The 72089-nt window shown below is 45.4% G+C and overlaps 2 protein-coding genes and 4 long non-coding RNA genes across 8 annotated transcripts; 3 read left to right on the top strand and 3 right to left on the bottom strand.

The window, feature by feature from the left end:
• Positions 1-7462: 7462 nt before the first annotated feature.
• Positions 7463-9398, top strand: LOC127340860 (uncharacterized). 2 transcript variants are annotated; one of them, XR_007874976.2, is made up of 3 exons: positions 7463-8118; positions 8572-8952; positions 9030-9398. It is a non-coding gene; the product is annotated as an uncharacterized lncRNA (long non-coding RNA). The 2 variants fall into 2 exon arrangements; XR_011754708.1 differs by lacking the exon at positions 7463-8118 and adding an exon at positions 8129-8302.
• A 56-nt stretch (positions 9399-9454) lies between these two features.
• LOC127340859 (uncharacterized) lies at positions 9455-11326 on the bottom strand. 2 transcript variants are annotated; one of them, XR_007874975.2, is made up of 2 exons: positions 10893-11326; positions 9455-10728 (listed from the first exon to the last, which is right to left on the bottom strand). It is a non-coding gene; the product is annotated as an uncharacterized lncRNA (long non-coding RNA). The 2 variants fall into 2 exon arrangements; XR_007874974.2 differs by having other exon boundaries at positions 9455-10083.
• Positions 11327-15954: 4628 nt separating this feature from the next.
• LOC139837834 (F-box protein At1g11270-like) lies at positions 15955-17142 on the bottom strand. The gene has a single exon (XM_071827131.1). The coding sequence runs from the start codon at positions 17140-17142 to the stop codon at positions 15955-15957; it is 1188 nt and encodes a 395-aa protein (XP_071683232.1).
• A 6643-nt stretch (positions 17143-23785) lies between these two features.
• On the top strand, positions 23786-24850 carry LOC127340867 (uncharacterized). The gene is made up of 2 exons (XR_011754707.1): positions 23786-24395; positions 24495-24850. It is a non-coding gene; the product is annotated as an uncharacterized lncRNA (long non-coding RNA).
• An 893-nt stretch (positions 24851-25743) lies between these two features.
• LOC127340861 (eukaryotic translation initiation factor 3 subunit A) lies at positions 25744-33719 on the bottom strand. Its single transcript, XM_051366612.1, has 14 exons — positions 33571-33719; positions 33308-33388; positions 32389-32867; positions 31419-31634; positions 30978-31346; positions 30866-30895; positions 29926-30153; positions 29663-29824; positions 28764-28985; positions 28485-28688; positions 27780-27983; positions 27608-27688; positions 26931-27132; positions 25744-26517 (listed from the first exon to the last, which is right to left on the bottom strand). The coding sequence occupies exons 2-14, from the start codon at positions 33351-33353 to the stop codon at positions 25934-25936; spliced, it is 3027 nt and encodes a 1008-aa protein (XP_051222572.1). The 5' UTR covers positions 33354-33388; positions 33571-33719; the 3' UTR covers positions 25744-25933.
• Positions 33720-42473: 8754 nt separating this feature from the next.
• LOC127340868 (uncharacterized) lies at positions 42474-44291 on the top strand. Its single transcript, XR_011753976.1, has 2 exons — positions 42474-43808; positions 44199-44291. It is a non-coding gene; the product is annotated as an uncharacterized lncRNA (long non-coding RNA).
• Positions 44292-72089: the final 27798 nt, after the last annotated feature.

The raw sequence follows: 72089 nt of genomic DNA, 5'->3' as shown, positions 1-72089 counted from the left end.
GGAACATGGCATTATTCATGAGAGGACGCCTCCCTATTCACCCCAATCAAACGGGGTTGCCGAGAGGAAAAACCGCACGCTGACTGACTTGGTGAATTCCATGTTAGCCACTGCTGGTTTATCAAAGGCATGGTGGGGGGAGGCTTTGTTGACTTCATGTCATGTCCTGAATAGAGTTCCTAACAAGAATAAAGATAAAACCCCTTACGAGGAGTGGGCTGGGAGAAAACCATCACTTTCGTATTTGCGCACATGGGGATGTTTGGCGAAAGTCAATATTCCAATTACTAAGAAGCGCAAACTTGGACCAAAGATAGTGGATTATATCTTTCTAGGTTATGCTCCTCGGAGTGTAGGATATAGATTTTTAGTAGTTCAATCCGAGGTACCTGATATGCATGTTGATACTATTATGGAATCTCGTGATGCAACATTTTTTGAAAATATGTTTCCTATGAAAGATATGCATAGCATTGCTAGAACTTCTACTAAGATAATTCCTGAGTCCAGTACATCTAATGAGTATTTTGAACAATCACATGAGAATGTTACTGAGAAGGATGACAATGAAGCTCCTAAACGGAGCAAGAGACGAAGGATTGAAAAATCCTTTGGTGATGATTTCATTGTGTACCTTGTGGATGATACTCCCACGTCCATTGCAGAGGCATATGCATCTCCAGATGCAGATGATTGGAAAGAAGCTGTCCATAACGAGATGGACTCGATCCTTTCTAATGGAACTTGGGAGCTATCAGAACGACCCCATGAATGCAAGCCTGTGGGCTGCAAATGGGTGTTCAAGAAGAAGCTAAGACCTGATGGTACTATTGAAAAGTACAAGGCGCGGCTTGTAGCGAAAGGCTACACACAGAGAGAAGGCGAAGATTACTTCGACACCTATTCACCTGTCGCTAGACTTACCACCATTCGAGTACTACTATCCATGGCTGCCTCCTATGGTCTTATCGTTCATCAAATGGACGTAAAGACAGCTTTCCTTAATGGAGAGTTGGAAGAGGAAATCTATATGGATCAGCCTAATGGGTTTGTAGTAAAAGGTGAAGAAAGAAAGGTGTGCAAGTTGCTGAAATCTTTATATGGCCTGAAACAAGCACCTAAGCAATGGCATGAGAAGTTTGACAGAACTTTAACTTCTGTAGGCTTTGTTGTCAATGAGGCTGACAAGTGTGTTTACTATCGCTATGGTGGGGGCGAAGGTGTTATACTATGTTTGTATGTGGATGATATTCTGATCTTTGGTACAAACATGAAAGTAATACACGAGGTCAAGTCTTTCTTGTCAAAGAGTTTTGATATGAAAGATCTGGGAGAAGCTGATGTGATTCTGAACATCAAGCTGATTAAGAACGAGAGTGGGATTACTCTAACGCAATCCCATTATGTTGAGAAGATTTTGAGCCGGTTCGGCTATATTGATAGCAAGTCTTCTCCAACACCTTATGATCCCAGTGTGATACTACGCAAGAACCGGAGGATTGCCATAGATCAATTGAGATATTCTCAGATCGTTGGCTCACTCATGTACTTAGCGAGCGCGACTAGACCCGACATCTCTTTTGCTGTTAGCAAGTTGAGTAGATTCATGTCAAACCCGGGTACTGATCATTGGCATGCACTTGATAGGGTCATGCGCTACCTATGTGGTACAATGAGTTATGGGATTCACTATTCAGGGCATCCAGCTGTGCTTGAAGGATATAGTGATTCGAATTGGATCTCAGATGTAGCTGATCTGTATGCCACAAGTGGGTATGTATTTACCTTTGGAGGTGGCGCAGTATCATGGAGATCTTGCAAACAAACCATATTGACGAGGTCAACTATGGAAGCAGAACTTACTGCTTTAGGCACAACCACTGTTGAATCAGAATGGTTGCGTGAGCTCTTGATGGACTTGCTTGTGGTTGAAAAACCTGTTCCGGCAATCCTTTTGAATTGTGACAATCAAACTGTAATTGTCAAAGTGAACAATTCTAAGGATAACACGAAGTCATCAAGACACGTCAAGAGACGTTTGAAGTCTGTCAGGAAATTGCGAAACTCCGGAGTAATAACTGTTACATATATTCAAACAGACAAAAACCTAGCAGATCCCTTTATAAAGGGACTATCACGTAATGTGATAGAAAGTGCATCGAGGGAGATGGGTTTGAGACCCGTTGATGTTACACCATAGTGGTAACCCAACCTTTGTGATCGGAGATCCCGTGAATTAGGACCTGGGAAGAATAAACTAGTGGTTTAATTGAGGAGAGTATTATGTAACCCTCTCTATGTGAAGATGCACAACTCTCAATTACTGTAAGGCAGGTTGGCAACAAGCCTTAATGTGTTTATGTTGTCTATATTAGCAAAGATGTTGTCCTACAGAGCATTCTAGAAATAACACACCTATATGAGTCCGATTGTTAAACGTCGCAATCTATGAGATTTTGGGTGATCTCTAGTAAACTCATGAAGAGACCACGAAGTATGACGCATATGCTTCACCCGCGGGGTAGGCTACTGGCAGCCATATACTGGTCATGACTTTGAGTGAAACCCTGTTCACGCAAAACTTGCAATTCAAGGCTTAGTCCATTGTTCAAGTGTGAATGGATGTAGCTTAAGGTTCTAGGCGGAAGTTCAACTTAACAGTCTCCGCTGAAACACTGGTATATAAACAAGCAGCGAGTATTGGTAAATCTCTAAATGGGGATTTGAGATCTGGTGGGGGATTGTTGAAATATTGGGCCTACACTTAGTGGCCCATACTAGATTTCAGATTTTCCTATAAATCTCAAAGCCCACATAGTGGAAGCCTTGTGAGTTTGAGCCCAAGTTGGTGGCAGCTCACTAGGGAGTGGCAAGAGGTGGGAAGTTTAGTCCCACATGGAAAGTTGGGAGGAAGTTAGACCACCTTATAAGGTGGGTTGTTCCACCACTAGTAAGTGAGTGAGAATAGGAGTGCTACACGCGCGCGCTCCTCCTCCTCCTCGCTCGTCTCGACTCGACTCGACTCGTCACGACGCGCGCGCCGCGCTCATGGTGAGTGGATTGAGCCTCGAGCCGAGACTTTCCTTACTTTTTGCAGCTCAGGAAAACGAACAGAGTCCTAGACGGACGCGTCGCAGTTAGTCGGTTCGGGTCGCTCCCGGATCGTGGGCTATCTGTAACCGACTCGAAACGTTCGTGCGACGTGGGCGTGGCCCACGTTGCCTAGGGTTTCCCGAGCCTATATAATCTCTTGCCTGGCTACCGCAGAAATATACTGAATACACGAGTTAGGGTTTCCACCTCTCTCTGCTTGCGCCGCCATCGTAGCCTACTCCATCCCGCTCGCCGACGTGCATCGGCGAACGGGAGAGCAAGTCTCCGGAACCACTCGTCCTTGCGATCCTGTACGGGAGAGGGCGAATTAGGTTTTTGGGAAGCGCTCTGCGCGACTGCTCGAGCTCTTCATCACGGGTCGCCTTCCGTCCAAGTCGGGCGGTGCTGCCTACCGTCGTCTTCAACGCCGTCTACTTCGACCCGTCGTCCCCGTCGTCAACAACGTTGTCATCAACAACGTTACTGCCGCGACATCATCTGCTACACCTCCACCGCCACCTCCACCAGATCGGTACGTGCGACATATCTCGATCTGCTTAGCGATGGATGCTGTACCGTTTGCGCTGCTGCTACTCATGTTGATTAATGCATCTAGTATGTTTGAGTTTCACATGTTACTAGTTGCTGCCATCATGTTTTATATTCTGGAATTAATCATGGAAATTGTGCCTAATTATCAAACATAAATTGCATATGGAAAGTTCAACTTTATTGTCGCTGGACCTACCCCTAACCCTAATAGGTTGGCCGGCAGACAGACGGCACGAAGACGTCGGCAGGGACCAGGTGAAACTAGGCGCCATAGTTGTCGCCGTCATGATTCGGCGGATGCGCGAATCCGTGCAAGATGTTGAGGTTCTCCATGCACACGTGGTAGAACGCGTGTGCCTTCTTCGCCTCCTCTGCCTGGCGCTGCAACGCGGCGTCGCCAGGGTTTGCCAGCGCCATATCCCAAGCCTCGACGAAGACTTGTAGCGCGCAATAGCTGCGTTTGAGCGCGGGGAACATGACATCGTGCACCAGGTCCGCCCGCGACCGTTGCCACGCTCGCGGGTTGCTTTGGGGGAGCGCTTCTCGGGCCCGCACCTGGCGCGAGCCCCATGGATCGACACCGCGGGAGATCGGATGCGTGGGCGCCGGAGCGGGAGGCGGCACCCACGAGCTTCCCGGCCCCATGCCATTGGCTCCGCACGGTAAGAGGTGACCAGTGGCCTCCGTGTGCGCTTCCTCTACACCAGGGAAGTCGATCGACACCGGGGAGGTTGTCCTCAGGCGGAGGACTCCGCGAGGGCGTTGTAGAGGTTGGCTCTCCGCCTCGCTGTCGGTGGGTGGGCTTCGTGGGCGGCGACCAGATCCACTTCCGAACGCCATGGCGTTGTTTATCTGTCCTTGGAGGTGTGGAAAAGGAAATGTGGCGGCGAGAAATTGCGGCGGGGCGCTCGGGGATATGAACCCTAATCACCCTCGATACGCGATATATAGCGGCGATGTGGGCGGCTATCGGGTACCTTGGATACTTCTATCCGGGCTGGGCCATTTTCCAGTTTTTGTTCGGGCCACAAAAATGTCATTTGCCGGAAACATCGGGTGTTTTCCATGTCAGGCCTGTTTTCTGGAATCTGCGTGAGATGCTCTTATTTGTACACCTTGAGCCTGTACTCTTGTCAAATTTCAAAAACAGAGAATTTGTGCACGTCATGAATAGCTTGTCTTTCAATGAATTAAATTTGTTTACAGCCTCCCAAGACCGGATAGTGATCCTCCGCCACTACCCTCGCTCAACCAAAACTAAAACACAGTTTTTGTAGTTGATTTAGTTTTAAAAAGCATTCACACTTTGTGACAAATCGCCTCGTGCGTTACTTTACCAGAACGTGTTTGGTTACTCTCCAGCCTACATCTTCCAAAAATCTATGTAACAAGTTGACCGAACATACCATATCTGAGAGGCTAACTCAGATTTGGCCCAAAATGGTGTACAGAACTCGGTGCTAGCTTTTTGCTCATCCGTGAATCTGGAGATGGTGGATTTCACTCGTATTAGGCTTGTGACATGACCAAGTAAGAGGCCCAACCGTGCACTTCTATTTCGTAGTGTGTATGCTCGCTCCTTCCGACCGTTTTCCTTCTCTACCCCGATTTCCTCCCAAAAGAACCATGACAGTCTGGTAGTATGGTAGTTGTTTTGTTTATGTATCTTGTTGCAACTTTGATGTCTACGATTCTATGTCTGTGATTATTGTAGTGTACATATACAAAAAGTGACATACATCTTTTGTAGACAACTGTGAAGAATGGCTGATGAATGGACCGATGAGAACACCAAGATTCTCACTAAGATTCTCACCAAGTTCACCCAAGAGAGGATGGGAAGTAGGCCAAACACCTACCTGACCCCTGGTGCATTTGAGGAGGTGGCTATTCAATTCAAAAATAGAATAGGGCTTGAGGTCATACATCCGTTGTTCTCATTCCAATCTGGAGTTTTTCAAAACTTCATGATAACTTCCTCGAGCAAAGAGGACCATGCCAACCTTCCTTTTTATTTTTCCAGGAAAATAATGCCAACCTTCCTTAGTTGTTCACCTTGAGCCAATACCAACGTGATATAATGTTAGAGGGGGTGCGGCTCAAGCCATCCACGATAGTGTCAGAAATGCCAACCTTCCTTATTTGTTCACCTTAGTACCCACCTGATACAATGTCATAGTGATCGTGGCTCAAAGTCATACACGATAATGTTAGAAAATGCCAACCTTCCTTAGGGCATTTCTAGGAGATCCTCGATAATCCGAACCAGGATATTTTGCATCGGGGGAGTTGGATACAAGGTATGCAGTACCAGGGCTCGAGTGAAAGAACACATACTGGAAATCATACTACAAATTCAAACAAAATCTTGTGTAGAAATGCAAACGATTAATGATCGAGCTAGAAATTTAGAAGTCCACATCGGTTCATCAGAGAGCCATTAACTTACATATGCCAAGATAAACTGTAATGTCAACGAACCTAGCCCTAACCCTAATAGGTTGCCCAGAAGACAGACACGTTGGCGGTGACCGGACGAACTAGGCGCCATCGTTGCTGTCGTCATTGTGATTCGGCGGATGCACGAATCCATGCAAGATGTTGAGGTTCTCCATGCATGTATGGTGGAGCGCGTGATCCTTCTTCGCCTCCTCCGCCTGGTACTGCAACTCGGCGTCGCCAGGGTTTGCCATCGTTGTATCCTGAGCCTCAACGAAGACTTGCAGCGCGTCATAGCTGTGTTTGAGTGCCGGGAACATGACATTCTGCACCAGGTCCGCCCGAAACCGTTTCCACGCTCGTGGGTTGCTTTGGGGGAGCGCTTGTCGGGCCCGCACCTGGCGCGAGCGCCATGGATCGACACCGCGGGAGATCGGCTGCGTGGGCGGCGGAGCGGGAGGCGGCACCCGCGAGCTTCCCGCCCCCACGCCATTGGCTCCGCACAGTAAGAGGTGACTAGTGGCCTCCGTGCGTGCTTCCTCTACACCAGGGAAGTCGTTCGACACCGGGGAGGTTGTCCTTAGGCGGAGGACTCTGCGAGGGTGTTGTAGAGGCTGGCTCTCTGCCTCGGTGTCGGTGGGTGGGATTCGCAGGCGGTGACCAAATCCACTTCCAAACGCCATGGCGTCGTTGATCTGTCCTTGGAGTTGTGGAAAAGGAAATGTGGCAGTGAGAAATTGCGACGGGGCTCTCGGGGATACGAACCCTAATCACCCTTGATACGCGATATATAGGGGCGCGGTGGGCGGCTATCGGGTACCTTGGATACTTCTATCCGGGCCGGGCCATTTTCCTGTTTTTGTTGGGGCCACAAAAATCTCATTTGCCGGAAACATCCGGAGTTTTCCATGTCAGACATGTTTTCTGGAATCTGTGTGAGATGCTCTTATTTGTACACCTTGAGCCTGTACTCTAGTCAAATTTCGAAAACAGAGAATTTGTGCACGTCATGAATAGCTTGTCTTTCAATGCAATTAAATTTGATTACAACATTCCAAGACCGGCTACTGATCCTCCACCACTACCCTCGGCCGCTCAACCAAAACTGAAACAAGGTTTTTCTAGTTGGTTTAGTTTAAAAAAAAAACATTCATACTTTGTGATAAATTGCCGCATTCATTATTTTAGGTTTCTTTTACGGTACCTTTTACCACTCCTTGAGAGGAGAGAGGTATGATTTGAGGAACGATCAGGATTTACCGGTTTAGATTAGGCCCAGCAGCCCGACAAAGCATTGATAATGAAAAAAAAGTACTCTGTAGTAATATTTGGCCCGGCCCAACTTGAATCAGAAAGAGCTCAAGGCTGAGCACACGGAGCCAGAAGCGCACGCGACCGCCGCTGGCAGTCGAGTAGGCGAGTTCAGAACACCGTCTCCATCGAGGGCGACCGCCGCCGCCAACCGATTGGCCTGATCCTCCATCGCCGGCCAGCGACGCAGCTACCAGGTCGGAGCCGTCCTGCATCGCAAGCGACCGGCGGCGGCACCAGGTCGACGCTGCCACCAGCCGCCATCAGGTCGACGCCGCCGCAACATCGAGAGAAGCCGAGTCTGTGTAGCGTATTGCTCTATTCCTTGTTGATCTGAAGTGAATATGGTTCTACTTTTTTAATCGATCTATTCCTTGTTGATCTGAAGAATATGGTTCTACTTTTTTAATCGATATATTATGGAAAATGAGGTAGCTGATAGATATTGCAATGCTGGTGTGTACGACAAATGTTATATCCTATCTAATCTCCAAGTCTATGTGTTGTGCTTATGTGTGCTACTTAGTTGCTTGCTTCTTGTATCAGAGTGCTTGCTTCTTGTATTTTCAAAAAAAATCTTCTTGTATTTTGGAGATTGGAAATTTGGTCATGTTCAGGATCAGATGTCGCATGGATTTCCTCTTGCTGCTGTTGATTCGGATCGTGTACAGGAATGATTAGCCTAACATTGTCCAAGAAAGCGCTGGATACATCATCTACAGGGTAAGTCAAATGTCCACTTCCTCATTGCTACAACCAGATAATGGGTTCAGTTCATATTCCGCTGCTTTGCATTCCCTTATCTGCCTATTATTTTTTGACATTGAAGACTGGCTCTAAATTTGTCTGTTATTTTGGGTTATGTCCTTAGGTACCAGCCAACCATACTGTTACAAATAGAATGACTGTACATATTCACTATTCACTTCTCTGAAGATTATTTATTTTGGTTATATCTTTTAGCTCTCATGCTGAAGAACAAGGGATCAATCTGAACATCTGGGCCATTTGAAGGACTATAACATGTGCTAGTTTAGTTTTGATCTGGATTCATGATAACAATTATCTGCCACCTTCATTTTCCAGGAAAAAATATGATTAATTACATTAGTTCCCTTCTTACCAAGTTAGGCCGAGTGAAATGCTGAACGTTACACTTTGGCTATGTATATTTAGGGTGTCGGGAACACACAGAAAAGGCACTACGAGACTTACTTGCTGGAATATGAGCTATCACACGATGACATGGATGGGGAATGCTGTTTGCTTTGTAACGGGTTTCAGTCCTTTCAGTCATTATGTTTAATTTGGATTTCAAGTTTATCATGAGGAACCTAACACCATCTTTTGTTCATTATTCGAGTAGCGCTCCCGAAGACTGGGTGAACTGTTGTTACGCAGTGAATGGGCTCATTTCGGTTGTGACAGACGACAAGGGTTGGGAACTTTCAAGGTAAAACTTGTTGACCCCATCACCCATACCAGCTGAAGAGGTCAGGCCTGCCTTTGACTATGAACATGAAGGTGTTACTTTAAATTCATCCTCTCCAGGCCGTGGTAAGCTCAGTCTGATCTATCGTTTTTGCATGCCCATTCCGTAATACGAATAATGTTCACTGTGGCTTCATGAACAGGGCGTGGCAGGGCAAGAAGAATGGAGCAGCGTGAATCCTTTGATTGCTAGCCTTTGGAACGGAACCGTGTATCAATTATGGTCGAGTAATTTAGTTGAATAGTTGGTGTTAAGGAGAAAGAGCCTTAGCTCAGCTGAAGAACTTGCCAGTTCACATAGGCCAACCGGTTTGAATCTTGTATTTGTATTCACTACTGTGCTTATAAACAAAATGTCTAGCGGTTCCTCCCACCTTTCTTAAATAGTTGGTGTTAACATATCCGAGGCCATAGGCGTGGTCCGATGCTAGATTAAGACGGGGCTTGCTAAGTGCAAACCCTGAAGCACCTCTGCACTTAATTTTGTAATAGAAGTGTTTACTTCCTGTGAATCAAACAAGATAACTAACTTAGCTGCCATATTTCTCAAGAAAACAGAATGACGAACTGAAGTAAACAATGGTTGTACCAAACTCGATTAAACACAGGTGGTCCAAAACATTATAATCTGACTTAAACATGGGTAGTACGACTCAATAAAAAAACAGCTAGGCGAAACATTATAAACTGAAGTAAACGCTGGGGACAAGGATCATAGCAAATTCCGATCATGCCTCGTCATGATGACCAAGACCTCTGCCGTCGATCTTGCCACGCCAGGTCTTAAACTTTGTGCTTGCGGCTTAGGTCTTCATCATCATCAGGGTAGAAATCAGTGCCCTCCATCACCAAAGGGCCGCGGTCGATGACCTCCTTCACATGTAGAATGAGATTGTACTCCTGTGTGCGCTTGTGCGTAGGGGAGCTTGGAGCCAGCGAGGCAACGGCGCACTGCCCGGTAGAAGTTCACCACACGCGTGCAGGTTTCGTCCGAGTCTAATCGGACGAAGAAGTGGTATGGTAGGCTTGTCACTTCCGCCGTCGCCGGCCTACGCCGAAGGTCGCATTGCTGCTCCAAAGACCCACCGGAACAATGAATTCTGGAGCCTCTTAAACATTGCTTCAGTTCCACCCAGGAAGGGAGAGCTTACCACTTCACATATTCGTTCCTCCACCCTTCCCTTGCGGAGACAACGCCTGAACCAACACAATATGTTAACCAAGATGCCAGAAATTAAACAGAAACGGTAGCAAACCAAAAGTTCCTTCAGCAATTTGGCTCTTATATTCTTTCTACAGTAATATATGAGAAATACTAAAGGATGATGATTTCATGATTCATAAACCGCGCTGAACTAGCAAACATCTTCTCCAAGGATCTCAAGTTACCCTTGCATAGCAACCTAATTGATAGTGAGAATTGATCATAGCTATCTATGGCCCTAGATTCTGAACATTTTAGGAACAATGGCATTACAGATTTCCGTGTCTGCACTGCTATGGTCAGAAATATTTGCTTGCTAAAGGAAATCTTAAATTCTCCATCAGATATGATCCCTAAAACGGCCTTTCAAGATGAATGCAATGCCCATCTAACAGTAGTAGTCTAGTAGATAAGTCAAAATTGCCAAGAACAACAGTTACAACATCCAATGCATCATTTTATCCCAAACAAGATAAGTTAACTGAGATTTTTAAGAGAATAACTCAAAGCCAATATAGATAGCAAGGTGTTCATGATTGCTTGTATGCTCCCTTCCAATATGCTCACAGTATATACTCCCTGACATGATATAAACAGTTAAACCATACTCTGAAAACCAGTACCAGAGTGAATTTGTCCTGCAGTAATAAATCAATGTCTAAGATAGTGATGAAAGAGTACAACTTGCATCTCCCAAAAGGCCGTACTAATTAAATTGCAGCATACCACCACAGAAAGGGGAGAGCTGAGATCGAGGGCAGAGAGAACACAAAATGAGAGAGAAGGGCTAGGAGGAGTTCACATTGGTGGCTCGGCCGTGCTTGTCGTCGCTGAAGCCTGAAGATGAACCTACCACCGAATCACGCGCCGGCCATTTCGCCTACCAGCACCACTTTGTCGGCATCTTCCAATTTCCTGCGCCACCGCCGAGCCGCCACGGGCGCTGCGAGCCTGCGACGCGATGAAAGCCAGGCACCTCTCCCGGACCACCGTGAAGACATCAGCCGTCTTGGCGATCAAAGAGGACGGCGTGAGGCGAAGGGCGCACCGCGGCCATGACAGGATGTTGTTCGGAATAGTTGGTGGAGGGGATGTAGGAGGAGATCTCGGCTTACACGCCGGTGGTAGGATGCGAGGCGGCGGTTTCGCCGGAGTTGTGGATCGGCGGCGGCACCCACGCAGCGAGTTCGCGGTGGAACGAGGGTTATGCCGTCCGGTCCCCTTCCCCACCAGCTACCGTCTGCACCTGGGCCTGGGCCGTGTTTCGGGTCATGTCCGTCTAATAGGCCGTGGCGCGGCAGGCCTTTTTCTTGTTTGCTGCAAAATTTAGCACCGGTATGATACATACCTCTCACGTTTTGAGGAGAAGTATGATTTTTTTTAGGCCTTTGGATGGACAAAAATGGAGGGCTGATATTTATTTGGGGGTACCACAAAAGAACCCTTATTTTATTAGGATGCGTTTGGTTACTCTCCAGCCTCCAGCTTCTGTAAATCTATGTAACAAGTTGACCGAACATACCAGGTCTGAGAAGCTAACTCAAGTTTGGCCAAAAACGGTGTACAAAACTTGGTGCTAGCTTTTTTGCTCGTCTCTGGATCTGGAGATGGTGGATTTCACTCATATTATGCCGGTATGCCATCGCCAAATGAGAGGTCGAACCGTGCACTTCTATTTCATAGTGCGTATCGTTGCTCCTTCTGACCGTTTCCCTTCTCTATCCCCCACCTCCTTCCGAAAGAACCATGACAGTCAGGTAGTATGGTAGTTGTTCTGTTTATGTACTGTGTTGTTTACAACTTTGATGCCTATCATGCTTATGTCCATGATTATTGCAGTGTACTATACAAAAGGTGACATACATCTTTAGTAGACAAGTGTGAAGAATGGCTGATGAATGGACCGATGAGAACGCCAACATTCTCACTAAGATTCTCACCGAGTTTACGCAAACGAGGATGGGAAATAGGCCAAACACCTACTTGACCCCGAATGCATTTGAGGAGGTGGCTATTCAATTCAAAAATAGAACAAGGATTGAGTACAAGCATAACCAGCAATTAAGTCGGCTCATACGTATGTTTTTCTATTACTCCCTTCATCACAGTTTACACGGCGCGCTTGAGGATTCTCTGGGACCAGGCATACAGTGATTGGCTATAATTTCGTTTCAGCTGGACGGAGAAGTCGCATCGTTTATTAGACTGCTCATAGTGGGAGTAACATAGCTAGTAACATCACACATCTCAAGATATTTTGATGATATGACATGCTAATAAATGAAGAAAGAGAGTGAGGTGGTAACTAGCTATGTTACCATCACATCACACACCTCAATGCAAGATGAGTCTACAACATAATAAATGATATAATGCATGACACCATATATAAGTTATTACCCACTATGAATGTAATAATCAAGACTAGTAACATGATATATGTTACTAGTCTAAGTTACTCTCCACTATTACCAGCCTTAGGCCCGCTTTGGGAGCCGTTTCCGGTCATGCATTGGAGGAGCAATTGTGTTCACACTTGCATGCATATTTTACCCAATATTTAGAGCATCTCTAGCAATAACCGAAAACGAAAGAACTGAAAAAACGTGAATTCAGTCTTCCGAAAACGTGGGGAGGAAGATTTTGTAGCTGGCGCAGAATAGAACCAGTAAACATGAACTGAAAAACGCATTTGAAATGTCGCGGGGAAATCCAGAAATCCATCGATGATCATATATATAGATGGAATTTGATGCTCCGATTGAGTATCAAAAGTTACATAATCGTTACTGCAAACCTAAATTACATATAAATGCACGGACAAATTTGGAGCAAAAGATTGCCCGATTGGCCTAACTGCATGCGGCGCTGCCGGCGGTGGCGGAGCGTCGAGGCGAACGACGGCGACGACGCGGGTGGAGAGCTTCACTCTTCGTCGTCAAGCTCGACTATCTCGAGATTGACGCGGCGGACGCGCTCCTCCTGGCGCGCCGCCTCGTACTGACGGACTTGGCGGACGGCGTCTGCCTCCTCCCGGCGAAAGCGAGCACGGGACTCCGCCTCGAAGATCACCTTGACCTACGCGACCACGGCGTCCTCCTCGTCGGAGCCGTGGACGTAATTGCCTGCCGAGAAGGTGGGATCCCGCTCGGGGACAAGCTCCTCGTCGTCGGGGTGGCTCGAACCGGCGGATGACGAGCTCTCGCCGCTGTTGCCGTACTTGGCAAGCTTTCCTCCACCGGCGGGCGCTGCGCTTGCGCGCGCCCTCCGAGCGGTTGAACTTCCGGCGTTCAGCTTCCGTGCGGAACACGGGGGGATGCGGCGGCGAGTCCGCGCCACCCAATCCAACGCCGCGCCCTGCAGAGCCACCTCGCGAAGCCATGGCGTCACGGAGCTGGGGTGAAGGTGGGCTACTGCAAGCTGGATTGCTCGCCGGAGAGGAGGCTGGCGGCGGCAGAGCGACTGCTAGCGGCGGAGGGGAGTAGGGCTTGGAAACCGAATTCCCCTCCGCGGCCCGTTTTAATACGGGGCGGCCGCCGAGTTTCTCTGTCCCCCGAACTCGTTTTACGGGCCAGGCCGCGAGTTCGGACTCCGTTACCGCTTTCTGTCTAAACCAATATAGTCGCTGGAATTGGTTTCAGCCCGTTTTTTAATTACTGTTAGAGATGCTCTTACACAGCAGAAAGGAAAAGAAAGGAGATGAGATTGCGGGCCAAGACGTCCCTATTAAATCGCTAAGCAATGCTATTGCGCCTAATCATGCGTGCTATATTGAAATTGCATGAAAACTGAAGGATGTCCGTGTAAATTGTGACGGAGGGAGTATCAATTTGGAGTTTTCTCAAAACTTCATGATTACTTTCTCGAGCAAAAGGGATCATGCCAACTTTCCTTATTATTTTTTTAGAAAGAAAATGCCAACCTTCCATTTTTTTCACCTTGAGCATGTACTCTATCCGAGTTTCGAAAACAGAGAACTTATGCATGCCATGAATAGCTTGTCTTTTGGTGCAATTACTTTGCTTACAACCTTCCATGACCCGGCTGCTGATCCTCCACCGCGCTATCCTCGACCACTCAACCAAAACTAAAACATGGCTTTTCTAATTGATTTAATTTAGAGAAACATACTTTGCGACAAATCGCTGGGTGAGTTCAGACAATGCATGATGCATAGGATCGAGGTTGTCCTCCTTAGTCCCCACTTTGCCCGATAGCCCAATTACTGAATTTATGGGAGATCCAAGCAGACGTGCTTTTGTGCTTCGTTGCTCATCCTCCTAGCCAACATGCTGATGTTCATCCTTTCGTTGACGTATCAGCTGTTCGGCTAGGTCGCGTCATACGCCCTCGGCAACTTCTGCTTGTATGGTCTCTAAGCTCCTACTATTGCACCTTCAGCCTCCGCGAGTTCAGTTTGGTGCACAACGGCCACATGAACATATGCACCACAATGGCAGGCATTATGTCTTAGCCGCCAACATACTCTGAGAAAATAGAGGGCGGAAACTACAGCTCGAGGATAGGGAGCGATAGGTGGCAGCAAGGCGTGGTCGTGTTTGTTGGTTTCTCCGTTTTAAAAACATAGGGTTGAGGTTGATGCTTCAGTACTTCTAACATACTGTTTGAGGGACGGGAAAGTATCAATACCAAAGTTTTTAGTCATATCCAAATACATCCAGGTATTTAAATTGTGGCGTTTTTTAGAAGTTTGCTGACAAACATTAAAAATATTTTGCTACCAAACATAACCAAGTTCCACAGGGGTCCAACATAATTCACGATGAGCCAATTCAGACTATGAGTGTTGGCATTGAACTTCGGTTACGAGTGTTGTTGTCACGTGTAGTGGAGGCATCAATGATGTTGGATAAATAATATTTCAACAAAAACTGATTTATAATTAAGTCTCAGTTGAGGCCAATTAGAGAGAAAAATATACTAGAAAAAAGTAACATAGGTCTTCCGTTTTCATAAAAATATATTATATTGTCTGAAATTTATCTCATGCAAATAATTGAAAGTAATATCCCCAGAGCTTCCTCTAATTGTACTAAAGCACCCATCTGCCCTAACAGAAATAATCATGCTCTTACTTCTACAGTCGACGATTTGAGGAGTTTTTTAGAGTTTCCGCGTACAACATGGATTGGGCCACATGGCAACAATGTAATGCTCTTGTAATTAAACATGTAATCCTCCTATTTTCCGTAGCCAAGCAACCAATAAGAAAAGTATGAACGACTCAAGAAGACTATGGTCGTACCTACTTGATAGCTCCTGCCATTAGAGCAAGTACAATATGGTCTTGTCAGCTGGCTTCAAGGATTAAAATAATATATTTGTGTCTAGTTGGATGAGAGAGAAGGGGAGAGAGAATGTGAGTGTGCTCTTATGCAAGAGCTAGCTCTAGCACGTGCTCCTAGGCAAGGTGTGTGAACGAAAGGTGGACCATCCATTGAAAAAAAGTAGTACATTCTTATAACTAACTATTGTACTTGTTGGCTACATATTCACTATATATGACATGGCATCTTACTTATAGCCAACAAACGGCTATACTATTGAAGTTACTCTTAGAACTACTACGAGACATATAGATTTTAATAAAGATTTGAGTTGGCTCATGTAGCCAAGCACAAATACATGCAATCCATACGACGAAAGCGGCGTGACCTCCTAACGCAGTGCGGCAGCCGGGAAGTGACCAGACCACGAGGAAAAAGCATCAATTATGTACGATATAATGCCCGGAAAACGACCGATTTTGGGACGCCGATGGGCCGACCGACGCCCAGCGCACTCCAAACAAAAAACAAAAATCTTACACATGGTAGTTCTCCATAGCGTCTTATCTGCGCTAGCTACTTGCTGAAAAACGACATTGCTTGGTCTAAGAAACGCGCTAGCAAACTGTTTGGCAAAGCCGGATGGTCCAATCCAAAGCTACAAAGGCCAATTCTACCGGCGAGGTCATGTGGTGCCCCAGTGAGCTCCGTGCATGAATTGGTACGAGGGTCATAGATCTGAAGTACCAATGACCGTCCTTCATCGAAGGAGCAGTGAAAGAGCAGCTTCCCGCCATCATGCATCACCCGCAGCGGCATATAGCGGCACGCGAATGGTGCCATTGGGATCGTGTATGCCTTGGACCAGGTCATGTCGGAACGATCCATGGTCCATATGTTGGTGAGCGGATCGTGCGGTTTTCTGGTCTTGTAGGACCTGCATTCACACACCGACTGAACCATGCACAAGGCGCCGTTGAGCTCTGTTATGCGAATTCCCGCCGAATTTATGTTCCACTCCTTCTTGCCGACGATTTTCATCGGCCCGTGGATCTCGCCGGTCTTCCATCGCTCGCTCTCCAGGTCGAAGCAAATCAAGGCGTCGTCGTTATGGATTCTTTGTTCCACCCGTATCAGCAGGAAGTACATGCGGCCGTCGATGGTTACGGGTGAGCCTCGTTGGGAGTCGGGGCGGAGGACCGGTGGTGGCTGCATTTTCCTCCACCCTCTGCCGTCTCCTACCGTTAAGATCTCGCAGGTGTAGTCGTCGACGACGCGCACCAGCTTGTACTCGCCGGACTTGGCGGCGCGGCCGAAACCGAAGACGGTGTAGTAGCGAGCGGCGACAAAGGGAAACGTGTCGCGCTCCACAATGTCCAGTTGTGGGCAGGTCACGAGCACCTTCCCGGTGGCCGGATCGACCACGTTGACGCCACCGCAGGAGGCGCCGCTGACGCAGATGAGGTCGTCGAAGCTCCCGCTGCACATCATGCCATAGCCCCCGGCGCCCCGGATGACCCTTAGGACGTTGCCCTCCATGTCCATGAGCCGCAGGTCACGGCCTCCGGCGGGCTCTTCCTCAGGGAAGGAGCCAACGTCGACGAGGAGCGGGCCATGGTGGAGCTTGTGTGCGGCGGCGAAGACGGGGCCAGAGATGAGGTCGCGCCACCCCTTTGACACACATCGGAACCGGCACACGGACTTCACCGGCGTCCTGGAGAGGATGTCGAAGATGGTTTGGTAGGGCAACGAGACGGTCACCATGTCGCCGTCGTCCGTGTATCACTAGTAGAAACAAGGGCTTTTATCCTGTCCTCGAAAGTGCTTTTGCACCGGATTTGGCACGAACCGGTGCTAAAGGGGTCATTAGCACCGGTTCGTGCGGTCTGCACGTCCAGGGGGCATTAGCACCGGTTCGTGCGGGACCTTTTGCACCGGTTCGTATTACGAACCGGTGCAAAAGGGTTGGCGTCAGCCACGAAGGTTTTTCTGCTCCCCACGCACCTCCACCCCCCCCCCCCCCCCCCCCGTGGATCGCCTTTTTTAACACTGTAAAATAGAAAAGAAAATGATAGATTATTCAAAAAATAAAATCTTTTGAGATTCATGTATGTTATGCAACCTACTATTAGGGAAAATTAACAAATTTGAATTTTCACATTAATTGCAAAAAATGTTTGAAAAATGGTAAAACAGCATTAATTTTTGCATCCGACGTCGAAAAAAAACGTATAATATATCAAAATCATCGTGGGAAAAAATTACATCCGAATTCACCCGGGTTTACCCGGTTAGCTAATTTTTAGATTTTGAAAATTCCAAATGAAAATATGAAAGCAGGAAGATTTTAGTTTTTTCCAGAAATTTAGGATTTTTTTTATTTTTTAAAATTAAAATTAATAATTGCATCCTGCATAAAGATTGCTATTACTTTTAGCAAATTATAAGATTTTCAAATTTTTAGGTTTTAGGTTTGGCAAAAAAAAATTAAAAATTAAAAAATTAAAAATAATTAAAAATAATACAAATTATAAAGTTAATGTTTATTTATTTATTCAAGATTATTATTACAATATTACTTTGGTTTATTAAAATAATTATTTGAAATTCGAACAATAAAGAAATATGACATCGATCGACATGTTAAAAGGATTGATATGATACTACTATCACATACATGCGCGCGAAGCACTTGGATGCGGGATGGAAAGGAACTTGGAAGTTAAGCGTGCTAGTGGTAGAGTAGTGGGAGGATGGGTGACCGAGCGGGAAGTTTGAGCACGAGTAAGTAATTGGACTAGAGATAAGGGTAGTTAGAGACTAAACTTGTGAGAGAATCAAGTGATCTTTCATTGATGATTGTTGGGGGTATATATACCCACCGAACAGACGCCTATAAGGCGGTTACAAAGACATCCCTTCGGGATTACAGCGTTTGGACAAAAGTAACTACCTACTTAGCTTATGATCTAAGCAAATATTAATAACTTCCTAGTTAGCTTAGTATCAAAGCTATCCTATTTCTAACACTCCCCCTTGGACAATGCTGTCTCTTGAAAATCTCTTGTATAATCTTCAAGACCTTCTCGCATAGTCTTGAAAGTCTTCTTGCTTTTATGTGATGATGTCCTTGTAAACAATTGTGATCTTTGTATCATCTTGAAAGTCATCATCTTTAAAATCTCTCCCCCAAAAACCCTGTGGGAAAAATATGAGGAGAGTTGTAGTTGATATGTTGTTAAAACTCCTTTAAACCCTTTGGGAAAAATAAGGAGAAAATAGTACAACATGTAAAGATTGTTATCTCCGTGAGAACTCATATGAGAAAACCTTAGAGAAGGGAAAAACCTCATGAATGAGTTTGGAGAACAATAAATATGCCTTTTGTACTTCCTTTAAAAACCCCCAGCGGGGAAAATAGGAGGTACAGCATATATCTTGTGTAAATATTGCAAAGAGTGCAATATGATGTGCCACGGAAAACTCCTTTAAAACCCAATGGGAAAAATATAAGGAGAAAACAATGTGGCATATCTTAACACTTGTATTTATATCGTCTCATTAAAACCCTTTTATGAGAAACCATTAGGAAAAACTCATTAAGGGAAAAAGAGTACAATATATGATCTAATGATCATCAATGGGTTATAATTTGGGAGTTTTACTCCCCCTGGACTTTGCAAGACTAAGAGTTGTCTCACGCCAATCCATGAACTTAAATTCAGGAATATGGGAATATGTAAAGCACTGTGAATAAATCTGTTAGATTTCACATGATATGTTTGCAAAGTGTTTATCTCCCTAGTTTGGAAAATATTAATTTAACCCTTATGCATTTGAGCAATACAAGTGGTATAATCTGATAAATAATGGTGGGTGATTCTGTTGAATCTCAACCACATGATCTTGAATGTGGTCAGTCGAGCCTATTTTGTTCTCTTAGTTAGAAGGCTCTTTCATTGAATTCAGTCTATGATATGGCATTTTCGGGATCGGTAATTATAGCCAATGTAGATTACACGATGGTCAAATCTTGATATTCCTAAGGGAATTAATCAAGATCGTTTGAGCCTTAAATATATCGGAGGATATTACTTACACTAATCTTTTAGTTGGGGCTTGCACTTTAAAGAAGTTGACAACAAAATATTCACATTCATGATGTAGTTTGTATTGAGATATGGAACAAGAGGTCCAATATCACTTCATCACTACTACAATGTATGAATGAATTTGTATCCCTCTTAGGGATATTGTGACCATATGTATCTTTGATTTGATTTATCCATATTTAATTTCTCCAAAAAATTTATGGACATGTAAAGACTGATATATATGTATTCCAAAGGAATATACTCAAGTTATAAACTTGGTTAATACTTGGTTCAATCCAAATCTCCGTCTTGATATGATTGCAAGGACCTTTCATGTATATTATATACTTTGATGATAAAAGCATTGATATATACAAATGTCATGTAGAATCCAATTAGGGATTTTGTTTATGACAACATATAAGCAATCATCACTGTACGAGTAATCCTTTATAAGAAGGACCACTTATAGTCAAATGTACCACACAATTTGTGTTTGACTATTTTAAGTCATAGAGTGACTTTTGTATTATTACACATATGTTGCAATTTAATTTTGGATTTGGATTTATAAGTCTTAAGGACTTTAATATAGATATCCAAATTGAGTGACCCATATGATTATGTAATCACTACATCCATCAGCTACATGGATAGTTTATTTATAATTGCCAATAATATTAGTATCGAAACATAATTCCACTTGTACCAATAGGGTATGTTACATCATATATAATTGATGTCGGGTCTCTGCGTGAACCCTTGCGCTACAAGCCTCACTTTATCACCACCTCATTGTTTTTTTGTTGTTAACAAAAAGTCATTTGCCTTCCAGAGGGAAGGTGCTTATGAGGAATAGGTATTATGATGGTAAATACCTCCCTTATTGAGTGAGTGCTATTCTTATTCAATTGCATCCTTCTAGTTGAACCAACATATGAGTGCTTTAGGCACTCTGCCATGGACTTTGGTTCAGGGCCCCAAAGGTTTTAGCAATTTTAAGAATAAATATTTGTCGACAAAATGTAGTCTTTGTTGTATGATTCTGTTGAATCAATAAGATTTGTGGAAATTTGATTAAAATATTTGAACTCCTCATGATTTCCCATAACAATGGAGTCAAGGTGTTTCGATGTCCCGACACCTAAAATTATGTGCACATTTGTGCTGGGTTTGGATGATAAGCATCCACTATGTGTTATTCAACTTGAGGTTGAACTACATTTACTTGGTGAGGATATAATTTCCTCTATTCCGCGGAAGCATGTGAGAATTTATATCTCATGTGGCCAATTTTCTCCCCCTTTTGCTCTCATTTTGGAGGAAAGTGGTTACATTAGGTACCTTCACTCTTTTGGCACATAGGTTGCATGCATAATATGATTTTGTGACATATTTGTCACGAGTAAATGTATGTGGCAGATTTGCAATGTGTTGCAAATTTATGACTAAACTTGTCGTTTAGATTCTCAAGTACGTGAATATAAGGACTGAAAGTCTATGACATTTATTATTTATTTATCGGCATTCTTTGTGGTACTAATCTCCCCCTAATGCCGAAAAATGTCGTTATTGCAAATGCAATCAGCGTACGGGCTATCAATAACTCCCTTGTTAGGGTCTTGAGGCATTTGACGGATAAACAATTATACCTCAGTTATTTATCACATAGATCCCAAATTGATGTGAGGGCCCATGATGTACGATGGGGTGGTGATACCGGTATATAACCGAATTATCGCAGATGGGAAATACTTGTTTGATTTCCACGTACTTACTGCAAGGGGAAGCAGTATGATAAGCAACTGTAATGATCTAGATTAGATCTACGGCGTGTAAGACCGCATGTCTCCAACAATATGTTGGTATATCAAAATTTTGTTGCAGTGGCCATTTAATTAGTTTGATTCTTTTGACAAAGAATTTAGTTGCACTATTCTGGGTATGTACACGCAGGTACTTAGTAAAATCATGAATGCTCATAAAAAAAATATTAGTATTGGTTTAACCAATATATATAATATTTTGCTCTTAATTTGATAATTTGAGCAATTAATTTAGTAAAATCATGGATCTGTGGAGATTAAAGACCCATGTAAGACCATCCACTAGATGTGTCTATCAATACCATGAAATACTTATATGACCCAGATAGTTGTTGAATAGTCAACAAGTATCTTCTTGAATAAATTCAAGTAATTTGAGTGGAGTGTGAGAGATTTAGAAAAAAAAAATTCTCATGGCACATTAGGTGCTCAGAAAATCTAACGATTTGAGAATTTTGCAACTTGTAAATTGTGACCAGCAAAATTTCACTAATTTTTCGCATTATCCCTATAATGGGTGATCAAGGAGATTATGAAAAATCTTAGACTCATCAAAATCTGAAAAAAATAGTTTCGACGCAACAAAGTTTAGTATGAATTTACTTCATACATTTAAATGTCATGTATGAGAAACATGATATTAATGGACAACATACCACATTTAATAGTATGCGTATATGTTAAATGCCATATTTGGATAGTCATGAGACAAAATGAAGTCCCAAAAATCTATTGGGAATTTTATTCCACAAGAAACATGTTATTGTGAATGAGTGTATCTCCTGCCGGATTACACTTTTGTTTTCTTCATGATGAAGAATATAAGTACAATCCATAACCATATTATATTCTGGTGTTTATTGAAGTGAGCTTCAAAATTATCGAAGTGACCTTCAAAATTATCCAGTTGAACTCATATTATATGATGAATTTAGGGGAATAACCCAACCAAAAGTCTTGGGAATTGGGATTTCATATGTATAATGATTCATACAATAACATCTTTGATGAACTTGAGAGTTATGTTATCCCCTTTTAACACGGCCATTATGTTTATGCTTGTCATTTTACCTCCACTTTACATTGATTTCTCATGGTTCTTTTCAAGACCATTGAGATTCTTAGTATTATGAGTAATACTTGAATTTCAGGTCGTGCTATATATCACCCGTAGGGTGTATCTAATGAATCTTCATAAGAAGATAACATATATATATATCCTGAAATAAAGACGATGATGTATGTGCATTACCATCAAAGTAGGATGTAAAGTGCATTGAGGTTTTTGAATCAGGCACATATTTGAAATTGCCTAATCACAAAATATAAACTTGGAGTTGATTTTATAGACAACAGAAGTGATTAACTTCAATGGACTAGAAATCCTCAAAAGTGAATGAGAACCTATTAACATTGTATTTATACAACAAATATCTCCTTGGTGGAGATTTTAGAGAGGAATAGATATTTATCCATTTTCTCTCATCTAATATGAGTTTAGTGAATTCCTTTGATGGAGATTTTAGCTTTGCATGAGATGATCATGCAAATCATTTACTATGATAGTAAATAAGTTTGTGAAAATGCTTCGATTGAGCATATTAATGGCCGAGGTAATTCCTTAATTAATGACCATGGAGTAGACATTCAATATTGAGATATTAAATGATACTTCTATCAATGCTTTGGACTTCTTACCCAAAGTGATGGGAGATGTTAAATTCATTGCCAAAACATAGATATGTATTTTTGACATTGGTTATTTATAGTGAATACAATTATCACCATATAATGGAGAACCTATAGTAGTTTAGTGAGAAACTCAATCAGTGTCATGTATGATGGATTTTGTCTTGATAGACATAATATGCCCGAATAGTATTTCACGATGCAGGCTCCGTAATTTTATGTAGCACCATGTAATAGAAACATGAAAGGATCATGCATGAATTCGTTTTACTATGATAGTAAAATATATTTGGTAAACAACAAGTATGATCTAGAGGAACAACTTGAATGTTAAGCTAATGCGTTTTGGCAATCGATGCCATTTTCTTGTGATTCACAAATTAAATTTGAGATTATCACTTAATGTAATTGCACTTTTAGAATTTGATTGAATTAACAAGAGTTCGCAAAAAAAATCAGTTGCAAAACAAGGTTGTTGTGCCTAATTGCATGTTATAGACAATGCTAGAAGCAACACATTGAACATGCATCAAATCCCATACAGAGTCTAGAATACATATAAAGTGCTCTAATGATACTGTTTTGGTGTGGTAATGCATGTAAATGCAAAGAAAAAAAATACAATGATTCTGCAGTATATGGCCTGAGGGCATGTACGTCACAAATTGTTAGCCTAATGACTTGTACACACAAAGCTCCAAGCATAGTACGTTCAGCCTTGGGGTCCAATAATAAAATGCTGGAACTCATACTTAATTTCTGTTAAGCTAGAGGTTCAAACTGAAAATGACCGAAGAGATAAGGTCCCCAATCGTCTTCCTCTTCCTCTGTCCATGTGTATAGGAATCAATCGATCCATTTCACACAGAATTCACCGGTTAATCTAGCCGGAGGGTGCCGCCTAGCAACCAAGGGGTCAGGCCGTGGCTGCGCTAGAAGCCGGAGGGTGGCACCGCTCTGTGAGCCGCCGTCTCGCCTAGTGCCTTAGGCGGCCGCGTTACTGGGAACCGCGGGCTCTGGCGCCGGCGTACCTTGGCAGCCGCGCTCGGAGGAGCGCCGCCGGGCGTTCGCTGTCGCGGCCGCCGCCGTCGGTAGCCGGTGAGTTTTACCGCGCGTGGCCAAGAGAAGGGGTGGTCGCGGGTTGCGCGCCACCGAAGAAAGGAGCAGCGCTAGGAGTCACCTTCGTGCCGTAAGGATACAGGCAGAGGGCAGTGGCTGCAAGCGCCGCCGCGCTGCGAGGATCAAGCCGAAGGCTGCAAGGCATGCCGCCGTTGAAGGTCCTGGTCGTGCGCGCGCCGGGGGCGCAGCCGCGTGGACCACCGGCCGCTTTGGGTCGCCTTGAGCCGTGCCACGAGGAACCACCGCAGGGAGGAGAGCAGCGCCGGACTTCGGTTACCTTGCCGTGCAGGTGTGTTGTCGACGAGATGACGACGTCGCCTCGCCCGCACTGGTTCCTTCCTTTTCTCTTCTTTTCTTTAGTCATGTGAATGTCGCTGTCTACTTACAGAGAAGAAGCATGGGGATGGTGCCGGCCTCCACCACAGGCTGATGTCGATGTGACGGAGCCAGGAGGAGCAGCGTCGAGGAATGGCGTGGGGCAGGGCCGCCGCCGGCGCCGTGCTCTTTGGATTCGGCCGTCGTCACTCGTCCTGGTGCTTTCGGTTCCTCCGTTCCTCTTCGTGCTCTCGGTAGAGGCAGTGCTGATAACGTGTTTAAGAACTAATGAGTGAGAGAATCAAGTGATCTTTCATTGATGATTGTTGGGGGTATATATACCCACCGAACAGACGCCTATAAGGCGGTTACAAAGACATCCCTTCGGGATTACAGCGTTTGGACAAAAGTAACTACCTACTTAGCTTATGATCTAAGCAAATATTAATAACTTCCTAGTTAGCTTAGTATCAAAGCTATCCTATTTCTAACATTTTTCACCCATTGCAGCACATGTGCACATTTACTCATAACTTGTAAAAGAAAAAGAAATGCTCGGGTTGGTACGGTGAGCTCAATGTGTTTCTTTTCTTGCAACCTAGTATTTGCTATATGTACAGGCATTTAGTCTGTTTTCCTTTGAGCAAAATTTGCGCATCCGATTGACACACAGCAAATCTTGCTACTGGCCTCCAAAAGATCACATGTATAAAGAAGTGTTATCCAACATCTAGAGTGTAGAATAAGTTATTCTAACCTAGGATATTTTTATGTTGTTACATTTACAATTTATGTTGGTCTAGGATATTTTTATGTTGTTACATTTAAAATTTATGTTGATATATAGATAATTACTTCATATTGACCAAAACAACACAAAATTGACATAGTAGTCAAGTGATACAAAAATCAAAGAAATTACGTATTAGGTCATATTTTTGTACATCACGTAAACAATTATGTCATGCATAAATTTCCTAGTTCTTGTTCTTGACTTAACAGGTAATAAAAAAAAAATTGGCATCCCTTTAGTCTAGTTTAATCTTTTCTTTTTCATTTCTGCTTCCGAGGCTCTCAGGTTGACCATCAGAAGTCGAAACATGCTGATCAATGAAATGATGTTCACACGACAGGGAGAAGATGAAATCTGGAGGCTTTTTATTGTAACATGGTTTTTAGTTTGCTAACTAATGGCTAGCACCAAGTAATTCAAGATTGGTAGGAAAAGACGGACCAGATTGTATGATCGATCTTTAGCAAAACGGAACAGAAGACAGATGCGACCCAATTAATTGATTTCGACTCTAAAGATCGAACATGACTTTCTAAAAAGGGGCCTAAAAGAAGTAATTGCATTGAAAATTTAGGAACATATATATGGTGTGCAACAAACAAATTCAAGTAACCATACTTCCAGGTATCAGAGGCAGGTATTGTGTGCAAAGCTCCTGCGCTTGAAAGACGGCAAAAATCTCAACCAGCTGGCAGAGCACGTTCTGAGTGCAGGCAGTTTCAGCTCCGCCTCCAAGGGGCGGACGGGGGAGTGGATGAAGTATTTGCAGAGGGTCTAGATCCACCAGGACGCCAGCGGTCAGTTGAAGGAGCAGCAGGAGCACCATCCGGCTGGCGGGCAGGGGGAGCCTCTTGGCGTACAGGAAGGCGGGCAGCGGGCACCTCCTGTCGTGCAGGAAGGCGGGAAGGGGGTGCCTCTTGGCGTGCAGGAGGGGCGTCCTGGCGGAAGGGACGTGCATCAGGGCGAGGACGGTCGTCACGAGAGCCCCACCGGTCTTGTTCAGGTGTGGCTGCAGGCCTCTGGCTGCTACTGTCACCGCCACGTTTGAACTTCGGTACATACCTGCTAGGAGCAGGAGCAGCCGCTGCTGCAGCTGGAGCTGCCACTGCTGGTTCACGAGCTGGTGCTGCAACAGCAGGAGCACCAACCTCGGGAGCGCGCACGGGCTCCGCTCCTCTCAAGAGAGCCTCCCTTTCCCTCTGCGCCTTCTCTTCCATCTCCCGTTCCCTCTGTGCCTGCTTAGCAGCAATTGCGTCCAGCTTCATTTTCTTCTCTGCTTCCTCCCTCTTCCTCTTCTCTTCATCTGCAAATCAAACCAACAATATTTGATCAGCTAGAATGTGTTTCCCCTGCTTCCAAATGATAACAACATTATGGAATAGCAACAAAGCAACAACGAGCAAGATTTATATGTTCCATTATCCACTGTCCAAACATGAGAAATCAAATACTGTAAAGTCGGTCATCTAAGTTAATAATGATAACTCAAAGTACCACGAACATCAGTAATGATAATTCAAAGTAAACATTGTTGGAGCATCCTATCTCGTCCCCGCTAAAACAAGAACCAGTCTGGAGCAATATAAGTTGCGCAAGAACAATCATTGAGTTGCCAATTTCAAGTATTCAAGTTACCAACTACAATAATAGAGTTCTAATTAATACTACGTTCAGCAAGTTGAGTAAATAGTAAAATTAGTCCAAGAATAAACTTGCCTTCACGTTTTTTAGCTTCCTCTTCCTCGCGCTGCCTTTGGATCCGCTGTTCCTCCAGGTTCAGATAATACATCAATTTCCGTACAGTTTCCCTTTCACGCTTTCTTGAAGATATCAACTGATCGACCCTTTCATCCCTCTCTTTCCTTAGGCTACTAAACTCAGATTCACGACGTTGCACAATTCTTTCCTGGAAAGCATTCTGAAATAGCAAAAAAAAAAAAGGAAAAAGGACGTTCACATTATGGTCAATGTTTGGACAAAGATTAACAAAGTGAAGGTAGTTTTATGAGAAGGAAAACATTAAAAAGATGCATTCTAATACACATGAAAAACTGAACCTTTCTATGATGTGGTAATCCACCAAAAAGTATAACACCAATCATCATCCAAACAAAACAAAATCAACACAAAACAGACCTTTGTACTACTAGATGGCATGCCACAGCCACTTAATTAGTTTAAACACTTTATGTGCAGAGGTAGAGAGTTGCATCACTATTACAATCATAAAGATTTCGTCAGTGGAGAAATCGACTTTACGTTATAAACTTGGAAAAGGCTTATTACGGGAAAAAAAACATGAGAAAGTAGATCATAATGCTCTCCAACACAAGACCAATGCAATCAGCAACACTGTCACACAAGTTGAATGCAGTTGCAAATAGCATACATACCTTATGCTCCAACAATCGAGAAAGCCTATTTTTCTCCTGCAAGTCACCCGCATGGTGCTGCTTGCTAAGCTCAATCTCTCTCTACCAAGTTAAAATTTATAACGAACGTTAGCATGTTAACAACTATCAGGATTCGCACCTTGCAAGTAACAAAATGACAGTAAACACAAACCAACTGCTCTTGCTCATGCAGGATCTTCTCTTCCTGGAGGCGTTTCTGGAAGGCTTCCTCTATCAGTGGTGCTTCCTCCTGCCGTTTTGCCCTCTCCAAGTAATCCATTTTTTTTGCAAGCAGCTGCAGCTTCTTTTCCATCTCCTGACGCGCCTTTAGTTTTTGACTCGATACCAGCTCCATGGCGCCTTGTTTTGTTAGCTCCTGCCATTTGAATACGCAATATATTAAAACAACCGCACATAGAAGCACAGATTTAGAGACTGGATTTTATTAAGTAGCATAACCAAATTAAGACAACATAGTACATGTATCTATACTCTGTACTGAATATAGTACAGTAATTTACCTAAGTTTACCCAAGTTCAACGAACCATTTAAGTATTAGTGTGCTAAACTGCTAATAGGTTTGTTTAAAGACCCTCAAGAAATAAATTATCCAACGAAACATGATCCTGCTCTTTATCTACATAGCCTGCCATCCTTATACAGCATTCATCATCTTTTCCAACAGTTCAGAGACAAATCGCCAAATATCGATACAGAGCATACAATGCAGTAATATTACCTTGACCACGATTCTAATAAGTAAAGGTGCATCCAGGTTTTATTGCCAGATATATCCAAGGAAGTACAAGAAAATAGAGCACATGTAGCAAGTTAGCATGGAGCGGCAATTATTGTAATTTCACAACTATTTCTTACCCCTTCAATGACATGTTTTTTCTTATTCTTTGGTAGTTTTATATTATCATTCACAATTGATTTTGCTTCAATCTCATCTTTTTCCTGTATTTCTTTAAGTATTCTCTGCTTCTCCCTATTTCTCTGCTCCTTCAGAAGCCTCTCCCTTTCTTCATCTGCAGATTTCTTCTGAATACTCAGTCTCTTTGTCTCCTCTTCTTTCTCCTAGAAATAATAAAATAAAAACCATAAACAAAGGCTACATGAGAAACAACAAATTAGAGTAAGCAAGTAGGGAACCTTCTCCAATATCTGGCGCTCATGGTCTTCTTTGCGTTTTTCAATAATTGACTTCCTCGCAAGAAGCCTTTTATGTTCTTTCTCAACCACTCCAGCAAGACTAGTCAAGTTCTCACCAAGCTTGGATGGCCTATGCACAGGTGGATGAATAAGACACCTTGCTTTGTTTAGGGAATCAGCAAGCACACTAAGGTGACTACTAAGCCCATCAGATTCTATGTCCTGCACAGAGATATATAAGTAAGAATACAAACAAATAGATTATAAAATAGATGTTCCTTGCTTATCTGGAGTACTTATCTTTTTATATATTACTCTCTCCAATCCATAATAAGTGTTGTGTCTTTAGTTCAAATATGAATTACACTTATTATGGATTGGAGGGAGTATATAAGATGGAAACAGAAAATCAACTCTTGCCTTGTAGGTTAATTTCCAAGTATTTGTGATGAGAATGAACAGAAAAATTGCCTCAATTGATAAAACTGTGGATTTGCCACATATGCAGTTGCTCAAATGAGTGATAGAACGTTTGAGGAAACATTACAATATTTATGTGAACAGACTGTAGCTTCACACAGCATTGCTTCCTCTAGGAATAATCATTCCATGTTACACATGTTTGTGATTTATAATTTATAACACAATCTATAAAAATATAACCATTCACTATGAACAGTTTATTCCTACAGAACACTCAAAAGCCCAAGATGAGAAGCCTCTTCAGCAAATGAATGCAAGAAGGTAGCCAGGTAAGTAATACAGAAAACATAAAATCGCAGAGCAGGCAACACATTTGATCATTATAGCAAACAAAGAGCAGCAAACAAATAAAGCTTTCAAAAAAAGATGCTGAGAGGCCTAAAGAAGGTAGCAGTGTCCAAAGTCAAGAAGCATACCATGTTGCCAAAATGAACAGCTCCAGACAAATGGTTAACTTTCATAGCAACAAAATTGTGCTTCACAGCATCAACAGCTATCTTCTCCACAACATTTAAGTCAAAGAATGGGATCATTCTAGAGAGCATATCAATTTTCATGGACTGGAAAATCTGAGATGCCTGAAAATGTTTAAAACAAGAGCTGACTAACAAGTTTCAAGCATAATAATTCAATGTATGATTAAAAAGGCATGAATATACATATATCATAGAAATAAGACCTGCTGCAGCACCCTCAGTGCCGTAAGCTTCTCCAATGAAGATTGGTACTTCGATAACTGAATTTCTGGCACTGAAGAGGCAGCTGAAAGCTTTCCTCCAATCATAGAGATTTTGGAAAGCAGCGGCTGTACTTTCGATGCGAGATCCAGAGGAAGGAACTCATTCTCCATAAGGTTGTATAGATCTTTAACTTCTTGAGAAGCACAAGAAATCACCCCTTTGGCAGCCTATTTTCATATCATAGTCAGAGCACGAGAGAGATAGGGGAGTTGGCTAACGAACAGCTTCTAAACTAGAAAATCATAATGTAAGTATGTGATGACACACCAAAAAATTATAACACAGATATATCAGAGAAAAAAGTTGCAACATAAGAGATGCAAATGAATTCAATTATCACACAAACACGGGCAGGCATTCCATGAAGCCTTACAGAGATGCCCTCTACTGGTATACTTCCAGATATATTGCTATTTCAGAGCTGCCAGGCTATCCAAAGTGATAGAACACATATTAGGGGATTGCGAGTGCTGGAGGTGTGATTAGCAAAAGGAAACTTTTTTTTTTTTTGCCTCAGAGGACAGGTAAGTTCTTATATCTTAGCACCACTGTTTGACAAGTGTTGATGCATGTGTGGTTATGAATTTTAATCTAACTTGAATGCATCAAAAAGCTATCACATAAACTCAAAGGGCTTGCATCAGCTTGACTGCATAAAAAAGCTAAGCTCAAAGGGCTAATATGAATGCTACATAACAAAAAAAAGGCACCACCATTATAGCAGCTTGTGTTATAGATGCCCCTAAAGGGCCACAACAAGACATGCCCAAAGAAAAGGCAGAATTTAAAAAAAAATTGATAGATGTGACAAACAAGACATTTAAAAGTTTGGCACAGTATGGTAGAAAAACAGCAGCCAAAAAAGGTTTCACGACATACCAACTCAGCAAGAAGAGATGCCCTTGAAGCCTGAAAAAAGAGGGGGCATTATGAGAAAACAAATAATTATGTTAATAAAATATATTTACAATGAAAACCATAGCAAGCTAACCATTTCTCTGTTCTCGCGCTTGGAGTCAAGGGAGAAATTGACAAGGTTGGCCATACGAAAGCTACGCTCTTTCTCATTTTCAAGCTCAAGGTGAGACGCACCATATTTTTGGTCATATGGTGTCACAGAGAGTGCAGCGAGCAAAACAGAAGATGCTAGTAACTGCAGATCCTTCTGAGTTAACTTCTTATTGAAGCTCTTCTGTAAGTTGAAAAGCTTCAGCCATGCATATGCGTGATACAAATGGCTCTCCGATATCCAAAATATTTCAGTTAGTTTGGCATAATATACGACCAGGACAGATGGTTTTGGAGTTATCTTAACTAAGCTCATCAAGCCATGGATATCCTCCACAGATCGGAAAGCTTCCTGCAAGAAGAGTTTGGTTGGTGAATTTTATTTCTTTAGCATTAAGAATATAACACAAGTTATGGAACAAACCTGCCATAGGGAAAGATCTGTAGCAATTTTCAGTTGCTCAACCCTAGTATCAAGGTACAGCTTGCTGGTCTCAGGGGCAGTCAGATCAGGACGGTCTCGCTGGTCACGATATTTGTTCAAATTTGCAAGATGGTTCCTAATAATCTCACACAATCTGCGGAACTCTGTGGACCTTTTATACTGCTTACAGAACTGAAAAGCCTTGTGCGCAGTCATCTGCATATTGAAAGGTTATAAAATCTGACACATTAGCTACTGAAAAGCACTTACTACATAATACTACATTAAGGGACTCAGGCTGTTAATACAGACTTTTTAAAATTAGAAAGAGAAGATACATAACAGATAGGTGCATGATGTATTTTCTGGCATGTGCAAAAGAAACCAAATAGTTGCTTCTGAATAAATTGGGCAGTGCAAAAGGACCACATGCATTAGCTAGTAAAGATTTTGTAAAATAAAAATAGCTTCATGCAGTCAAGTCATACTACAGATCCCTTTTCAAAGAAACAGAATGTAAATAAAATAGAGCTACAACATGCATCGGATAAGTATGTGCGGAAGCTCTTAAATAGTTCATTTCAAAATGCACAGACAAGAAGATAGATAAAGTATATAGCCTCGCAAAGTATTGGTAAAACCAACAACATTGTCATTTGGAAAAGATGCTTGAAGCAACCGCAGCAAAAACTAACAGAGTGAAGTTTCTGAAATGTAGTGACAAGCAGAATGACTAGACAGAAACACTACGATGAATCAGAGGCAATTCGCTGTTTAGTAGTGCGAACCCGAACAGTGTTGGACCATTTGGTGCAGTATGTAATTCCTTTAAAAGAAAAAAACAGTGCATAACCTTACTGTTTCAGTGAACCATATAAGTGGTATTTCATTATACAGGTAAAATAATCAACGCCAAAACCAAATAAAATATAACAGGGGTGGATAATGGCAAAGCAGTAAAATAGCTTACCGCGTATAGTGCTTCAAGCTTTGAATTATTCCTCAGTATCTCGAGCACCGTCCTGTATGTCTCCCACAGGAACTTGAACCATGGAGTGACAAACTCTCTGTCAGATCGGTCCTTCCCTTTCTCCCCACTAACATAGCTGAGCATCAAGTCCTCTGGACGCTCGGCTTCCAGATCTTCGACATCCAGGGCATCTTCCAGGGCCTGCGCCTGAGACTTTGCCTCCTCGGCTTTCTGATTGGAGAGCTGCATAAAGTGCTTTATGACCTCCTCCAAAGAGGACACGTTGACTTGCTGGCAGACAATCCTGTACTGGATAAGGCCATCTTTGGCAAACCTGCCTTTCCTTAGTTCGACGCACAGCTCCACGTACTTCATCATGATCTTCTCGAGAGGCTTCTGCCACGACCTGTATCTTTTCGAAGTGATGAGGTCATGCAGCGCCTGCAGCGCTGCCTGCTTCTGTCCAACATGTATCAACTCTGGAGTACATCAAAGGTGAGATACGGCGTGAATATGTTTTCGTGAAATGTATGAAAAATTCAGAGGTTTCGCATATGAAGAGAAAGACAGGCAGAGAAGCACTGGTGGCTATAATTTAGTGCGGAGTAAGAAACAGTGCACTGCAATTCCATGGAAGCACCCTAATCAGTAAATAATATAAAATAAAGCCACTGTAATTCTCAAGCCCAGGTTAAGTTGGTTTAGGGGCCGGGACTACTTTGCAGCTCAGGTACATGGTCATCGGGAGAGAGAGGACAACCAATTTATTTATGAAACAAACCACATAATAATGCAAATAGCGCATGACCATTCAGACGTTATACCTGTGAGTCTACCCTACCCGCAGCAGAGGCATCACAACAACAATCGGAAACAGTCATTAGGTGTAAAATTAAGAGGGCAAAAGCAGGGGACTCACCCTCCGCTCTCTTGAGAGCGTTCTCGGGCTTGGCGAATGTCGACATGATCGGGGCTGGGGCTGTCCGGCGGCGATCTACTCCTGCATCCCGGCCACGAACAACAACACAGAAACCATGGTTAGCTCGCTGATCCGCGGCACAGGAACCGCAAAACGCGCATCGAACACCGAACGCCCCGGTTCGACCCGCCGAAGGAACCAGAGCGCGCCGGTGTCGGATGAGATGGGGCGCGCGCGATGAGGGGGAGTGGTGGTGGCGGTACCTGTAGATCGCCGGGGACGGTGGCGCTGGGGGCGGAGGGAGCGGGGGCGCGAATCTGGCGGCGGAGGGCGGAGTGGTGGTGGCGGCGGCGGCGCGGAGGCGGGCAGGGTTTACTAGGGTTAGCAGCGGTGGGGCTGGAGAGACGAATAAAAACGCGAAATATGCGGGGCTATTTCGGGAATTGTTGTGGCGCCCGTTTCGCGGGGGTTTGGCTGTCGTGGGCCGTCGGATGCTCGAATGAGCGGTTGGGATCGCGTCGCGTCTGTCCTTGAGTCGGTGCTTTCTGCCGATGGGACGGTGGAATTGGCGTGGAATAGGAGGTGGTTTGAGCAAAATTGACGGCCAAGTTTGTCCCTTGACGATGTGGCATGTCGGTTGAGGACGTTTCCCACGCTGATCTGGATCTAGATCGGATGCATCCCGTCACCGTTATCGGGGAAAAACACGTCGTCGAGCCACCAACCCTGTACCATCACCAATCTATCCAACTTGCTCACACTGCCATGGGAGGCTGCAACCGCCAGAGTAAACAAAGATCCCACCGTTTCGAACGAACGAGGGGCATACGAGGCCATTGGCTCAGTGGAGCCGTGTGGCGGGGGGGGGGGGGGGGGGGGGGATTGGAGAGGATTGCACGTGAAAGCTTAGTAGTAAATACAAGCCCGTTAAAACCATCCAAACTCTTGTTAAGAAATAAACTTTTTTTTACTTGGAACATATTTATTCCTTAATTAGCGGGCATAGCGACACCAGCATCATAACATCATTCGGTAGTTCGTCCAACCACAACTGGTTGGACACCTGAGGGCTTGCTCCTATGGCTGCTAGAGCATGGGCAACCTTATTACAGACTTTAGGACTGTAAAGAAAGGAGACTGACGAAAAGTTCAGACTAACAAATGATCTAATATCTCTGTAAACTACTCCCTCTGGAGCAAGATCGAATGTTGTTGACTGGACCGCACGGACGAGGTTCTGGGCCTCGCTTTCAAGCTCGACTCTTGTCATGCCCCATAATGTTGCTTGGTGGAGTGTAGCCAGACACGCCCGCACTTCCGCACAAGCTACGCTAGCCACATGCAGTATCTTTCCCGCCACCGCACCTCTAACCTATCTGTACTGATACCTAGCCACAAAGCCCCATCCGCCTGTCCTCTTGGCTGCACAGAAGCTGGCATCAACATTTATCTTGATTCTGTCTTCCGTTGGGACTCGCCATGACACATTGGAAGCAGTGCTGCAATTGGTCTTCTCCCTCCTACAAAACTTCATCGATTCAGAAGTCCACTTCGATTGGCATTGATTTTATTTCGATTTGACCATCACTGCCACACCATACAGCATACAAGGATTCTCTTTTCTGTATCCAAGCCCATGATTGCTTCAATCATTTCCTTTGGCGTTCTCATATCCCACATGTGTTGGCGCAAATGAGACAACTCTAATTTCTCCCAGATTGGCTTAACCATTTTGCATTTGATAAACAGGTGAGTCCATCTTCATCTAACCTTCTAACACATAGCGTATCACATTTCAGTCCTATTCTATCCAAGTTCTACTTCAGCGGCGGGCTATTGTGTGACGGACGCCACATAAACTACCGGACCTTTGGTGGACACTCAACTTGCCAAATATTTTTCCAGTAATTTTCACCCACGCCTGGGTTAGAGCTAGACGCCCTTGGATCATCCCTTAATTGTACATAGAGTTTGTAAGTATATTTCACCGTGAAAATGCCGTTCTCTTCGTATCTCAATGCATACAAATCCTCAAAGTCATCTCTCAACGGAATGGCCAAGATCACCTTTGCATCAATATCCCAGAATGTGTTACGCACAAGGTTCTCATCCTGGTCACTAGCTATTGGTTCAATCATCTCACAAACTTTTGTCAATAAACAATCGTGGTGTGATTGGTTTGGCCGCATCCTTTCGGTCCAACCACGGATCAGACCATATTTTCACATCTGTTCCATCACCAATTCTCCATACTACACCATCTTTCAACAGCTCAGTACCCTTCATAATACTTCGCCATGAATATGACATACCAGATATCGGTTGCGCTTCCATAATTGAGGTGTTTGGGAAATACAAAGCTTTGAGGAATCTCGCACATAGTGAGTCAGGGGTTGTAAGTATGCGCCATGCCTGTCTGGCAAGCATTGCTAGATTGAAGCCATGGAGATCCCTGAACCCTAGCCCCCCCCCCCCCCCCTCTTTCTTCGGCCTTGTCAAAACCTCCCAACTAAGCCAATGCATTTTATTCTCCTTATCTTGTTGCCCCCACCAGAACCTACAAATCATCGTAGGCATTTTCTCACATAGGGACTTGGTTAGATCAAAACATGACATTGCAAAAGTACGAATAGCTTGCGCACATGCCTTGATCAAAGTATCTTTCCCAGCTTTTGATATCATCCTCTCCTTCCATCCTTGTATCCTTTTCCAAACTCTATCTTTTATGTATTCAAAAGTTTTTTTTAGACCTCCCCACATATACCGGCAGACACAAGTACTTCTTTATCTTTGCTTCTTCACTTATATTTAATTCTTCCAACACCTCCTTTATCGTGCCATTACTAGTATTTTTGCTAAACATAACCGGGGACTTATCAAAGTTGATAGCTTGACCCGAGCAAACCTCGTAAAGTTGTAGGATATTTTGCAGAGTTCTGGCACTCACACTTGATGCTTTCATAAGTACCAAGGATTCGTCTGCAAACAAAAGATGGTTAATATTTGGGGATTTGCACAAACTTTGATTCCTTCTAGCCTTCCATCCGCCTCAGCTTTATTCAATAAGGTCGAGAACCCCTTAGCGCAAAGCAAGAACAAGTAAGGGGAGAGGCGGTCTCCTTGTCGCAATCCCCTCTATGGTATTAGCACATATGTATAATCCCCATTTACTTTGAGCTGGTATTTTACTGTCGCGACACAAAGCATGATCAACTGAATCCATTGTTCAAGAAATCCCATCCTCCTCCTAATCTTTTCTAGGAAAACCCACTCTACTATGTCATAGGCTTTACTCATGTCAAGCTTGACAGCCGCATACCCTTCTCGACCACTTCTCTTCGTCTTCATATAATGGGTGCATTCATACGAAATAAGTATATTGCTCGTGATAAGTCTCCCTGGAACAAATGCACTCTGATTCAGAGCTATGATTTCTGGCAAAATCTTCTTCAACCTATTTGTAAGGACCTTAGAGACCAACTTATAAATAACATTACAAATGCTGATGGGCCGTAGGTCCTTCATACTCTCTGGATTTTTGATCTTGGGGAATAGTCACAACACACGTTTCAGTCCACCCCTCTGACATTGGACCTCCATTCAAAATAGCAAGGACTTCAGGTACTACTTGTCGCCAATATTCTCCCAAAACCTCTTGTAGAAGACCGAGGGCATACCATCAGGACCGGGTGCTTTTAGGTTGCCAATACTATCCAAAGCGGTTTTCACCTCTTCTTCACTGAACTCATTGCATAGCAAGTCATTCATTTGCTTATTCACTTCAGGATCAACATGAACCAAAAGTTCCTCCGCTCGAGCACCTGCGCTAGAGGTAAAAATATTTTAAAAATAGTTAGTCACCACCTCTTTCATGGCCCCTCCTTGATGTCTACGGGTGCTTCTATTCTTGTATACAGTGTTGGGCCTCCAAGAGCAGAGGTTTGTAGAACAGCATCAAGTTTCCCTTAAGTGGATCACCCAAGGTTTATCGAACTCAGGGAGGAAGAGGTCAAAGATATCCCTCTCAAGCAACCCTGCAATTAAGATACAAGAAGTCTCTTGTGTCCCCAACACACCTAATACACATGTCAGATGTATAGGTGCACTAGTTCGGCGAAGAGATAGTGAAATACAAGTGGTATGAATGAATATGACCAGAAAATAGCTTGCTGGCGTGCAGTTGATGATAGTAATATTGCAGGAAGTAAAGATGCAGTAAAACAGTAAACAAGCGATGATTGCAGTATTTGGAAACAAGGCCTAGGGATCATACTTTCACTAGTGGACACTCTCAACATTGATCACATAAATAAATAAGTTCTCTTCCTTTGTGCTACATATACTCTTGTTTGATAATGAACACCATTCGTTGTGTAGGGCTACAAGAGCTCCCTCAAGCCGGAGTTAACAAGCGCCACAACATTCGGCATTCATATTTAAGTAACCTTTAGAGCATAATAGATCTTTGCAATTTAAACCGAGTACTAACATAGCATACACACTGTCACCTTTACACTATGAAGGGGGAATAAATCACATCAATACTATCATAGTAATAATTAACTCCATAACCTACAAGAGATTATGATCATAACCTACGCCAAGTACTACACGATGCACACACTGTCACCATTACACCGTGAAGGAGGAATAGAATACTTTAATAACATCACAAGAGTAGCACATAGACTAATAGTGATACAATGCTCATCATATGGATCTCAATTATGCAAGGCAATTCATGAGATCATTGTATTGGGGTACATGCGAGAGAGATTAACCACATAGCTACCGGTAGAGCCCTCAGCCTCGATGGAGAACTACTCCCTCCTCATGGGAGACAGTTGCGTTGATGAAGATGGCGGTGGTGTCGATGGAGATGGCGGTGATGTCGATGGAGAAGCCTTCCGGGGGCACTTCCCCGTCCCGGCGGCGTGCCGGAACAGAGACTCCTGTCCCCCAGATCTTGGCTTCGTGATGGCGGCGACTTTGGAAGGTTTCTCGTACCGTGGCTTTTTTCGTATCGAAGATTTAGGTCAGGGACCTTTATATAGGCGAAGAGGCGGAGTCGGAGGGCTGACGAGGCGGTGACACAATAGGGGGCGCGGCCCAGGCCCTGGCCGCGCCACCCTGTCATCTGGTGGCCCTGTGGCCCCCCTCTGCTGGCTCTCGGGTGTTCTGGAAGCTTCGTGGAAAAATAGGATGCTGGGCATTGATTTCGTCCGATTCCGAGAATATTTCCTTACTAGGATTTCTGAAACCAAAAACAGCAGAAAACAGAAACTGGCACTTCGGCATCTCGTCAATAGGTTAGTTCTGGAAAATGCATCAAAACGATGTAAAGTGTGAACAAAACATGTAGGTAATGTCATAAAACTAGCATGGAACATAAGAAATTATAGATACGTTTGAGACGTATCAAGCATCCCCAAGCTTAGTTCCTACTCGCCCTCGAGTAGGTAAACGATAACAATGATAATTTCTTAAGTGACATGCTACCAACATAATCTTGATCAACATTATTGTAAAGCATATGAGATGAATGCAGCGATTCAAAGCAATGGTAAAGACAATGAGTAAACAACTGAATCATATAGCAAAGACTTTTCATGAATAGTACTTTCAAGACAAGCATCAATAAGACTTGCATAAGAGTTACTCATAAAGCAATAGATTCAAAGTAGAAGCACTACAAGAGATCTCATATACTGTGATGAAAACCCTCGTGACGATGATCCGCAACGTCACAAAATATCATAATGTGTGACGTTTTGCCTATGGCGTCATGTATTCCCAAAGATCTGTGACGGTCACTCAATCACCGTCACACATTAGCATATTCCGTGACGACTTGATAGCTTATGTGACGAGCGTTGATGCGTCACGGAAAAATTACAATCGGCAATGATGATATTGCACCATATAATACCTAGAGGGGACTGTTGAGGTTGGACCCACATATTAGGGAAGAAATAGAGAAAGGTCGTTATTAAATATTTTTTTAACTAACCGAGGAAGGGACGTGACTAGATTTGATCATGAACAACTTTATATGTTGATATCTCTCGTTTGTTTGGGAGTAAAATATCTCTCGTGTGTTTGGGAGTAAAAAACCAAGACGACATGACCTATCTATCCATCTGGAGCGACGGAGGAAAGAAGGGGACCCTCGTCCGCGGTTTCTCCTCCTTCGCCGCCTTGCGACGATCTAGCCTCATGGTCGTTCCTCTTCTTGCACATGGCGTTGCGGCGGCGAGCTGTGGCTATCTGTGTGTTTGGGTGCAAGCAGGACATGCAGGTGTGGACGATGGTAGGATGTAACCGGTGCCCTTCTAAGGACGGGTGCGGGATATGAAGACGGGTGTCATTGATGGCGACCTCTGAAGACGATGCGGGATAGAGGCCGGAGGCAGGCGACGGCCGCGGGATGCGTGGCCTCGCCGTCGCCATTATTGCGTTGGCGGAGGTGGGCGGCGGCCGCTCGGCAGGCGAGGCATCACCATTAACGTGGCGCAGACTGCCGAAGCGACGCATCGGTGCCAGTCGCTGGCACGTCTGAGAAGACGTTTCGACGCAGGATCGCTGTCAGGCGGGCCCGGCGAAACCGCCAGACGCGAGCGGACACTTTGCACGTCCGCGCAGAGTCCACAGAGACGCATCCGAGGTGCATATTTGGGCCAGGTTTACGTCGCCGTGGACGGTCCAGTCACTTTGCGTCGCCCTGCTAGAGGTGGTACCAGACGCATTTTTCGGCCCGGCGGACGCAAACAGTCAAGTTGCCCTAAGTCACGAAGGTATGAGTCATTTTGCACAATAAACAAAAATTAAGTGTATATCAAGGAAAAAAATTCCCTCCACCGAAAAGAATCCACTCCCTCCAATTTTCTTTTACCAAAAGATCAATTTTCCCTCCACCCAAAATACCCGTTCCCTCCACTTCTCTTTTTTCAGCTGATTTTTATATCTAACTAATGTGTCCACCTCTATCGGTTAGTTGAAACTTTTCCAATCTAATCGTGCGCGGAGGCAGCGGCCAGTTCCCTCCGCAGTGGCGAAAACGGGGGAAAGAGGAGCAGGAGATCAAAGGCGTCCCCTGATTCCCTGCAAGGTCCACCGGCGGCGCCCTCCTCATCTGTCGGATTGACCGCCGGCCTCGCCAGCGACCTTCTCCTCCGCGCCCCAGCCCGCTCGAACGCCGCTGCCCTCCTCACCGACGGGATCAGAGCCGCCGGGCTCACCTCCAGCGTCCTCCTGTGCGCCCCTTCCCTGTTCCCTCCGACGAGTGCTGCTCCGTCCGCACCCACGAGAACGCCTGCACCTGCTAGACGCCACCGCCTGCACTCGCGCGAACGCCTCCGCCCGCACCCACGCGAACTCCGCCGCCCTCCGCAAGGTTTCATCCTCTTCTACAACTTTCGTTCTAGTGAAAACTGCAGGTACTTTGCGTATTGGTTGCTCTTGCCACCATCATTGTTTCAGACTGAGTGGTGTGTTACTTTGTCCTCTCCGATTGCAGCTTGTGGTCTGATTCCTATACATCTAATTAGATTGATTTGCTGTGTTGACAAAAGCCGTGGAGGCTAGCTAGCAATGCTATTGTTTTATAGTATGCCAAATCAGATATACATCCATGGTAGCTAATCTTTGCGACACCATCTACTGCATCTACTGAAAGCACTAGGTATATGTTCTAGGGAACTAAATTTCAACACTAGGTACTATGTTCCAGGGAACTAAATTTCAACTAAAGAAAACTGTTTTTGACGCTGTAAAACTTGTTGCATGTTCAAAGTCTTGCAATATGGTAGCACACAGTTTAGCTCCGAATGGTGTTGGTATGAGGGGAGTAGGTCCTATTATAACTGAAAGCTTAACCTGCAGTGGCAAGCTCTCTTTAGTAGTTTGGTTTAACTTTTTGTTTTCAAATCTACACAGAGGCAAGCATGCTGTTATATAAATCTGTGGGCTGAAACCACTACAGTCATTCCTGAAACTAAATACTTTTAAGGTGATGCTCTGTTTACATGCTTTTCCTTATTAAAAAGATAACTAAAGTGAGTCATGATATTGCTAGGAGGGTCAGGTAGACATGTACATGAGCACTGGCGGAGCTACTCAGGGGCCGAACTGGGCCATGGCCCGCCCAAGATTTGTGCATAAATACTTGTACCCAAGCATCCCTGGCTGGCCCAATTCATTAGCAGTAGCAGAGCAAGGCCAGCTAACGAGCAACGAGAAGGACAGTCTCCCAGCGAGCAGGAGCACCCAACAGACAACACGGTGATTTGCCTGCTTGTTGGTTTTTCTCAAAATACGGAATAGAAAGTTTGTTTGGTAGTTAGTAGGTATCTAACTTTGTTCGTCAGTTTAAAACGTCATGTATCTTGGGCTCTTGGCTAGCACTTACAAAAAAAATCCCTCCAAGTTCTTACCTAGCTACTATACCTATGTTTCAAAATATAAGTTTTTGCTGGCTTTCGATACGATCTATTAGCGCAGGGAAATCGTACAACAACTTGTACCACAGATGTCGCCCGGCCGCTACCGCTTCGGGCGTAGTGTTGCCCGCAGAGCAACCACGACCGCCGAAACCGCCCTAGAAGCCCCGGGCCGCCGCCCCGCCGCCAACATCACACTATCCAAAGCGCCACACCGCTCTAGCCGGGGACCCTAGCGTGCGTGGGAGGAGGGGCCGCCGGCGACTACCATGTGGGCTTTGCTCGCTACCTGCTGGCAGCGATGAGAGCGGACGAGGAATAAGGCGGGGCTCGTGGGCGGGGAGTTGGTCGCCCATGTTACCTTCGGGAGGGACCAAATATAAGATTTTTTGGTAGGCTATTTTAACCGATCAAGACATTTTGTATTTAGGAACGGATGTAATATTTGTTGGCATGATTGATATTTTTCACTTAATTCTCCTCCAAAATTCTTATCTAGTCAATAAAAAATTTGAGCTCTCCTTTAATTGGCCCGCCCAGTCATTACCTTGTAGCTCCGCCACTGTACATGAGGCCTTTATCAAATAACTGTATGCTTATATATGAGTCCTTTGTCAAATAACTTACTATATGCATATGGTCATTGTTTTTCTAAATCTTACCATTATATGTTAGCATATTTTGCTTCTAACGTTTCATGATATCCTTCTTCGCCAAGGTAGTGAAATCATGCGCACAACTCCAGAGTATGAGAGAAACAGGTTGGCAAGGATTGCGAGGCGCAAGGCTGAGGAGGCAGGGCCTCTTGCAAACATACGGAACATAGCCAGTCAACTGCTATATGGCCAGAATACAAAAGACAAACAGAGGCACAAAGGTGATGATGGTGGCAGTGGCTCCGAATATGAGCCAAATGATGAGGAGGAGGCTGAGGAGGCAGGGCCTCTTGCAAACATACGGAACATAGCCAGTCAACTGCTATATGGCCAGAATACAAAAGACAAACAGAGGCACAAAGGTGATGATGGTGGCAGTGGCTCCGAATATGAGCCAAATGATGAGGAGGAGGCTGATGATGGCGATGAGGTTTCTGGAGAAGAAGAGGAGCATGAACAACTGTACATATGTCAAAGGAAAAGGTATTTGAGGAGGTAACTTGATTAGTAAAAGTGCATATAAGTACATAGTCGTCAACTAGTTTTAGATTTAAGTTTTACTCCTATAAATATATTGTTGGCATGCTTGTCATTCAAATTGGCAGTACATATGACCTTAAGTGCACAACTATCAAGACCATGTATGAGTCAATGTTGATTCGTTGCCTTTTTTCACTTCCTTTTTTCCCAACTTGTTTGAATCAGGAAACTCAACCTTCGACAAAGCCACAACTAAGAAAGCGTGCCCGGTCCAAAACCACAGTACCTACTACCACAAGAACAACAAGAGCATCGGCATCTAGACTTAACCAGACTGACCATACCTCATCTAATGACGACACATCACCTCACCGAACTTCGAAAGATAGTAACAAACCCCAGGCCGATACAGAGATGCAACATTCTCAAGACATGACAAACACATTGCGCCAAATTGATAACAGTGATACACTACGGGGCCAAGGTATATGCATCGTCATCTCTTAACAGTATGCTTTCTAGTTTCCACTTGAAATAATATATTTCCTCTTATTTTGATATCTTGTTATGTAGATGCGTTAGTATGCTCTAATGGTCCAACTAATCCAAAAACCTCAATTATTATAGAAAAGAAGACCTAGCCCATCATATTCCTAAAGCTATTGGTCATGTTGCAGTGAGACATTTTACTTCGTTATTTTCATTCCCAGTTTCACATGCTTTGTTATGTATTTAGTATCTTTCATTGATTTTAGAAAAACTTTGAAATGGATACTCCAGAAGGGTGTTCGGCAACAGCGATACATCTTGAAGAGGGATTATTTTAATGGTCGTACCCGTGAAGAAGCGCTATCTCATAATCCACCCAAAGTTAGTCAACATAATTGGGAAACTCTTGTGGATAAATGGTCAGATGAAAGAAACAAGGTTTGTACGAACTCCAGAAGATGCTACTAAATTGCAATCTCATTGTTTGGATTCTTTTGTGGAATGTAGCTTCATCCACACCTTAGCATCTGCATAAGGCCTAGCTGTACCATTTCCTGATCCTTGTAGGTAACATGATACGATTTTCACATTCAGGTTTTGGCAAGACCAACAATCTAACAATTGTAATGTACTTGTAATCTAGCATGTATATCCATGTTCTTCATCCTTTACTATACTTGCAATCCAGCATGTATATCTACTTTCTTCATCCTTACTTACAATCCAGCACATACATCTACCTTCTTCATCTTGTAGCGATAACATGTTTATTGTTTTAACATATATTTGTTTGTACTTAGAATACTAATATTCATTTGCTTCATATAGAAAATTTGTGCCAAGAATAAGGAGAACCGAGAAGGTGTTAAGCATCACCAAACTACAGGCTCTAGGTCTTATCCTTCTCATTTCCACCAACTTGTAAGTATGTTGCCCATTTTCTGCACAGCTGCGCTTGAAGCTTATGTGAGATTTCTCTCTATTTTTGTTTAGTTGAATAACACTTGTTTCTGGCTGTATTTATAGTTGTTTGATATGGTGCTGACTGCTTGCTATGTCGTTTTCTATTTGTTGTGCCGATGTGCTGCTGGCTGTTTGCTATGTCACTGGATACTTGTTGTGCCGCTGGTTGTTGTACTGTTTGTTTATGTGCTACTAGGTACTTGATGACTTGTTGCTATTGTTGGGTTTTCTCTTCGCAATTATATATTTTGTACGCGCTTATGGCTCATTCTCTGATTTTGTAAGTTAATTGAACGTATCACTTTTATCTAACCTGAGCAATGATGCTTTCTTCATAGACTGATATGGGAAACAAAAGGAGTGAAGCCCTTGAGCACCCGGTGTCTGATACACATATTGTGGCTGAAGTTCTAAAGGAGCATAGCTCCTCAAGCACCTTCCTTTCTACCATGGGGTACCAATCAAGATCTGGGAGGTCTAGGACATCAGCTTCTGAAGAACGCGTCCGAGAGTTAGAAGAGAAAGTTGAACAACAGAAGATAGAAGCAAAAGGGGCAAATGCGATGTACCAACAACACTTAAACGAGAGAGGTAAAACGCAAGAAGTTGAGATGCAAAGGAAGCAACAAGAAGAATTGATGGCAATGAAGAAGAGCCAAGAAGAGAAAAATAAAGCATATGAAAAGAAGTAAGAGGAACAAGACAGCCTTATTAGCTCCCTCTTACGGAAACATGCAACTCAAAACTAGACACCATACGTGATGGTGCATGAAATCCATGATCACATGGTGGTGCTATTCTAGCATTAACTTAGTTCATTTGTCTTTACCCATGTCAAAATTATAGTGCAACATATTTATTTCTGTGAGATGATATTTGGTTGTCAGTTTGATATGTTACTGTGATTTCCGTGGCAAATAAGTGTGTGTTGTCATATGTATTCAACATGAATTTTGGTTTAGAGTGTAGTTTTATTAAATTTAGAAATTATTGAAATCAGTACTTTAAAATTAAATAAAAATACATTAATATTGCATGCAAAATTATTTATAGAAAATAATACCTACAAAAAGTTGAAAATAAATATTATTTCTTCTAAAATAATTGGGAACATGAAATAAATAGTTTTTTTGGAAAAATAAAAAATCAAAATTAATAATTCGAAAATAAACACAAGGATTGTTTTCTAAATTAATGAAATGACATCACATGATGTCATTCACATCCGTGACAATAATCCATGACGTTTCCTAGTCGTGTGATGTTCTCCTAGGTGCTGACATCACACATGACATCATCAATACTCCGTGACGTTTTCTGGCGCGCCGCGTCACTAGGGAGTAATCTGTGACGGGGATTCCGTGACGATGCTCGTGACGCTCAATCTACGTCACGGAGGGGTCTTCCGTGACGTTTATTGCTATTGCATGACGTTTTGAGCTCGTCACAGTATATCAGATCTCTTGTAGTGAAGGCATTGAAGCAACACAAAGGATGATTAAGTTTCAGCAATTGCTTTCAACTTGTAACATGTATATCTCATGGATAGTTGTCAACATAAAGCAATATAACAAGTGCAATAGGTAAACATGTAAGAATCAATGCACACAGTTGACACAAGTGTTTGCTTCTAAGATAGAAGGAATAGGTAAACTGACTCAACAATAAAGTAAAAGAAAGGCCCTTCGCAGAGGGAAGCAGGGATTAAATCATGTGCTAGAGCTTTTTAAGTTTTGAAATCATATAGAGAGCATAAAAGTAAAGTTTTGAGAGGTGTTTGTTGTTGTCAACGAATGGTAATGGGTACTCTAACTACCTTATCAACCAGACTTTCAAGAGCGGCTCCCATGAAGGATGTTATCTCTACCAGCAAGGTAGATCATCCCTCTTCTCTTTTGTTTACACATGTATTTTAGTTTCATTATTTATAGATGACACTCCTCCCAACCTTTTGCTTACACAAGCCATGGCTAACCGAATCCTCGGGTGCCTTCCAACATTCACATACCATGGAGGAGTGTCTATTTGTAAAATTAAGTTGCTTACTGATAGATCAGGGCAAAGCATGTGAAGAGAATTATTAATGCAAGTTAATTAATTGGGGCTGGGAACCCCATTGCCAGCTCTTTTTGTAAAGTTATTGGATAAGCGGATGAAGCCACTAGTCCATTGTGAAAGTCTGTCAAAAGTAAATGACAAGATCGAAAGATAAACACCACATACTTCCTCATGAGCTATAAAACATTGACACAAATAAGAGATAATAGCTTTTTAATTGTTTAAAGGTAGCACATGAAGTATTTGCTTGGAATGGCAGAGAAATACCATGTAGTAGGTAGGTATGGTGGACACAAATGGCATAGTTTTTGGCTCAAGGATTTGGATGCACGAGAAGAATTCCTCTCAATACAAGGCTAGGCTAGCAAGGTTGTTTGAAGCAAACTCAAGTATAAAACGGTGCAGCAAGACTCACATATGAATATATTGTAAGCATTATAAGACTTTACATCGTCTTCCTTGTTGTTCAAACACCTTAACCAGAAAATATCTAGACTCTAGAGAACAATCATGCAAACCAAATTTTAACAAGCTCTATGTAGTTCTTCATTAATGGGTGCAAAGTACATGATGCAAGAGCTTAAACATGATCTATATGAGCACAACAATTGCCAAGTATCAAATTATTCAAGACATTATACCAATTACCACATGAAGCATTTTCTGTTTCCAACCATATAGCAATGAACGAAGCAGTTTCAACCTTCGCCATGAACATTAAGAGTAAAGCTAAGAACACATGTGTTCATACGCAACAGCGGAGCATGTCTCTCTCCCACACAAGCATGAATTTATTCAAACAAAACAAAAATAAAAACAAACAGACGCTCCAAGTAAAGTACATAAGATGTGATGGAATAAAAATATAGTTTCAAGAGAAGAAACCTGATAAGTTGTTGATGAAGAAGGGGATGCCTTGGGCATCCCCAAGCTTAGACGCTTGGGTCTTCTTGAAATATGCAGGGATGAACCATGGGTGCATCCCCAAGCTTAGACTTTTCACTCTTCTTGATCATAGTATATCATCCTCCTCTCTTGACGCTTGAAAACTTCCTCCACACCAAACTCGAAACAAACTCATTAGAGGGTTAGTGCATAATCAAAATTTCACATGTTCAGAGGTGACACAATCATTCTTAACACTTCTGGACATTGCCCAAAGCTACTGGAAGTCAATGGAATAAAGAAATCCATCCAACACAGCAAAAGAGGCAATGCGAAATAAAAGGCAGAATCTGTCAAAACAGAACAGTCCGTAAAGATGAATTTTTTAGAGGCACTGGACTTGCTCAGATGAAAATTCTCAAATTGAATGAAAGTTGCGTACATATCTGAGGATCACGCACGTAAATTGGCAGATTTTTCTGAGTTACCTACAGAGAACCCTGCCCAAATTCGTGACAGACAGAAATCTGTTTCTGCGCAGTAATCCAAATCTAGTATCAACCCTACTATCAAAGACTTTACTTGGCACAACAATGCAATAAAATAAAGATAAGGAGAGGTTGCTACAGTAGTAAACAACTTCCAGGACTCAAATATAAAACAAAAGTGCTGTAGTAAAATAAACACATGGGTTATCTCCCAAGAAGTGCTTTCTTTATAGCCATTAAGATGGGCTCAGTAATTTCAATGATTTACTCCCAAGAAATAAGAATTGAAGCAAAAGAGAGCATCAAAAAGCAAATTCAAAACACATTTAAGTCTAACATGCTTCCTATGAAGGAGATATGCCCTAGAGGCAATAATAAAGTGGTTATTATTTATATCTTTATGTTTATGATAAATGTTTATATATCATGCTAGAATTGTATTAACCGAAACATTAGTACATGTGTGATATGTAGACAAACAAGAAGTCCCTAGTATGCCTCTTAAACTAGCTTGTTGATTAATGGATGATTAGTTTCATAATCATGAACATTGGATGTTATTAATAACAAGGTTATGTCATTGTATGAATGATATAATGGACACACCCAATTAAGCGTAGCATAAGATCTCGTCATTAAGTTATTTGCTATAAGCTTTCGATACATAGTTACCTAGTCCTTATGACCATGAGATCATGTAAATCACTTATACCGGAAAGGTACTTTGATTACACCAAACACCACTGCGTAAATGGGTGGCTATAAAGGTGGGATTAAGTATCCGGAAAGTATGAGTTGAGGCATATGGATCAACAGTGGGATTTGTCCATCCCGATGACGGATAGATATACTCTGGGTCCTCTCGGTGGAATGTCGTCTAATGTCTTGCAAGCATATGAATGAGTTCATAAGAGACCACATACCACGGTACGAGTAAAGAGTACTTGTCAGGAGACGAGGTTGAACAAGGTATAGAGTGATACCGAAGATCAAACCTCGGACAAGTAAAATATCGCGAGACAAAGGGAATTGGTATTATATGTGAATGGTTCATTCGATCACTAAAGTCATCGTTAAATATGTGGGAGCCATTATGGATCTCCAGATCCCGCTATTGGTTATTGGTCAGAGTGAGTACTCAACCATGTCCGCATAGTTCATGAACCGTAGGGTGACACACTTAAAGTTGGATGTTGAAATGGTAGTACTTGAATATGGAATGGAGTTCGAATATTTGTTCGGAGTCCCGGATGAGATCCCGGACATCACGAGGAGTTCCGGAATGGTCCGGAGAATAAGATTCATATATAGGATGTCATTTTATGTGAATTAAAATGTCGCGGAAGGTTCTATGGAAGGTTCTAGAAGGTTCTAGAAAAGTCCGGAAGAAACCACCAAGGAAGGTGGAGTCCACATGGGACTCCACCTCCATGGCCGGCCAACCCTAGTGGGGGAGGAGTCCCAAGTGGACTCCCCCTTAGGGGGCCGGCCACCCCCCCACATGGGAGGTGGAAACCCCACCTTTGGTGGGAGTCCTAGTTGGGCTAGGTTTCCCCCTCTTATGGAAGGTTTTTGGTTCGGGTCTTATTCGAAGACTTGGACACCAACACTTGGGGATCCACCTATATAATGAGGGGCCAAGGGAGGGGGCCGGCCACCCTAAGACCACAAGCTGGCCGCCCCCCTTGAAGTGGCCGGCCACCCCTCCCAAACCCTAGCCGCCCCCTCTCCTCCATATCTCCCGCGTAGCTTAGCGAAGCTCCGCTGGACTTCTCCACCGTCACCGACACCACGCCGTCGTGCTGTCGGATTCAAGAGGAGCTACTACTTCCGCTGCCCGCTGGAACGGGAGGTGGACGTCGTCTTCATCAACAACCGAACGTGTGACCGAGTACGGAGGTGCTGCCCGTTCGTGGCGCCGGAACCGATCGTGATCAAGATCTTCTACGCGCTTTTGCAAGCGGCAAGTGATCGTCTACCGCAGCAACAAGAGCCTCATCTTGTAGGCTTTGGAATCTCTTCAAGGGTGAGACTCGATACCCCCTCGTTGCTACCATCTTCTAGATTGCATCTTGGCTTGGATTGCGTGTTCGCGGTAGGAAAATTTTTGTTTTCTATGCAACGTTATCCTATAGTGGTATCAGAGTCGTGTCTATGCATAGATGGTTGCACGAGTAGAACACAATGGTTTGTGGGCGTTGATGCTCTTGTTATCTTTAGTTTGAGTACTTTGCATCTTTGTGGCATAGTGGGATGAAGCGGCTCGGACTAACTTTACATGACCGCGTTCATGAGACTTGTTCCTCGTTCGACATGCAACTTGTATTGCATAAGAGGCTTTGCGGGTGTCTGTCTCTCCTACTATAGTGAAGATTCAATTTACTCTTCTATTGAAAACATTAGTATCAACATTGTGGTTCATGTTCGTAGGTAGATTAGATCTCTCTCGAAAACCCTAAACCACGTAAAATATGCAAACCAAATTAGAGACGTCTAACTTGTTTTTGCAGGGTTTGGTGATGTGATATGGCCATAATGTGATGATGAATATGTATGAGATGATCATTATTGTATTGTGGCAACCGGCAGGAGCCTTATGGTTGTCTTTAAATTTCATGTTGAGTAGTATTTCAAAGTAGTTGTAATAGTTGCTACATGGAGGACAATCATGAAGACGGCGTCATTGACCTTGACGCTACGCCGACGATGATGGAGATCATGCCCGAAGATGATGGAGATCATGTCCGTGCTTTGGAGATGAAGATCAAAGGCGCAAAGACAAAAGGGCCATATCATATCACATATGAACTGCATGTGATGTTAATCCTTTTATGCATCTTATTTTGCTTAGATCGCGACGGTAGCATTATAAGATGATCCCTCACTAAAATCTCAAGATAATAAAGTGTTCATCCTTAGTAGCACCGTTGCCAAGACTTGTCGTTTCGAAGCATCTCGTGATGATCGGGTGTGATAGAATCAACAAGTGCATACAACGGGTGCAAGACGATTTGCACATGCGGATACTAAGGTGGCCTTGACGAGCCTAGCATGTACGTACATGGTCTCGGAACACGTGATACCGAAAGGTAGAGCATGAATCATATGGTTGATATGATGAACACTTTGAGTGTTCGCCATTGAAGTCACACCTTTTCTCGTGATGATCGGGTTTAGGTGCGGTGGATTTGGTTCGTGTGATCACTAAGACAATGCGAGGGATATTGTTTTGAGTGGGAGTTCACCTAGATTTTTAATTATGTTGAATTAAAATTTGAACTCAATTTGTCATAAACTTAGTCTAAACTATAGCAAATATATGTTGTAGAGATGGCGTCCCCAATCAATTTTAATCAGTTCCTAGAGAAAGAGAAACTTAAGAGCAACGGTAGCAACTTCACCGACTGGTTCCGTCATGTGAGGATCTTCCTCTCTGGCGGAAATCTGCAATTTGTGCTTGATGCACCGCTAGGTGACCCTCCTGCAGAAGATGAAACCGATGAAGTAAAAGCTGTTTACGCGACTCGGAAAACTCGGTACTCTCAAGTTCGGTGTGCCATCTGTGCGATCTGGAATCCGATCTTCAAAAACGTTTTGAGCACCATGATCCTCATGAGTTGATGAATGAGCTGAAAGCTATATTCGAGACTCATGCGGCCGTGGAATGCTATGAAGCATCGAAACATTTCTTGATTGTATGATGGAAGAAGGCAGCTCCGTTAGTGAGCACATGCTCGCCATGACCGGGCATGCGAAGAAACTTAGTGACTTGGGAATAGTGATTCCTAATAGACTGGGGATTAATCGTGTCCTTCAATCACTGCCACCAAGTTACAAGAACTTTGTGATGAACTACAATATGCAGAACATGAACAAGGAGTTACACGAACTCTTTGGCATGCTAAAAGCTGCTTGAGATTGAGATCAAGAAAGAGCACCAAGTGTTGATGGTCAACAAGACCACCGGTTTCAAGAAACAGGGCAAGTCTAAGGGAAAATTCAAGAAGGGTGGCAAGAAAGCTGCCACGCCTCCTATGAAACCTAAGAACGGCCCTAAGCCCGATCTTTGAGTGCTATTCTTTGCAAGGAGAAGGGACACTTTGGAAGCGTAATTGCTCCAAGTATCTGGCTGATCTGAAGAGCGGCCTTGTCAAGAAGAAGAAAGAAGGTATATTTGATATACATGTTATAGATGTTTATCTCACCGGTTCTCGTTCTAGTACACAGGTATTTGATACTTGGTTCGGTTGCTCATATATGTAACTCGAAACGGGAACTAAAGAATAAACGAAGACTACCGAAAGATGAAGTGACGATGCGCGTTGGAAATGGATCCAAAGTCGATGTGATCGCTGTCGGCACACTTCCTCTACATCTACCTTCGGGATTAGTTTTAAGCCTAAATAATTGTTATTTTGTACCCGCGTTGAGCATGAACATTATATCTGGATCTTGTTTAATGCAAGACGGTTATTCATTCAAGTCTGAGAATAATGGTTGTTCTATTTTTATGAATAATATCTTTTATGGTCGAGCACCACAAAAGAATGGCTTATTTCTGTTAGATCTCGATAGTAGTGATACGCATATACATAACATTGATGCTAAGCGAATTAAATTGAATGATAATTCTACTTATATGTGGCACTGTCGTCTTGGTCATATTGGAGTGAAACGCATGAAGAAACTCCATCTTGATGGATTACTTGAATCACTTGACTTTGAGTCACTTGATAGATGCCAAGCATGTCTAATGGGAAAAATGACAAAGACTCCATTTTACGAGTATGATGGAGCGAGCTACTGACTTATTGGAAATCATACATACCGATGTATGTGGACCAATGAGCGTAGCATCGCGCGGTGGTTATCGTTATGTTCTAACCTTCACAGATGATCTGAGTAGATATGGGTATATCTATTTCATGAAACATAAATCCGAAACTTTTGAGAAGTTTAAGGAATTTCAAAGTGAAGTAGAAAATCAACGTAACAAGAAGATCAAATTTCTACGATCTGATCGTGGAGGTGAATATCTGAGTTATGAGTTTGGCATGCATTTAAAGAAAGGCGGAATACTTTCACAATTGACACCGCCGGGAACACCTCAACGAAACGGTGTGTCCGAACGTCGTAATCGAACTCTCTTAGATATGGTTCGTAGTATGATGTCTCTTACTGATTTGCCGTTATCATTTTGGAGTTATGCATTAGAGACAGCCGCATTCACTTTAAATAGAGCACCATCAAAATCCGTAGAAATGACACCGTATGAATTGTGGTTTAATAAGAAACCTAAGCTGTCGTTCCTGAAAGTTTGGGGTTGCGAAGCCTATGTAAAGAAGTTACAACCGGACAAGCTAGAACCCAAAGCGGAGAAATGCGTCTTCATAGGATACCCTAAGGAAACTATAGGGTACACTTTCTATCACAGATCCGAAGGCAAAATCTTTGTTGCTAAGAACGGAACCTTTCTTGAGAAAGAATTTCTCACTAAAGAAGTGACTGAAAGAAAAGTAGAACTTCGATGAGATTGATGAATCTATACTCGTTGATCGAGTAGCGCGATCCGGAAGTTGTACCTGTACCGCCTACACCGGCAACGAGAGGAAGCTAATGATAATGATCATGAAACTTCGAACGAGGAAACTGCGAACCTCGCGGATCGACAAGGGAACGTGCCACTCTGATTGGTATGATCCTTGTCTAAATGTCATGATTGTGGATAACAATGATGAGGACCCTGCGACGTATGAAGAAGCGATGATGAGCCCAGATTCCAACAAATGGCAAGAAGCCATGAAATCCGAAATGGGATCCATGTATGATAACAAAGTATGGACTTTGGTAGACTTACATGATAGCCGAAAGGCTGTCGAGAATAAATGGATCTTCAAGAGAAAAACAGATGCTGATGGTAATATTACTGTCTATAAAGCTCGACTTGTCGCAAAGGGTTTCCAACAAATTCAAGGAGTTGACTACGATGAGACTTTCTCACCTGTAGCGAAGCTAAAATCTGTGAGGATTTTGTTAGCAATAGCTGCATTTTTCGATTATGAGATTTGGCAGATGGATGTCAAAACGGCGTTCCTTAATGGAGACATTGAGGAAGAGTTGTATATGGTACAACCCAAAGGTTTTGTCGATCCTAAAAATGCTGACAAAGTATGCAAACTTCAGCGTTCAATCTATGGACTGAAGCAAGCATCAAGAAGTTGGAACCGACGGTTTGATAAGGTGATCAAAGACTTCGGGTTTATACAGTGTCATGGAGAGGCCTGTATTTACAAGAAAGTGAGTGGGAGCTCTGTAGCATTCCTGATATTATATGTAGATGACATATTATTGATCGGGAATGATATAGAACTATTAAGCAGTGTTAAAGGTTATTTGAATAATAGTTTTTCAATGAAAGACCTTGGTGAGGCATCGTATATATTAGGCATCAAGATTTATAGAGATAGATCAAGACGCCTAATAGGGCTATCACAGAGTACATATCTGGACAAGATTTTAAAGAAGTTTAGAATGGACGAAAGTAAGAAAGGGTTCTTACCTATGTTACCAGGCAAGGTATTGAGTAAGACTCAAGGACCGGCTATGGCAGAAGAAAGAGAAAGGATGAGTAATATCCCCTATGCCTCGGCAGTAGGATCTATCATGTATGCCATGCTATGTACTAGACCGGATATAGCACATCTTTGTTAGTTTGACTAGCGAGATATCAAAGTGATCCGAGGAATGGAACACTGGACAGCGGTTCAAGATATCCTGAAGTACTTGAAAAGAACTAAGGATATGTTTCTTTGTTATGGAGGTGACCAAGAGCTCGTTGTAAACGGTTACACCGATGCAAGTTGGAACACTGATCCTGATGACTCTAAGTCACAATCTGGGTACGTGTTTATATTGAATGGTGCTGCAGTAAGCTGGGCAAGCTCGAAGCAGTGCACGGTGGTGAAGTCTTCAACAGAATCAGAGTACATAGCGGCTTCAGAGGCTTCATCAGAAGCGGTATGGATGAAGAGGTTTGTCGTTGCCTAATCGACGGTACCCCGGAGGAGGGATCCTCACGAGGGGGAGAAGAAGTAGGGGCCATAGGGCGGAGTGCTCTCGGGACGGTGGTACGCGAGTTACCCAGCTTCGGAACACCTGCACGATGACAGGGCCTACTGCTGCTTGTCTGGAATTATCTGGGCGCTTTCGCGTTGTTACAATGAGTTGTGGTTGTGCCTCTAGGGCTCCCGGGATCCGGCTTATAAAGGCGCACGGATCTAGGGTTTTACATGGAGAGTCCTAGCCGGATTACAGATAGCCTAGCTACGGTACAATATCTTGCCGTGCACGTCACGGATCCGCCTTCCATACACGTCGTACTGGATCCGGGTTCCTCATGGGCCTCCCTGGATCCGGGTCACTCCTAGGTCGGTACGGATCCGGCCTGCTGATCCTGGGCTGGACTTCTTCCTTCATGATCAACAGCAACTGGGCCGCCCGATGGGCCACATGCCTCATCACCGTCTGTGGGCCACCCGGGCTTGCCGGATCTAGGCACTGTCGATGGTACACCCATGAAGTATACCCACAACAGTAGCCCCCAGAGTTCTCCGAGTTTCCCCTGCGGTTCCGACTTGCTGGTCCATCATGATCTCCGGCAAACGTTGGTAACGCGGAGAAACTTGAAGAGCTCCAACTTTGCATTTTCTTCTTTTTCCAACTTATAGCCGGAAAATGCTCCCATCCCGAGGGACTTCATCCATCGACGTTCCAAAGAACATTTCCGGGTTACTCCACTGCTGAACGTAAGCCAATCTTATCTTCACGAATCACCCGGAATCTTAAAAGACTCTAACGGTTTCGGAAATCCTTCATCTTCAGATCATGCTTAACAACGGAAGTTCCGTATTTCCCGCGCACAACTTCCTTATTTCCCGCGCTAAAGTTTCGCAGATGCAAATCTTCAGCCGGAATTTTCGGGAGTGCATGGTTAAGTTACCTCCACGTCGTTTTACCGCATTTGACCTAAACACGTGTCATCCATCCAACGGCGCGACCGTTCAGTTTCCACCGTTGGATCCGGATCCCGAATCTCCGAGCGCGGCCTATAAATACCCCGCGGCCCGGTAAAAATTCATTCTTTCACCCCCTCTCACCACATCGTCTTCCTCCTCGCGCCGCGCCGCCGCCAGATCTTGATTCCGGCGAACTTCGCCGGTGAACTTCGAGTGCCGCCGTACCAAGGCTTCCCTCGCCCCAAGATTCTCACGTTTGAACGGAAACTTGCTCCGCCGCCGATTCGTGGTCACGCGGGCCGATTTCCTTCAAGTTCGGCGACCTCATCTTCCGCCGGAGCTCCGTCGCACCACCGCGCCATTAGCGGTAAGTACGCCGGACTTGTAGAAGACAACCTAGTGTAGAAGATAGGCTTAGTGATCCGGGTACTCAGACACTTTGTATGGGTGCAGCCGGAAGCATGCCACTCGAATCGTCACTTTGCCTTTGGTAGCTCTTCGAGTAGCCCGGATCCCAACCAAATAGAACCCATATGCCCGGATCCTATATCATTCCTGCCACCGTATGTTTCCGACATCGAGACTAGCTCAACCTTTTTCCGCATCTTCCAGGCACCGCTCCAAGCCGGATCCCTACCCTCCAAGAGCTCCAAGAAGAACTCGAGGGACAAGCTCGGATGGCGGCAAAGGTGCGGGAGGCGGAAAACAAGAGGCGTCCAAGGCCCGGATCCGTGAAGGAGAACGAGGTCAATGGTGGCCTTGCGCAACCACCGACGTGGAGCTTAGAGAGCTCCGAACGAGGGAATGATCTCCTCACACTTTCGGAGTTTCGTTCGTGACTCAGACGCCCCCAAGCCGGAAGCGGAGAAGTTGTCATGACCAAGGCTTGGGTGGAACGCGGACTTTCACTCCCTTGTTCGGAATTTTTTCTCTCCATCCTCAACACCTACGGGCTCCAGCCCCACAACATTTGCCCCAATTCATACCTTCTCTTGTCCAACTTCGTGACTCTCTGCGAAGGACATCTTGGGATCCGGCCGGATGTCAAGTTGTGGCAATTCTTTTTCCGAGTGAAGAAAGAAACTAAGGACAAAGCAATGGTGAACTGCGGAAGCATGACGTTTATGCTCCGCCCTAATCGTATGTATCCTCCCCACGATTCACACGAGTCCGTCCAGTCTTTGGAACGCCGGATGGTTCTACGAGAAGAATGCTCCTGTTCCGGATGTCCACGAAGGCCTTCCCCGATTCGTCAACGAACCTCCGGAAGAACTTGCAAGCTGGAGCTTCGTCCCTCCCTCGCCACGACTCCAACCTTGGAGAAAGCTGCGCGGAGAATCTCCTGGCTAGTCCACGACGGACTTACCGGAGCCCGGCTTACACTTAGCTGGTTTTCCCGGAGAATCCAGCCCCTTCGCTACAACGCGCGGTTGATGTGCTCTTACACCGGGCGGATGATCTTCTCCGGGTTACCCGCCATGATCTTCCGGCTGACTCTCTGAAAAGAAGACTCAAGACGCTGGTGAAGATTCCGAGGGGCCAACGGGTCCGGAACTGTTCAAGGATATCTACATGAACGATCGGTGTCCTCCGTAAGCTTCGTTCTTTCCGTTGCTTCAAACTTCACAAGGATAACTCTAACCTGTTCATTTTCCTTCCGGCTCAATACTTTGGCGGAGGACAACTTCCGCACCATCATTCGCGTCCCCGTTACCGGCGACACGGCGGAGGAGGCTCCGGAAGACGACGAGGAGGAAGAGGACCAGGCACCCCGCAAGGCGGCCCTCGACCTACAAAGCGTACCCGCGCCAAGGCTCCCGGCTCACGGCCGGAGCTAGCGGCGAGGCCTCCGCCAAGAAGCCAAAGACGACGAAACCACCTCTGCTTGACTCAAGGAAGGCGGAGCGTGCGCGTCTACGGATGCTCTCGACGGCTGGCCAGGGCACACGCCCATCATTCCCGGTGCCCGTGAGTTTCCGAGCATGATGCGATTTTTACTTAGCGAAATTATTTCTTGTCTAAACCCTTTCACTTGTTTGCAGGAATCCGAAAACCGCTGCCACGCGGACCACCAGCCGGGAGCCCATCACGAAGTACATGAAGAAATCTCCGGCTGTTGGTCCCTCTACTCCGATTCCACCCGGCGCTTCCCACCCAACTCCTCAACCGTCGCCTCCTCGGGCTGACCCATCTCCCCACTTTGCCGCAAACACTCCACCGGAGATAATTCCGGTTAGCGGCGGGCATGTGGAGGAAGAAGATCCCAAGGCCAAAAGCCCTGCCCAAGAAGAGGCGGAAACACAAGGCCAAGGAGATGCGGAAGTCACTTCCGAGAAGGCTGGAGAGGCGGCGCGACATAGTCGTTTTCCGAAGAACTTCGGGGATCCGGCGGACACCACTTCCACCCCCAAGGCGTATGCCACCAAGTTTTTTAACAAGGCCGGCGAGGCGGAGAAGTGGGAACTTGAACAAGACCTGCTCAACGCCATGCTGAACAACGCACAGGGGAAGCCGGATTCCGGGACATCGGAGATCCGGGACTTCAAGAAAAACATTGGCCGGTTCTGCGATCAACTTATCTGCAAGCAAAAGGTACTCCCCGGTAGCCCCCAAGCATGTAGGCGGAAACTCGAAAAGTAGTTAGCGCTTGAATGCTTAGAGAAAAAATTACTTCCGGGAAAGTTTTTAGAATGGACCAGTAGCCCCCAAGCATTATGGCGGAAAAGTTCCGGCAATGATGCTTTAAAAAAACCACTGCCATAGGCGGAATTTTTACTCCTGCCTTGTTTAAATTTTACGAGAACGCAGGCGCTGCATTACGAGCTGCACAAGAACATTGCCTGCGGCGCCGCGTTACTACGAGTCGGGCGGAAAATATCCGGACCACGAAGGATGAGAATGCGGAACTGGCTAAACAAGCGGCGGACGCCCAAGGTTGGTTCCCGCCTTCTTCATTATTAACCAAATTCCGACTTCAAATTTCTTTGTTAACGTATATTATTATAGGCGCATCCTCCTCCCTTGCAACAGCTTCGATGAACTTGAGAACCTGCGCTCCTCGTACCAAGAATTGGAGACGAAGCTAAAGGAGGCGGAACTTAAGAGGGAGCAGGCCGAAAAGCAGTGGCGGAGAAAAACTCCGAGCATATCAGGGGAAAAGGGCGAGCTGGAGCTGAAAAAGAATGCTGACGGCGAGACCATCGGGAGGCAGCAAAAGGAGCTCAACGGACTCCGGAAATTTATGGAGACAACGGAGCAGCAGGACTTGCTCAATGAGAACATCTTGGGTATGATATCGGAACCTTGTCAAAATATTTGCTCCGATTCTTTTTACTTTGCGCTCAAATTGCATGCTTATATCCTGATTATCTTTTTATGTAGAGCCGCTTGGGTACCCGGAACAGCGCCGGAATTTATTCCCACGAGACGATCTTCTGCAACTCGCGGGTGATGACTGCAAGGATCTCATCTCCGCCTCCACTTAAAATATGCCATAATTTGAACATCAAAAGGAGCCGCACTTGTGACGTGCGCAAGCTTATTGGTAAGATGGACGTTCTGCCGGAGCTGGTGACTGATCTACAAGCATCTTCAGCCCGAGGCGCAGCTGCAATGGCCTTGACCATGTGCCTAGCACATACTCCGGGTCTTGATCTTGATGAAGTGACCACGGGCGTTCCTCCGGATGCGGACGTCGGCGAGCTGCTGGATGCAGTGAGCGGCTACGACACCCGCATCGCGCGCAGGATCCGGCACGAGGAATTCTACGACAAGGTCGTCCTCGCTGCTGACGAGGCCTTAGAAGCGGAACTTTTGAAGGATCTCGACGCCCAGGCGCGACCTGCGGAATCCGGAGCCGAGTTTACCTGGACCAGCTCCAAGGATGCGCCCCAAGAAGAACCCAAGACCAGCACTGCTGCTTCCGAAGAAAAGGAAAGTGAAGAAGACGTATCTTCTCCGGCCGAAGGCGCCAAGGAACAAGATCCAGAGGGCAAAACTTCTCCGGCTAAGGGGGAGTGAGAACTTTTATTCCTGCGGGAAAAGCAATGCATCATTTTGGCCCCAGCGAGGGTTTTGTAATAAGACTTTAAATTCTTAAGTAGCTAGGAACGAAACAATTATGCATGGGGCGGAAACACTTATCCTGCTATCCGTTAAATATTATGTGCATGTTTCGTTTTATGTCGGAAAGCAAGTGCTGACTTCGTTATTTTCCGGCTTGCTCGTTTGACCTTCCACGAGCCGGAAAACCTTAGCCGGAAACGCTCGCCAGCGGCAGCGAAGCCCAATGGCGGTCCGTCCATAACCGTGGAAACAAGCCCCCGGGCATAGGTGCCGGAAATCGCTACTAGGAATCCACGAGTTCGCAACGAGATAACAACTTTATCGAGAAAACTTAAGCTTACGTCCTAAAGGACGATTTTGAAAATCACAACCTTCATACACGCCTCGGCGGAAAACATCCAGCTCGGCGGTTAGAGTTCGAAAAAACCTACACAAGCTAACAGGACCACGTAACGGAGGTAAAAGACTCAAAAGAGTGACCCACAAGCTTTATTTCATTGATCATGTATAACTATTACGAGTTTAGAACTCGGAAAATATATGCTAAGTGTAGAAAGGACGTAGGCTGTGCGATATTCCAAGGGCGATCTGTTTCATCGTAGATGTCATCCGGATCCTCACGCTTGCGTTTCCGGTGCCAATTAGCAGGTCTATCCCTTAACTCGCGGAAATCGACAAGGTAGTACGACCCGTTATGAAGCACTTTGCTAACGACGAAGGGTCCTTCCCATGGAGATTGCAGCTTATGGTCTTTCACCTGTCGAAGGCGGAGGACCAGGTCTCCTGCCATAAAGGAGCGTTTCGAACTCGGCGACCGTGATAACGTCGGAGCTTTTGTGATAGATGGCGGATCTCTCGATCTGCTAAGTTCGAGCTTCCTCGATCAGGTCCACGAGATAGCTGTCTTGCCTCGTCGGCTGTTTCTTCATTGTAGGCGGAAACTCGCGGTGAATCGTGGATGATGTCGGAGGGAAGTACGGCTTCGGATCCGTATACCAGGAAAAAAGGGGTAAACCCTGTTGATCTGTTAGGGGTAGTTCGTAAACTCCACAGAACAGCCTCCAACTCGTCAGCCCAAGCTCACGGCTGCTCGTCGCAGCGGTCCTTCAAGGCGTGGTTTAATTCACGATAATATTAGGCCGTTAGCCCTTTCAACTGACCATTGAATTTGTGGATGAGCCACGGATGCGAGGTCCGATCGTATCCCCATTGTCTCACAATAATCCCTCAATTCTCCTTGAGCAAAGTTCGTGCCATTATACGTGATTATGCTGTGCGGGATGCCGAATCTCATCACGAGGCTGCAGACGAATTTTAGTGCCGTAGCACCGTCGGCTTTTCTCACGGCTTAGCCTCGATCCATTTCTTGAACTTGTCAACAGCGACCGGGAGGTACTCAAAACCGCCGAGGAGATGATTTTTTTAACTTACCAACCATATCAAGCCCCCAGACCGCAAATGGCCAGGTGATAGGTATGGTCTTCAGCTCTTGGGCTGGAGCGTTTGGTTGAGTAGCGTAGTACTGACAACCTCGGCAGGTCTTGACTATTTTATCGGCGTCTTCTTTAGGCGTAAGCCAATAGAAACCTAACCGAAAAGCTTTTGCAACGAGTGATCTGGGAGCGGCGTGATGCCCGCGAGTCCCTGCGTGGATCTCTCTGAGGATGTCAATGCCATCTTGATTGGAGACGCATTTAAGAAATACCCCTGCTGCACTTCGTTTGTAGAGCTGTCCATCAACTATTGTGTAGGTTCGTGCTCGCTTTGACGATGCGTCGCGCGAGGACCTCGTCCTCTCGGCAACTTCTGATCGATGAGGTAGTCCGGAAAGGCTGGGTCCAGGCCGGAATGATAGCCATCACTTCCCTAGCCGGAGACACTGCCCGGCTCTGGGTTTTCCGGGTTAGCGCCCTTAGCGAGGGTATCCGGAGATGCTCAGGAAAATGCCGGGCGGAATTGGTTTCTGCCGGATCCGAGCTTGGATAGCATGTCTGCCGCTGTGTTATCGTCTCTCGACGTACTTGACTTCGTATCCGAGGAAGCTCTTGGCAATCTCGTCAACTTCGTCTCTGTAGGCCGCCATGACGGAATTTCGGCGTTCCGGGTTCCGGCTACTTGTTGTGCCACCAGGTCGGAATCTCCACAAAGCATATGATGTGCTTGATCCCTATTTCCTTAGCGATGCGCAGACCGTGTAGTAGAGCCTCATATTCCGCCATGTTGTTGGTAGCTTCGAAGTGGATCTGCAGAACATACGCAATTCTTCTCCGGTAGGGGATTTCGGGGTGACTCCGGCTCCACGAGCCTTGATGCTGCTTGGATCCGTCGAAGTGCATGACCCATGTTTCGGTTCCGGCTCCGGACTTGCATCCGGAGCTTCTGTCCAATCTGCAACGAAATCTGCCGTAACCTGAGATTTTACCGCAGTCCTTGGCTTGTAAGCGATGTCGAAGGCGGATAATTCGATGCCCCATTTAGCCGTACGTCCTGTTGCGTCGGCGTTGTTGAGAATTGTTGACAGCGGAGCCTTGCTCACGGCTATTCTTGGATGCTCTTGGAAGTAATGCCTCGGCTTCCGGCTGCCTAGGAACACGCCATAAGCTAACTTCCGAAAGTGAGGATATCTCTGTTTTGATTCCGTCGGCACCTCGCTAATGTAGTAGACAGGTCTGCGGACGTCATATTCATGACCTTCTTCCTTTCGCTCCACCACGATGACGAGGCCGATGACCTTGTTGGTAGCTGCCAGTGTAAAGGAGCATTGGCTCGACTCTGCTGGGGGCTGCCAAGATAGGAGGGAGGTAAGTATTTCCTTCAACCCTCGAAGAGCTGCATTGGCTGCATCATCCCGGACAAACTTGTCTGCTTTCTTGGCTTAGCTTGTACGAGAGGTAGTGCCTTCTCGCCAAGACGGCTAACAAACCTGCGATTGCCGCAACACAACCGGTTAGTCGTTGCACATCTTTGAGACAAGTTGGCCTTTTGATGCACGGGATTGCCTTGATCTTTTCCGGGTTAACCTCAATGCCTGCGCGAGAGACTATGAAGCCGAGGAGTTTTCCGGTGGCACGCCAAAGACGCACTTTAGCGGATTCAACATCATCTTGTACCTGCGGAGGTTGTCGAAGGTTTACGTGAGATCGCTGATCAAGTCGGATCCTTTCCGGGTCATGACCGCGATGTCGTCGACGTAAGCGTGCACGTTCCGGCCAATTTGGTCCTTCAGGCACCGCTGCATCGTACGTTGATAAGTAGCACCTGCGTTTTTCAAACCAAAAGGCATAGTAACATAGCAGTAAGTACCAAAGGGGGTAATGAATGAAGTCGCCTTTTGGTCGGATTCCTTCATCCGGATCTGATGATACCCGGAATACGCATCAAGAAAACACGAAGTTCCGCCCCCGCCGTCGAATCAATGACTTGGTCAATGCGCGGCAAGGGGAACGGATCCTTCGGGCAATGTTTGTTCAAGCCAGAGTAATCGATGCACATTCTTAGTATTTCAGTGTTCTTTTTGGGTACAAGGACGGGATTCGCGACCCAATCGGTATGGATAACTTCTATTACAAAACCTGCTTCTAGTAACTTTGCTAGTTCCATTCCTATGGCGCGGCGCTTCTTATCTCCAAAGCGTCGCATAGCTTGCTTCACTGGTTTGGCCCCCGGATTTATGTTGAGGTAGTGCTCGGCGAGTTCCCTAGGTACTCCGGACATGTCAGAAGGTTGCCATGCGAAGATATCCATGTTAGCGCGGAGGAACTCGACGAGCGCGCTTTCCTATTTGGGGTCCATGTTGGCTCCGATCGAAACCTGCTTGGAAGAGTCACTGGGATGAGGTCATGCTTCTTGGTTTCGTCGAAGGCTTGAAGGAGGTTTTACTGCTCGGAGATTTGCTTCTTGGTGGTCTGCATGTCGGTCGGATCCACCGCGGCTCTATAGCCTTTCGGCTCTTCTCCGGATATCACGTACTCTGCGAAGGCGGCTTCGCCTAACTCGCACTCATGAGCCTTTTGTAGTCTCCGGATACGGTAATCATACCTTTAGGACCCGGAATCTTGAGCTTGTTGTAGATGTAGCACGCTCTTGCGTGGAACTTGTGGTAGGTGGGCCTGCCGAAGATGACGTGGTAGGAGCTCTTGAAGGGCACAACTTCAAACGTGATCTTCTCTTCGCGGAAATTATGAACATCGCCAAAAGCCACGGGAAGTGTGATGTTGCCGAGGGAGTTTGCCTTCTTACCCGGAACCACGCCATGAAACTCGGTGGTCTTGTGTTTGAGCTGTTCCTTGGTGAGGTTCATCCGCTCTAGAGTCTCCGGGTACATGATGTTCGGGCTAGCTCCACCATCCATGAGGCACTTGGAGAAGTCATACCCATCGATGCGGGGACTTACAACCAAGGCGTAGCATTCCTTCGGCACAATTGCGGGATGATCCTTCCGATCAAATGTGCACGGGATTTCCGACCACGACGTCTTGCGGCACGGCCCGGAACTATGGCGTTCGGGATCCGGGTAGCTGACTTGGAGGCGCGTCGTTGGGGTTCCGAGGAAAGTGTGGTAAGCCCCCACGCTCTTTTTGTCGAATGGGTTGGATTTTCCTGCGGATCCTGCCTTGGGATCCGGCGAGTTATCATCCTCATCCATCGCCTCGGAACTATCGTCCTCCTTGTCCTTGTTCTTGCCCTTGCCACCTTTTCCGCGAGGGCGGTGCTTCCGGGCGCGCTTGTATCCGGCCTCCGGGTCGTTCTTTAGATCATTGACCCACTTGCGGTTGCGGTTGGTATGAGTGGACTTCCACGTAACCGGATCCGGATGGGCCGGGCAGGGCATGTCTCTGTACTCCTCATAGGTTTGCGGTGCGCGGGATCCGGCGGCGGTGACCTCGGAGGTATGTCTGCGACCCCTGCCGGCTCCGCCTCCGCGTCCGCGTCCTCTTCCGCCTCCTGGACCTCCGCGTTGAAACGCCATGGCGACCATCTCGGATCCGCCACTCTTGGTCATCGGGGTTCTTGCGTTTATGGCTGCTGCTGCCGCCGTTGTCACGGTTCTTCTTTTGTTGGTGCGGGGGATTCTTGTGGGCTGCGAGATCACCGCTGCGTCGTCGTCGGCGGCAGTGTGATCGCTAGCGATGGTGATCATGTCATCCAACGTCAGTTGATTTGCATTGACCATGCAGGTTAGCTTGTGTCGCAGCAATCCTCCTCGCTGCAAGCCCCCAATGAAGGCGTGCATTGCCGTGCGGTTGTCAACGTTCTCGCACTCGTTTCTGCATGCCAACCATCGGGTCAGGAACTTCCTTGATGTTTCGCCCGTCTTACGGATGCAAGCTTTCGTGGGTCGCTTGTTGTGGCAGGTCTCTTGTAGGTGCCCCTGAAGTGTTTCTCAAAAGCGTTCTTCGAGTCGAACCAGCAAAAGATGGAGTTCTTCTCGAGGTCACCGAGCCGGATCCGGGCTGGTCCTACAAGGTACAAGCTGGAGCATGCGGCGGCGATGTTAGGGGTTCCTCCTGGCGAAGGTTACAGCATTGTAGTAATCCTCGATCCAGGTATCCGGCCTTTCGGTGCCATCATAGTGCTTCAGATTTCCGGGTAGCTTGAGGTTCATCCTTGGCTTTGGTTCCTCTCGAATCATCCTGCCAAAGCACTTCGGGCCAATGTAGTCGGTTCTGTACTCGTTAAGGCGGTCCCGCGCGTCGCGCGAGCCGTGGCGAGGAGACTTTGAGCGAGAGCGAGATCTCCGGCCATTGCCTCCGCCTCCACCTCCGCCGCCACCGCTAGGTGGTGGGGAGGGAGACCTGCGAGGTGGGCGGTCGACTTCTTGCTTCCGCCATCCGAATCTCCTCGGCCTTCCTGGTGCGACTCCGGCTCCTGTGGCTGTCTTCGCCTTGGCGCTGGCTGCCCTGGTCGTTCCGGCGAGGCTCGGGTCACGGCTCCGACGAGGCTGCGGGTCCCGGCTCCGACGAGGTTCTGGATCGCGGTTCCGGCGAGGCTCTGGACCGCGGTCTTCATTCCGACTCCTCCTGGGCTCGGGCTCATGAACATTGTTCTGATTCCGGCGAGGTTCCGGCGAGCGCTCCCTGTTTCTGTTTCTTGGCGGCACGTTGTCGCGGATAACAAGCGCACCATGCCCTACGGGCCTGGTGTTTCCGGCTGGACTACGGCGGCGAGGGGGTCGCGGGTAACCGTTGGGTGGAGGTGAGGGGTTGCGGTATTTGTCTCTTCCGGAGTACATCGCGTCCTTTCCCTTCCTTGGATCCGACGGAGGCGTCTGTGACGGAACGGGGATCGGATTTGGGTGCTCCCTGGCCCTTCTTCTGCGCTCCGACGATCCGGTGTGCGATTCATCGTCCTTCGCGCGGTAGATACACGCTTATCCGGATTGGATTCCAACTGCGCGAAGTATCTGCCTTGTTCTGTTCGCTGCATTGCTGAAGCGACAAGTGTGCGGAGATAGTTGATGTCAACTTCTTCGTCCTTCTTCTTCAGCAATTCCGCAGCTTTACGCATGTTGTCCTTTGGAGTTTCCAGCGGCCGGTGATCTCGGGCGTGTTGAAGGGTATTCTGCGAGGCGGAATTGCTTCTCTAACAATTCGATCGGCCTCCCTGCGCATAGGTCATCTTTACCTCCCACTCAGCCCTCATGCTCTTGACCTGCTCGAGTGTGGCAGCAATCTCGCGGTCCTGTCTCTCGAAGTTTTCCGTCCAGTGCATGATCTGCCCTTCCTATCCTTAACGCAGCTTCGGTATCGGCGAGCCTCTTGGCCGTGGCCAGCATTTCCTTTACGGCGGTCTCTAGGGCCTCCGGATCTGCGGCGTCGCCCGGGGTTAAAGGTGTGTTAAGAATCGCTTGCGCGGCCACCTCCTCTCGTCGACAAGATTTCCCCGAGGGAGAATCCCTTTGGGGTCGCACTCGAGACATTGGAGATCCTTGATGGGATGGTTGGGGGTCAGATTGGCTGACTTGGTCTCCGGATCCGGTTGTCCCAGCGCTGCTACCGTTGCGAGAACACTGCTTGGGCTGGGCGGAGTCGACTTCAGGCTGATCGCTGTATCCGTACTCCCTTATCTTGCGAACGAAGTCATCGGATTCCGTGGACGGGGTGTCGCCGGAAATTGGGCTCGGATTGCCCCAAATCGACACATCAACCGGAGCTTCGCTTTCTCCGACAAGCCGAGCCTGATCCGGATCTGCGCCGCTTTCCGTGCCTCTACCTGCTCGGGACCAGCTCCGTCTTCTTGAGGGGCGGTTCCGGTGGTATGGGCCAAGAAGTGTACGAAGTGGCACCTCTGCTTTTCTAACACCCGGGAAACCTGTGCGGATCGCACATTGGTCTTCCACCTTTGTTTCTGCTCGGGGCGGATTGGGTGGGCTTTGAAATTTCCAGATCCGAGGCGGAATCTTCCTTGGGAAGCTCCTGCATCTCAGATCGGATCTTCGCGACAGCGTCCAGCTCTGCGGCGGTCGCGTCTGCGTTACTTACCAGTGGGTTTCCGTCGGAATCGACGGTTTCCCCGATGAAGATGTGAATGCCGCCAATTGGGACGATGGAGAGCTTGACGGGGTTTGTCCTAGCCGGAATCCAGCACTCATCCGGAGGGACGATCGGCAGATTTCCGGCGTAAAGGACGCGCCCCACAGCGATGGTGTCGTCGTAGCTTCCCATGGCGGAACCCTCCCGGTTCCGGCCTCCGCACGCCCACGGGCCCCACGGTGGGCGCCAGCTGTCGTTGCCCTAATCGACGGTACCCGGAGGAGGGATCCTCACGAGGGGAGAAGAAGTAGGGGCCATAGGGCGGAGTGCTCTCGGGACGGTGGTACGCGAGTTACCCAGCTTCGGAACACCTGCACGATGACAGGGCCTACTGCTGCTTGTCTGGAATTATCTGGGCGCTTTCGCGTTGTTACAATGAGTTGTGGTTGTGCCTCTAGGGCTCCCGGGATCCGGCTTATAAAGGCGCACGGATCTAGGGTTTTACATGGAGAGTCCTAGCCGGATTACAGATAGCCTAGCTACGGTACAATATCTTGCCGTGCACGTCACGGATCCGCCTTCCATACACGTCGTACTGGATCCGGGTTCCTCATGGGCCTCCCTGGATCCGGGTCACTCCTAGGTCGGTACGGATCCGGCCTGCCGATCTGAGCTGGACTTCTTCCTTCATGATCAACAGCAACTGGGCCGCCCGATGGGCCACATGCCTCATCACCGTCTGTGGGCCACCCGGGCTTGCCGGATCTAGGCACTGTCGATGGTACACCCATGAAGTATACCCACAACAAGGTTCATTGTAGAGCTCGGTGTGGTTCCTAGTGCATTGGACCCATTAATCATTTACTGTGATAACATGGGTGCCATCGCCAATGCACAAGAGCCAAGGTCACACAAGAGGCTGAAGCATATCAAGCTGCGTTACCACTCGATTCGCGAATACATCGAAGATGGAGAAGTAAAGATTTGCAAAGTACACACTGATCTGAATGTAGCAGATCCGTTGACTAAAGCTCTCCCTAGGGCAAAGCATGACCAACACCAGAATGCCATGGGTGTTAGGTATATTACAATGTAATCTAGATTATTGACTCTAGTGCAAGTGGGAGACTGAAGGAGATATGCCCTAGAGGCAATAATAAAGTGGTTATTATTTATATCTTTATGTTTATGATAAATGTTTATATATCATGCTAGAATTGTATTAACCGAAACATTAGTACATGTGTGATATGTAGACAAACAAGAAGTCCCTAGTATGCCTCTTAAACTAGCTTGTTGATTAATGGATGATTAGTTTCATAATCATGAACATTGGATGTTATTAATAACAAGGTTATGTCATTGTATGAATGATATAATGGACACACCCAATTAAGCGTAGCATAAGATCTCGTCATTAAGTTATTTGCTATAAGCTTTCGATACATAGTTACCTAGTCCTTATGACCATGAGATCATGTAAATCACTTATACCGGAAAGGTACTTTGATTACACCAAACACCACTGCGTAAATGGGTGGCTATAAAGGTGGGATTAAGTATCCGGAAAGTATGAGTTGAGGCATATGGATCAACAGTGGGATTTGTCCATCCCGATGACGGATAGATATACTCTGGGCCCTCTCGGTGGAATGTCGTCTAATGTCTTGCAAGCATATGAATGAGTTCATAAGAGACCACATACCACGGTACGAGTAAAGAGTACTTGTCAGGAGACGAGGTTGAACAAGGTATAGAGTGATACCGAAGATCAAACCTCGGACAAGTAAAATATCGCGAGACAAAGGGAATTGGTATTATATGTGAATGGTTCATTCGATCACTAAAGTCATCGTTAAATATGTGGGAGCCATTATGGATCTCCAGATCCCGCTATTGGTTATTGGTCAGAGTGAGTACTCAACCATGTCCGCATAGTTCACGAACCGTAGGGTGACACACTTAAAGTTGGATGTTGAAATGGTAGTACTTGAATATGGAATGGAGTTCGAATATTTGTTCGGAGTCCCGGATGAGATCCCGGACATCACGAGGAGTTCCGGAATGGTCCGGAGAATAAGATTCATATATAGGATGTCATTTTATGTGAATTAAAATGTCGCGGAAGGTTCTATGGAAGGTTCTAGAAGGTTCTAGAAAAGTCCGGAAGAAACCACCAAGGAAGGTGGAGTCCACATGGGACTCCACCTCCATGGCCGGCCAACCCTAGTGGGGGAGGAGTCCCAAGTGGACTCCCCCTTAGGGGGCCGGCCACCCCCCCACATGGGAGGTGGAAACCCCACCTTTGGTGGGAGTCCTAGTTGGGCTAGGTTTCCCCCTCTTATGGAAGGTTTTTGGTTCGGGTCTTATTCGAAGACTTGGACACCAACACTTGGGGATCCACCTATATAATGAGGGGCCAAGGGAGGGGGCCGGCCACCCTAAGACCACAAGCTGGCCGCCCCCCTTGAAGTGGCCGGCCACCCCTCCCAAACCCTAGCCGCCCCCCTCTCCTCCATATCTCCCGCGTAGCTTAGCGAAGCTCCGCCGGACTTCTCCACCGTCACCGACACCACGCCGTCGTGCTGTCGGATTCAAGAGGAGCTACTACTTCCGCTGCCCGCTGGAACGGGAGGTGGACGTCGTCTTCATCAACAACCAAACGTGTGACCGAGTACGGAGGTGCTGCCCGTTCGTGGCGCCGGAACCGATCGTGATCAAGATCTTCTACGCGCTTTTGCAAGCGGCAAGTGATCGTCTACCGCAGCAACAAGAGCCTCATCTTGTAGGCTTTGGAATCTCTTCAAGGGTGAGACTCGATACCCCCTCGTTGCTACCATCTTCTAGATTGCATCTTGGCTTGGATTGCGTGTTCGCGGTAGGAAAATTTTTGTTTTCTATGCAACGTTATCCTACATCCTATGCATAGGAATCTTGTAAATAAACAAGTTCATGAAGAGCAAAGTAACAAGCATAGGAAGATAAAACCAGTGTAACTTCAAAAATTTCAGCATATAGAGAGGTGTTTTAGTAACATGAAAATTTCTACAACCATATTTTCCTCTCTCATAATAACTTTCAGAGGCATCATGAACAAACTCAACAATATAAGTATCACATAAAGCATTCCTATTCACATGCATAAAAGTATCATTACTCTCCACATAAGCATAATCAATTTTATTAGTTGTAGTGGAAGCAAATTCAACAAAGTAGTTATCATTATTATTCTCATCATCAAATATAGGAGGCATATTGTAATCATAATTAAACTTATCCTCCATAGTAGGCGGCACCAAAAGACCACTATCATTATAATCATCATATATGGGAGGCATATCATAATCAACATAAACTTTCTCCTCAATACCCGGAGGACTAAAGAGATCATTTTCATCAAAACCGACCTCCCCAAGCTTAAATTCTTCCATAGCATTAGCAACAATAGTGTTCAAAGCATTCATACTGATAACATTCCCATTAGCATGCATAAGTTCCATGGGTTTTTTAATTTTCTCTTCAAACACATCATGTCCTAATTCAAGATAAAGTTTATAAAGATCTCTCATTTTGTTGTTGTCTTCCATTAAGCCTTACTAGTGTAAAACAAGAAACAAAAAGATGCAATTGCAGGATCTAAAGGAAATAGCTTCGAGCACACACACAATGGCAACAGAAAAGTACTCAGTTACCTGGGACCGGAGTATGAGTGTCTTTTACCTTTCCTCCCCGACAACGGCGCCAGAAAAGTGCTTGATGTCTACGAGTGCTTCTATTCTTGTAGACAGTGTTGGGCCTCCAAGAGCAGAGGTTTGTAGAACAGCAGCAAGTTTCCCTTAAGTGGATCACCCAAGGTTTATCGAACTCAGGGAGGAAGAGGTCAAAGATATCCCTCTCAAGCAACCCTGCAATTAAGATACAAGAAGTCTCTTGTGTCCCCAACACACCTAATACACTTGTCAGATGTATAGGTGCACTAGTTCGGCGAAGAGATAGTGAAATACAAGTGGTATGAATGAATATGAGCAGTAGTAACGGCGCCAGAAAATAGCTTGTCAGCGTGCGGTGATGGTAGTAATATTGCAGAAGTAAAGATGCGGTAAAACGATAAACAAGCGATGATTGCAGTATTTGGAAACAAGGCCTAGGGATCATACTTTCACTAGTGGACACTCTCAACATTGATCACATAAATAAATAAGTTCTCTTCCTTTGTGCTACATATACTCTTGTTTGATAATGAACACCATTCGTTGTGTAGGGCTACAAGAGCTCCCTCAAGCCGGAGTTAACAAGCGCCACAACATTCGGCATTCATATTTAAGTAACCTTTAGAGCATAATAGATCTTTGCAATTTAAACCGAGTACTAACATAGCATACACACTGTCACCTTTACACTATGAAGGGGAATAAATCACATCAATACTATCATAGTAATAATTAACTCCATAACCTACAAGAGATTATGATCATAACCTACGCCAAGTACTACACGATGCACACACTATCACCATTACACCGTGAAGGAGGAATAGAATACTTTAATAACATCACAAGAGTAGCACATAGACTAATAGTGATACAATGCTCATCATATGGATCTCAATTATGCAAGGCAATTCATGAGATCATTGTATTGGGGTACATGAGAGAGAGATTAACCACATAGCTACCGGTAGAGCCCTCAGCCTCGATGGAGAACTACTCCCTCCTCATGGGAGACAGCAGCGTTGATGAAGATGGCGGTGGTGTCGATGGAGATGGCGGTGAT

The sequence above is a fragment of the Lolium perenne genome, chromosome 3 (genome assembly GCF_019359855.2).
Source record: "Lolium perenne isolate Kyuss_39 chromosome 3, Kyuss_2.0, whole genome shotgun sequence".
NCBI classification, from domain to species: Eukaryota; Viridiplantae; Streptophyta; class Magnoliopsida; order Poales; family Poaceae; genus Lolium; species Lolium perenne.
This window is presented reverse-complemented; position numbering and strand designations above follow the sequence as displayed.

Excerpts from the sequence above, each read along its gene's own strand:
- LOC127340861 (XM_051366612.1), bottom strand. The coding sequence starts at position 33,353 with ATGTCGACATTCGCCAAGCCCGAGAACGCTCTCAAGAGAGCGGAGG. Across the intron at positions 31,635-32,388 it reads AGCTTGAAGCACTATACGCG|ATGACTGCGCACAAGGCTTT; the intron begins GTAAGCTATTTT and ends TTCAATATGCAG. Across the intron at positions 31,347-31,418 it reads CAGATCTTTCCCTATGGCAG|GAAGCTTTCCGATCTGTGGA; the intron begins GTTTGTTCCATA and ends CTCTTCTTGCAG.
- LOC139837834 (XM_071827131.1), bottom strand. The coding sequence starts at position 17,142 with ATGGTGACCGTCTCGTTGCCCTACCAAACCATCTTCGACATCCTCTCC.